Below are 70698 nucleotides of genomic sequence, written 5' to 3' on the forward strand. Positions count from 1 at the left end.
AGCTTGTTTAATTAAAAGCTTGTTATATACTTATATGAATATTGCATTGTTTGGAAAGGGATTTTTCATCAAAAAATTTCTATATTTTCAGTGAATATATTTTCAAATCACCTTTTTTATCTCACATATATCAAATCGTTGTATTATATTTTTTATAAAAATTTTACAAAATTACTATCCAAACACAACCGTAGTCGCATACAAAAATATGCTCCTCGGACATCGAGGATTCGAGACATCTCCAAACTTCATAAAATGTGGATCGGTTCCCATCCAAGTCAACTGCAATTCCATGTCACATTACATTGCCACTTTAAGCCAATCAACATCGAAATAAATAGATTATCAAATATGGAAAAGCTCATAAAAATATCATGAAACTTTGCCTAAATTAATTTGTTGAGATTATGTGAAATGCAAATTCCGTCACTTTAACGCTTTAGTCTAAAACATAAGGGATCACGTGTAGCTTTTGAAACCATACAAAGGTTAAATCATAGGAAGTAAAAAGTGTAGTTTACCCTTGCTTTTTATCCAAAAAAAAAAAAGAAAATTAGTAGTTTTACTTGAAATAATTTGTTGACTTTTTGCACTTTTTTTCTTTTTTCTTTTCTTGGTTCTAATCCAACTGATGGTTTTTAGTTTGTTATACATAGGTGGTCAAAAGCCTTAAAAGTAGAAAGGTTTTTAAGGATGTGTGGGGTTTTTTCTTTTGATAGTTGGGGTAAATTTGTAAAAACATCAAGTGGCACTTTCTTTTATCACAAAATGAAGGGTGGAGACTTTATATACAGTAAAGATGAGAGATAAGAAAGAAGAGGAAATATATAATTTTGGTTGGGAGTTAAAAAAAAGGTTTTAATTCTCTTTTGTTTAACCACTGAATTTTGGTTTAGTAACCACTAAAAAAGGACTTAAGTCCCTTTTTGAATTGTAGGTTGGGGGTTTAAACCCCACCTGCAGTGAAAAAAATTTAAGTAGTGTTAGAGCTAGGGCTGTCAACAGGCCGGGTCTGGGCCGGAACTCATTATTCAGGACCCGGACCCGGCATACCATATCGGACCCGGACCCGAACCCGTTTACCCGACGGGTCTTCTACTCTATGTTCCGGATCCGGATCCGATGGGTCTCGAATTCGGGTCAGGTCTACCCACAAAAATTTACCGAAACTTACAATATCTAATAAAAATGAGAAAAAAATATATTTGTAAACTAATTTATAACTAATACCAAGAAAAAATCAAATAAGAAAAGAAATCAAATTGATTTTACTCAAATACATCACCCTAATCAAATTATATTGATAAATATATATTTTTTAAATTATTAATTCATTTATATCCGGATCCGGGTCTAATACGGGCTGGAATATTATATTCCGTATCCGACCCGGTTTTTTTGTTTGACAAAACGGATCCAGATTTGGGTCCGAATAACGGAATTAAATCCTTACTCATACCCGCAATAATTTCACGGATCCGGGTCCGTTGACAAGCCTAGTTAGAGCATCCATTTGATCTAGTTAGGTTTATATACCTGCTAGTCTCGGGAAAAAAAAATATCTCTTTTGTTTGGAAGTTGAAGAAAGTTGAGAAGAAAATATTGTATACTAATTCAATTTACATGCATGCCTTTTAAATTTGTTGGGCATAACTTCGAAAAATAAATAAGCATATTTAGTTTTTTTTTTCAAATCCATCAACATTTGTCATGGTTTCATATCTTGATCAAAAAATGGGATGGTTCACAATTGAAATATCACCAAGGTATAATAAAGCAATCACATTGGTGTAATACCAATGACTAGGTTTAGGAATAACTTCCTAAATTAGAATTACATGTTGAAGTATTCAGTTGGAATTCGGATCATAATATAAATGGCAAATGATACATCCATAGCACCCCTTTTTTTCCATAGCAAATATCTATTAAAATAACAATTATGCCCTTCAATAATAAAAATTGATACACTTTGAAAAGTATAAAATTGCCATTTCAAAAGAAACTAGCTGTGGCATTAGAAAGCCAGCCGTGGAATGGAAAGTAATTGCTATAATTACTGAGCAGTGAGAATCTATTGTAGAATGATACGAGGAAGGGGTGCAAGTGAAAGGTATCGGTTTTGAAATGAAGTGAGAGGCCTCGAACAAAAAAAATGGTACTTGATATGACATATGATTTTCAAGATGGTACTTGATATGATTTTCAAGATAGTGCTTTTATCCCAAATAATATTTACTTGCATTGTAAACACATTTCTTAACACATCTTTTTATATTTTTAATCACTTTTTTATCTCACATACATCATATCATAAAAAGTGCTACAGTAATTATTTCAAATAATACACTATCCAAACAAAATGTTAACTTTCCCTCTTTTTAAGTGTTGGATAACATTTGGGATCCATATTTGAGAAGGAGAATATTGCCTTCTCATTTTTATTAATCGCACCCTCACCACTGTCATTTTTTTATTATATGTAGTGATTTTTATTTATTAAATTATATAATAAAACAAACATGATTTTTGTTAAATGATTTTTATTTATTAGATCATATGATAAAATAAATGGTGAAAGTAATTTTTATCTATTAGATTATATGATAATATAAATGGTGGAAGTGCGATTAACAAAATGTGCAGTGCAAATATTACAGTATTGTTTTAAATAAAATTTTTTAAAAATAGTCGAGCTCTCTGCCAATTTCTTAATAATTTAGGGATAAATTTCCTTTTCTTTACTTCCAATGAACTAAAGCAGAATTCATGTTTCGTACGACAGAAGCATCCTCCAACTCAAGACCAACGCCACCTCCCTCATAGACCAATTCCAGCGTGCATTGCCCGATGGACAGAATCACTCGAATTCCTAAATCCACGTGAACAGGTGACCCTGTCTTACCTTCAATCAGCAATAAAAAGTAGGTACCAAATGGAAGTGACCGTCCACCATTTGGGACCAACCGGGCAGTAGGCATGATGAACTGGCTGAAATTTTTTTTTTTTTTTTTTTCTAAATCCGAAACCTTTTCATCTATTGTCATACATTATAAGGTGGCGTTTGGTTCGCACATCGGAATCGGATTCGGATTCGGAATCGGATATCTTGGGTTTGGAATGAGGTCATTCATTCCAATATATTTGTTTGGTTCAAGTACCTGGAATGTGTATCATTACTATAGTTGATGTTTGGTTCGTCAACTCTTTCGGAATGGAATATAATAAATATATTATAAACCACATCGTAAATGATAATTATTGGCTCTTTGTAAATGAGATATAAGAAATTTTCACTAATTAAATATATTAGTATAAATGTATTAGTAAATATATTAGTATAAATGTATTAGTAAATTTAGATAATAATATTATCATTATAAGTTTGTAACTAATTAAATTAAATATTATATATATAATTAAATATAAATATATAAATATATAATTATATAATTATATAATATATACAAATATTAATTATACTAATATTTTATATAAATATAATATATATTACATATTAAATATAGTTATTATTATATATTATTATATTTAAAATACTAATTATTATAATTATATAACTTATTAATATTACATACATGTATATATTATAATTATATGCACATATAACATACATTTATAAATATACATATATATTATAAATATTATATTATATAATATTAATAAATTTATAATATATATTATATAAGTATTATTATATTTAACTAAATAATTATAATGTATAATTATATAATACAATAACATCATTATTATAAGTTTGTAACTAATTAAATTAAATATTATATATATAATTAATTATAATTATACAAACGTTATAAAATAAATACATAATTATAATTATATAATATATAAATATTAATTGTACTCATATTTTATATAAGTATAATGCATATTAATATTAGATATAGTAATTATTATATATTATTGTATTTAAAATAATAAATATAAATATAAATATAAATATATAATTTATTAATATTATATACATGTGTATATTATAATCATATGCACATATAATATGCATTTATAAATATACATATATATTATAAATATATTATTACATAATATTAATAAATTTATATTATATATTATATAAATATAATTATATTTAACTAAATAATTATAATATATATTTATATAATGTACTAATATTATAATTATAATATATAATATATATGTATATATTATAATATATAATAAATATAATAAATATAAATATTAATTATATCATTGTATAATTATAATATGTAATTGGATTTGTTTCTTGGAATCAAACTTGGGAATCGGACAAAACCCACCAAAATACTTGGGAATGGAGAAACACCAAATTTTTAGAAATCATTCCAAGATTTCAATTCCCATTCCAGTAAACCAAACACCATTTATGGGGTTCATTCCATTCCCCGAATCCGATACCCTCTTACCAAACGCCCCCTAATTTTGCTGAGCATAGCACAGTTAAATCCATTCTAAAGGGGCTGGAATTGTCAAGGCATCGTGCGATTTGTATTTGTAGTCTATTACCCGCAAGGTTCATTACGATGAAAATGCAGGAGTTGGCAATTATGTCGACTTGTACATTAATCTTTTAGCACAAGGGGCATTTCTCTTTCGTGGTATACAAATTTAGTTTAATATCTTAACCAAGAAAGTGACAGGTCCAGCACCAAAAACTGATACACCCCTGCCTATCAGGATAATGCACGTAGAAATCTACCTGCAATTTTTTGTCATTCCCTGGGAGTTGCAGCAGAGGCAGAATCAAATTAAGCCACTGAGTTACAACCGAAACAGTGAAAGTTGGCTCTTGCAGCAAAAAAGAAGAAGAGAAGTAAAGCGTATTATAAGCATATTAGTAGAGTATGAGCCAAGTTTGTAGATCACCTGACAGACTGACACAGCATCATTACCTACATAACTGTTGTAGTATTATTTTCTCTAAAAAAAAATAAAAAAATTTCACTGGCATCGTAAACATATTTTTTAATTTATCTTTTTATCTCGCATGCATCATAGCACAAAAATATTATAGTAATTATTCAAACAAAGTGAATGTTTTTTTCCCGGAATCAATAATGGTCTGTTCGCAAATTTTCTTACATAAGCTATATACTTGAAAGTTTTCTTACATGAGCTACAAGTAGAGAATGCATGCATCTGCAAACAAAACGTAAAAGATGTACGCACTCAAGTAGTCGGCATGTGGAAGTAGATGGGCTGGGTGATTTCTACCCAGAAGAGAAAATGAAAGGGAAAAAGGAAAAAAGAAGGAAAAAGATGGCTTGGTTGATCAAACTGGGGAAGAAAGTAATGAGCTAACTTTTTCAATAATCTGTCAGATATACACCTGTCTTGCATGTGGATACTCACTTTCCTCTCTTTCGGATCAAAGGTTCTACAATTGCTAGATGGTGTAGACGCAAATTCGATAAATGTAGATGTTAAAATGACAAAATACAATAACATTTTTTCACTTACTAAAATTTATGCCTAAAATTTAATCCCCACCGAGTCCAAGTTCAAATATAACTATCTCTCACCCTGAACTGTCCTACATAGTTGAATGATGTTGATATCCGAATTAGCGTGCTCTAATGCCCCATTCAATCAGCAGGCCATTAATTTTTTTTACTAGATTAGTTGGGTTGTTGTGTTCACTTAAGGGTAAGGGTGCGTTTAATAAAATTTGAAATTTGAAATATGAATTCATTAAATTATTGAAATGTTAAATTAAATATATTTGAGTGTGTATCATATTCAGTGATAAGTGGATAACTCATCACTTATTTTTTAGAGCAAATTTTGTGTAAGAAATTCAGTGTCACTTAATTAATTTAGATATTTAATTTGTGACTATAAAACACGTCTTAACATATTAAGATATGAATCTATTAAATTTAAGTGTTAAAATGACTTATCAGACATCCCCTTACATGTTATCCTTCATAAGACATGCGAGTACATGTACACGCACATGCAATACTAGAGAGCTATGCTCCCGGTGGTTTGACGAAATCCATTCTACGTTGTCAGATTAATTAGCCTGGTGGTGACTTAAGAACAGTTACAATTACAAAATAGATTTTCCTTGTGCTATAATGCTAATGCCTTGACAATACAATGCATATTTTTGTGTGATACCTATACACATTCTCTTGATTATCTTCTCTTCTTTTTTTTTTTTTTTTCATTTTTCATGGCAGAAATGTGTTTTTACGAGCACTTGGAGGGCAAAGAGGGACAGAGAACTAGATGCCTCCAGTTTTTTTTCCTTTTCCTACGAGCTCTTTTTTTAAAGCCTCCAGCTGTTGAAACTTGAAAATTTTGTAGGTAATGAATGAATAATAATTCGATTTCAAGTTTGAAGATATATATATATGTGTGTGTGTGTGTGAGAGAGAGAGGGGGAAAAAGAACTTAAAAATTCAAACGTGATGAATTATGGATTATAGTACATGCTACTGCACAATCTATTTCATTAAAAATCTTGAATTGTTTAAATCATCTCGGAGAGGGCCTTTTTGTGTTATTAAAAAAACGAAAAATTATCCAATCTCAGCAAAACCAAACTGACGCCTCCAAAATTTCTTTTATGCCTTGTTTTTTCACCCCATGGAAACAGTAGTACAGTATAAGAGGATGATCAATAAGATAGTGATTAGAAAGCCAATAAGATTTTAAGGGTGATTAGTTATGCTAATGAAAAAGTTGAAATATGAAATTAGAGGGAGTCGGGCAGCTGAGGAGGCATGTGCACCTTAAAGCCAGTCTTTGTCACGTGGGGTACATTTGACACCACACAGAAGCCCAGCATGTCTACCTTTGTATATTTATCATTTATGACGGGGATCTTTTTCTAATTCTTTTCGTTACTTGTTCAATTTATCTTTTCGTCTTCAATCATCGGGAATAACAATTTCCGTAGCTCATTATTTAAATAGGAAAATATTTATTTTCACTCTATTTTTTTTTTTGTTATTTGAACTCCATCATTTATTTTAACATATAGTCTAATAAATAAAAATTACATGATTAAAATGATAGTGAAAGTATGATTACTAAAAATGAGAGTGTAAATAATAATATTTTTCTTTAAATATTTGATTACATCATAAATATGTTCTTTTAATTACTTTTTATTTTTTAAATTATTCGTTTATCTGACATAAATCACTTCACTAAAAAGTTATAATATGTTATTCTAAAAACAAATTCAAATAATCTTTAATCCAAACACAGTCCTTAATTTCTTCAAATCAATGGACATTATGTTCAAATGGGATGGTACACAATTGAAATATCATCAAGGTATAATAAAGCAAATACATTGCTGTAATACTCTAATGACCAGATATGAGAATAATTTCCATGGCAAATTTCTATAAAATAATAATTATACCCTTCAATAATAAAAAGGTTGAATCCATTTTCAAAGGGTAAACCTGTCATTTCATAACTGGCTGAGGCATTAGAAAGCCCGCCGTGGAATGGAAAGTAATTCTCCTTAAATTGCTTTCGGGTCGCTCTTTCAGTAAACTTCTGTGTTTGTTCTAATTAAGTGTGTGTTCTTTCCGTTGCTGGAAAAAAGGAATGGAAAGTAATTGCCATAATTAATTAATGAGCAGTGAGAATGTAATTATACTAACTTATGCAATTACTTGGTAGTTGGTACTTGATGTGACATGATTTTCAAGATGATGAATATTTAATGCAAATAGCATGCTTTTAAAGTCCAACTAGTTACTCGCTTTTCTCTGCTCATCAACAAAATTTGGAATTTAATATCATCACATAGATTAAAACCTCGACATTTTCTTAGTTATTTACCATTATAGACAAACCTTAAAGGTTGACACGAATGTAGAACTTCTTGTGCTTTTAAAAAAGGGACCTTTTTAACTTATAAAAACTATATATGATTAAGGGATTGTAGGCCATTGTTCCTCACTCATTTGGAACGATTTGTTTGATGTCCGTTACATTCTAACACTGAAGTCCATAAGTTTATAAAGCTACACACATCCCCATTTTGTAATGCTAGACGGATGATTATAATCAAGAAAATATTTTTAAAGAAAAAATTCATGACTGATCGAAGTCATGCAATAAGAGTACAAAGAGAAAAAAGGAATCTGTTATTAAAAATTTAAAATTACCATCTACTCTAAAGAGCTAATTTTTTAACTCTCTGCAGAAAATTACCCCGTTTGGATTGCACTTTTCTGAAATTTTTTTGTAGAAAAATTACTGTAGCGATTTGATATATGTGAAGGAAAAAAAAAGGTGATAGAAAAATGTGTTCACGGAAAACGTAGCAATTTTTTCTGAGGGAATTCGCAATCAAAACGAGGCATTAACATTTTGCCCAAAAACAATAACACTAGTCCAATTTTATTTATGCATTGTAAGATTGTAGGCCATTGTTCATCACTTATTGGAACGACTTTTCTAATGTCCATTACATTCTAACACTACAGTCCATAAAGTTTATAAAAGCTATAGATATCAGACATTTTATAACGCTAAACGGATGACTATAATCAAGAAAAATAAAAAATTCATGACTGATTGAAGTCATGCGATAAGAGTACAAAGAGAAAAAGGAATCCACTATTAAAATTTTAAAATTACCATCCACTCTAAAAGCCTAAATTTTTAACTCTCTCCAGAAGAAATTTAACATTTTGTAGAAAAATATAACACTAGTCCAATTTTATTGTGTAGCTTTACTGTACCAAATAAAAGAACTCCTAAACTAAAAATGGGATTGAGGTCCATTTTTGGGAGGACGAGGGCGAGGGTGTGGTGCGTAACTCTCTAAAAATTTCATTGTAGAAAATTTTGGTTTGTCAAACGAAGAAGATGATTAATTAGCCATGGAAGAAAAGGGAAGAAAATTGTCACGTTCATGGTAGATTGAGTGATCTTCGTTCGCGGACGCATGGATGGCAAGTGTCGTAATAAATAAGAAACCCGTGACCTGCTGTTTACCCGCAAAGTCCTCTACCCTCCTCATTTTCCGTTTTTATTTTAAATTTGTTTCTTTCATTTTATAACGGTCAAAAATTTATATCCAAACTGGCCACTAACGCCGTCATTGTCATCCTTCAAATCTTCTTCGACCTCCGCGGCTCCGACTTGAAACCATAAAAAAATTACTCAACCAAAAAACCCAAATTAATAGAAAGTGGGTAAGAAATTTCGAACGCTCCGTAACGGCCATATTTTGAGCTTCGTTCCAAATTCGGTCTCTCTCTCTCTCTTCCTGTACCTCTCGCTGTCTCCCACACACACTCAGACACTCAGCTCTCAGCTCGCTCTCTCACCATATATTTTTTTATTTATTTAACCTTAAGAATCAGCAAATCCATAAAAACTTCACTCCCACTCTATCTATCTATCATCGCTCTCAGCATAATATTGACTGTCCTTCTACTTTCTCTCTCTAAAACTCGCACACAATTGCCATCGTGCTGCTCCCGTATACGAGATATAGAGATACGTAGATACATATACTAGATTATAGTGGTAACATTTATCCGGCAATTGAAGCTGTCAGCGGCCGGCATTTGGCTTCGTGGTAAGTTTTAGACGATGCAGCATTATCCTCGTACATACAAATATATATATATACACACACACACACACACACACACACATCCGCGAGAATCGCATAAATATTCTCGTGTATAATTAGCTTGATTCCTCTGTTTTTATCGCCTGTTTTATTTTTTTTGACTGTTTTTTGGCCATCCATTGGATATCTGATCTTTGAATTTGCGGTTGTCATTTCTTATGGTCATTTCTTCTTCTATTTTTTTTTCCTCTTTGAGCAATACTTCGTCGTTTTTTATTGTTGTATTTTTTGAGAAATGCGAGATTTTGTGCGCTGGATTTGAATTTGAGTTGACCGGGCTGGTTGATTTGAAGCTTACTGGTGGTTTTGATGAGTTGTTAATACAGAGATTGTCAATACACAAAAGGAAAGAAGATCTCGTTGGTGATTTGAAGAGCGAAGTTCAGTAACAATGGAATCACAACAACATAGAAGAGGAGGAGCCGGCGGAGGCAATGGCTTCGCATCGGTTTCACCATCCCAAACGCCGAAGTCGAGTGATAAGGCGGCGAGAGATCTACGATCGGGGGAGGGGAGTATGAGTGGGAAGCATGATAAGGATAAAGGCGTCAATGTACAGGTCATTGTCCGGTGCAGGTGAGTTTTGCTGAATTGATCACAGGCATTCTCTTGGGGGTGTTTAATCTAAGTCAATTGTTATACAAAGATTTGATTGTGAATTTTTTGCAGGCCGCTGAGTGATGAAGAGACGAGATTGCACACGCCGGTCGTGATATCTTGCAATGAGAACAGAAGAGAAGTGTGTGCTGTCCAGAACATAGCTAATAAGCAAATTGATAGAACGTTTGCTTTTGATAAGGTTTGGCTTTTCTCAGACCTGATGATTGATACTTATTCTGTTAGCACAGAAATGAAGAATTATCAGCAGCTGAAAACAAATGAAAAATGAAAAAAAAAGTAAAGAAAAGATAGAGACGTGATCAATTGTATCTTAGAATAGAGAATAGAGAGTGAGCTTACACCGAAATTAAATCAATATAGAGCTGGAAGAACTATTCATTTCCTTGGAATTTCCGGTATTATTGCATTTTTTATATGAGGCAAAAAATATGATTTGGTATAATGTTGTTCAGGTCTTTGGCCCGACATCCCAGCAAAAGGACTTGTATGATCAGGCTGTCTGGCCTATTGTCTTCGAAGTTTTAGAGGGCTATAACTGCACGATTTTTGCCTATGGGCAGACTGGAACAGGGAAAACTTATACGATGGAGGGAGGAGGAAGGAAAAAGGTATGTCTTTCTTTCTTTTTTGGCCTACGGAACTTGTATGTATGCTTTAGTATGTTAATGCAGCTTCCCTTTCTTATTCTTGTAATAAATGGTTGATTTTTCACCCCTTTAGAATGGGGAATTTCCTAGTGATGCAGGTGTAATTCCAAGAGCTGTCAAGCAAATATTTGACATTTTAGAAACTCAGCATGCTGAGTACAATATGAAGGTGACTTTTTTAGAGCTCTACAATGAAGAGATAACAGATCTCTTGGCTCCTGAGGAAGCCCCAAAATTCTTGGATGATAAATCAAAGAAACCAATAGCACTTATGGAGGACGGTAAAGGTGGAGTTTTCGTGAGAGGCTTGGAGGAGGAAATTGTTTGTACTGCAAATGAGATTTATAAGATATTAGAGAAAGGTTCTGCTAAAAGGCGTACAGCTGAAACCCTTCTCAACAAACAGAGCAGCCGTTCTCACTCGATATTTTCTATAACTATTCACATAAAGGAATGCACACCTGAAGGGGAGGAAATGATTAAATGCGGGAAACTGAATCTTGTTGACTTGGCTGGTTCTGAGAATATCTCCCGTTCTGGTGCTAGAGAGGTGAGAGACATGTCGCAAATTGTATCAATGCTTAATTTTTCTGCATACGTCTGTGTTCATACATTTACATGTGAAGGATAATATGTTTGGCTGGAACTTGATCTAAATGTCACCAGATAGTGCTTTCACAATTTTCGTATGGGGAGAAAACTTGAAGGCGACATTACATGTTCTGAATTGGCTTGATAACCCTTAATTCTGCAGGGAAGAGCAAGGGAAGCGGGTGAAATCAACAAAAGTTTGCTTACTCTTGGTCGGGTGATAAATGCTTTGGTGGAACACTCTGGTCATATACCATACAGGTACTGTTCCCATTTTGTTAACCAGTCAAAGAGATTTGCATGGGTATGGGGAGTTAATGGTCAACCAACTATATCACTATGGGTGTCAGGGATAGCAAACTAACAAGATTACTGAGAGATTCTTTGGGAGGAAAAACAAAGACATGTGTGATTGCCACTGTATCACCCTCCATTCACTGCCTGGAAGAGACGCTCAACACTTTAGATTACGCTCATAGAGCCAAAAACATAAAGAACAAACCAGAGGTCAGTCTTCTGTTAACCATTCTTTCGTCATTACATGTAGTGATTTCCTTCTATGTTTCTCCTATTGTGTTCCTTCATAGGATTTGCGACTGTCTTCATTTATATCCTGCTAAAAAATGTTGGTTTGCTTGCGGTTTCAGATTAATCAGAAGATGATGAAATCTGCAATGATTAAAGATCTATACTCTGAAATTGACAGACTGAAGCAAGGTTTGTTGATTGCTCTATGTCTGTTCATGCAAGTGCGTTGTGTACACTTCCATAAATACAGATATCTTTTGGTTTACAGACTGGTTAAGCACATTAGATAATTTTGCACATGATGTGACAATATTACATTGAATCTATTTAACAATCTTATGTTCATCAGAGGTGTATGCTGCTAGAGAAAAGAACGGGATTTATATACCAAAAGATCGTTATCTGCAGGATGAAGCCGAGAAAAAGGTCCCAACCTGGTCATTTGGTCTGATGATGACATGTATTACCTGAAAATTTCCCCTGAAAATTAGTAATTTTGTATCTAATTTCAGGCAATGGCTGAGAAGATAGAACGCATGGAGCTTGATGTGGAATCCAGGGACAAGGTATGCTTGAGAAATGAATCTTTAAGCTTGTCTTTTCTTGTTGCCACTTGCAACACTTGACTGATTACACTTTATGCTTTTTGAGCAGCAATTTGTGGAGCTTCAGGAACTTTACAAATCTCAACAGCTATTGACAGCAGAGTTAAGCGACAAACTTGACAAAACTGAGGTAAAATTAATTTATTTTGTTGCACTCATAATAGTTCGTCGTGCTTTCCCCTCTCTTTTGCTCATGATGTCACAACTATATTTTTGTTGTGCTCCAGAAAATGCTGCAGGAAACTGAGCATGCTTTGGCTGATCTGGAGGAACAGTTTAGACAAGCTAATGCCACAATAAAAGAAAAGGAGTATCTGATAGCCAATCTTCTGAAGTCTGGTGAGGCCAATGTTCCACCACAGTTTAAAGTTGTTCACATATAGTCCTAAATGCTAATGTTGCTGCATAAATAATGCATCTATAATTATTTTCCTGTTACTTAGGCTACCAAGTCATTCTAATAACTTTTTTCAATTTATGATTTTTTGTTGCATCTAATCTGCTAGCCTGCAATGCTTTCCTGTCTCCTAAGCAATTTTCCTTCTTATTTGACTCTAATATTCAGTAATATCTAGGTCAGATCTGTGATGTTATATACATGGGCCATTTCATAATTTTTGCTTGTGTAACTTGCCTTGGTAAATGGGAAACAGAAAGGAGTGATAAAGGCCCACAACGAGCTGAATATTTTTTTTGATAGACATAATTAAGTTTTTCCAGTTTGACTGGTGATATGAGGTCCCTTTACTTTCAATATTTTAGTCTGTTTACTTGTGCAACTTGACTTTGGTTAAATGGGAAATGCAAAAGAGAGACAGAGGCCCACAATGAGCTGAATTTTTTTTGCTAGACACAATTAAGTTTTTGAATTTCTCTGCTTGCTTTTTCTCACCTTATGTCCTAATAACAACTATCCATCATGTAAAAAAAATCTTTCTATAATCCATCAAGACATTATTAGAACACTTTTCTGACATCATGTGGTCTTCTTCTACCAGAGAAAGCACTTATGGAGCGGGCGTTTGATCTTCGAACAGAACTGGAGAATGCTGCATCAGATGTCTCCAATTTGTTTGCTAAGATTGGTTTGTATGCTAAGCTTAGTGATCTAAACAGAATAGGGATGTATTATGCCTAAAACCATGCAGTTTAATGTTGTTATTCATGCATAATTGCTTATCCAGAGCACAAGGACAAAATAGAAGATGGAAACAGAATTCTTGTCCAGAAGTTCCAATCACAGCTAACGCAACAGCTTGACATCTTGCATAAAACTGTGGCAGCTTCAGCCACACAACAAGAGCAACAATTAAAGGATATGGAAGAAGATATGCAGTCCTTTGTATCCACAAAGACAGAGGTATTGTATACATGAAATAGCATAAGCTTGTATCTGCACAGATTGTTTGTCAATACATTCACGTCTCTCTTGTGTGCTAGGCTACTGAAGAGCTTCGAAGCCGCCTCGAGAAGTTGAAAACCATGTATGGTTCTGGTATAGAATCTCTTGACAGTTTAGCTGGGGAACTTGATGGGAATTCACAGTCAACTTTTGGACATCTAAATTCTCAGGTCTCTGAGCATTCATCCTCTCTGACAAAGGTGAGTATCTCTTGACATTGAATGGCTACAATCATGATGTGCCTCAGTATCTTTTGCTTGATCACTGTTCAAAAAATGCAGCTTTTCAATAGCATTGCTTCAGAGGCTGATAAACTGCTGAATGATCTTCAAAATAGTCTTCACGGTCAGGAGAGCAAACTAATTGCATTTGCACAGCAGCAACGTGAGGTTGGCATTTGCTTAAGAAACTAAAGAAACATGCTTGGCTTGATAACTTTCCATTCTCTGATCTAATTTGAGAGAACCAGCTAATGTTACTCACATTGACATCTTCTGCAGGCTCATCAAAGAGCTGTCACGACAACAAGGTCAATTGCTCAAATAACTGTCAACTTTTTCAAAACTTTGGATGCGCATGTTTCACAATTAGGCCAAATTGTAGAAGAATCACAGACAGTCAATGATAAACAATTATCTGATCTAGAAAGGAAGTTTGAGGTGATTTGACCTTTTTCCCACTTGAACCTAGTTTCTGCTCTAAGTTGTGGCCTTGCTTTAAGTTTGATTCTGTTTTGGTTTCTTCCTTCAATGTAGGAGTGTGCTGCCAATGAAGAAAGGCAGCTCTTAGAAAAAGTGGCAGAGCTGCTTGCTAGTTCAAATGTCAGGAAGAAACAACTGGTATGAGCTCATAGACTAACACATCAGAAGGCAATCTGTTCTTGTTCTGCTTCACTAAATTATGATTATGCAGATACATAAACAATCTTTACCTGCCTATGGAAGTAGAAGAATAAAAGTTTTTTCTTTTGGACTTTTTTCTGAAACTTTGAATCCTCTATTGACTTTCACAAACTGTTACAACTGAATCATCAATACGGGAAAAGTAGTCAAATTAGATGAACCAATACTAGTGATGTTGAACAACATCAAAATTCTAGTGCAGTTTGGTAGGTTTAAGAACAAGTGATGTCATTGCTCTTCTGGTAGCACATTCATTTTCATTTGTTACTTCTATTCTCTGGCCAAATATTTGGACTTTTCCCTATATGCTTATGGCTCTTGCCAAATTTTTGAGTTGCTCATCCAAAAGAGTATGATAATTCCATTCTCCATCAAACCTCTAGCTAGGGCATGTCGAATTGACCACTTCTATTCTCTGGATCACAGGTGGTGATGTAAAGTGTAAATTGCGGGTGGTGGCTCTGAAATAGTGTTTTTCATTTCGTTGATTCTGTGGTACAACTTTCAAATCCTTATAGAGTTTCATTTCCTATGTACTAGGTGCAAACATCAGTTAATGGCCTCCGCCAGAGTGCAGCCACTAGAACTAATCGATTACAACAGGAGATGTCGACAATGCAAGTTGCAACTGCATCTGTTGAAGCAGAATGGACAAATTACATGGAGCAGGCTGAATCCCAGTATATTGAGGATAATGGTGCTGTGGAAAGTGGGAAAAAGGAAATGGAAGTGGTTCTTCAGAACTGGTATCGGTTGCTGCCTATGTTTCTTTTATGCATTATCAACTTGCTATGGCTGTTGAAGTCTGAATTCTCCCCTAAGTGTCTCTCGTGAAATTAATTTACTTTTGCAGCTTGCAAAAGGCAAAATTGGGTGCACAACAGTGGAGTGATGCCCAAGAATCCTTGTTCAATTTAGAGAAGAGGAACGTGGATTCTGCCGATAGCATAGTGAGGTTAATACCCAACAAGGTGCTTCTCTAGTTTTTGAAAATGATTATGAATACTCACTTCAAGTAACCTTTTGTATTTCCCATAGGCGAGGAATGGATGCCAATCAATCCTTACGTGCACGCTTTTCTTCAGCCGTGTCATCCGCCCTTGAAGATGCTGATGTCGCAAGCAGGAATCTCCTTTCTTCTATTGACCGTAAGTCATCCCATGAATTACATATGACAATCGAAACTATTTAAGCATTGGTATATAATCTTGTTTTCCAAAAGGGCTCATAATTTTACTGAACAAATCCTTGCAGATTCACTGCAACTTGACAACGACGCATGTGGTAATCTTGATTCACTGATTGTTCCTTGCTGCGGTGAGCTGAGGGAACTGAAGTGTGGACATCACCACAAAATTGCGGAAATCACAGAAAATGCAGGAAAATGTCTTCTAGAAGAATACTTGGTAAGAAAATTGAAATTTGTCAGATATAAGCTATAGAAATATTGCAGAAACAGTCTTATGAAAATATACCTCATCTTCACAGCACTCAAGTGTTTCACAATGGTTGGTTTATTTTTAATTATCATAGGTCGATCAACCATCCAGCGCTGCTACGCCAAGAAGGAGGGCGTACAATCTTCCAAGTATTGCTTCCATTGAGGAACTCAAAACCCCTGCTTTTGAAGAATTATTGAATTCCTTTTGGGATGCAAAAACATCAAAGCAAGCAAATGGAGATGTAAAGCAGCATATAGTTGAAGTTGCTTCTCCCTTGAAAGATTCTAGAGTTCCCCTCACTGCTATTAATTAATAGAAGAGGGACTTAGATTCTTATATAGGTAGCGTAGTAGACAATATAGCAGCAGTAAGAAACTGTACAGGACATAGCTTCAGTATGTAGAGTTAGTTACCAACTTATTTGTTGATTGTTTTATCAATTCGTTTCTATGGCGGCGGTTTATAGTCCGCTAGCAGCAGATTACCTCATATCTTTGTTGGTATTCTTCAATTTATATTTTACTTTAGGGTCAGGGATTGGCGATGGAGTTTCAGTCCTTGAAATTCCTTGAGGGAGGATAATAGAGATGAGTGATTTTGCATGTTTTGGATAATTGAATGAGGCTCTTCTAGCCCCTCCTCTCTGTAAGATGCATTATACTATCACAGTGAGCTCTCTTGATGATTGATCATAAATTATCGTCATAGCATATGCTTCATGCTATATTAAATAATATATTATCGTCATATCATTTTCAATTGAACATTTTCATATAGTATCTGTATCAACGTTGAACATTTTCAATTTACTTTTTTTCGTTATGATTATTATTTTTGAGTTTACAGGTACACTTTTCCTTGAAAGAAATGTCCTTAATTTTCTTGAGGAATAATATTTTGAGTTGGAAGGAAATTGTCTGAAAAAGGGTTGTACAAAATTCCGGTGCAATGCTTAGGAAACTCTTCTTCTTCTTTTTTTTTTTTTTACTCAAACAATCTTAAACTAATGAAAGTAAAGAATAGAAAAAGGAAATTTCTTATTTATCATGAATGGAAGGAAATTTCGTACCCTACAAATTAGAAAAGAAATTTTGTTCATAAGCAAAAGGTGTACTTTATTCAAGCTAAAAATTGTTCTGTGGATAATGCCTATTTATGGTGAAGGAAATTTACACCACTTTTGGTACTATTTACTACTGCCTTGCAATTTGTCTTTCCCTTTTTACTCATCACTTGTGTTTCTTTTTGTTTTTCCCTTTTTGTGTTTCTTTTTTTTTTTAATTGATAATGAGGTGAAAAAAAAAATTCTACCTTTTTAATGAAAAGATTAACACCACTTTTGCTACTGCCTTGCAATTTGTCTTTCCCATTTTCCCTCATCAACTGTATTTTGTTTCCGTTTCTTTTTTTTTTTATTTTTAAATTGATGATAAGGAGGGGAAATAAAGGTAAAACGAAGTTATTTTCTACCGTAACCTCATGAATTTTTTTTTTTTTTTTTTTGTACAGCCTTGAATTTGTTTCCGTTTTTCCTCTTCACTTTGTTTTACTTCTTTTTCGCATTTTTGTTGTATCTCGCACCGCCATTTAACTGTGGTTGCTTATGGTCTTTCGTATTTTTTTTATCTTTGGAAGTTTTAATTACAGTTCCCATCTAAATTTTTTGAAAGAAAATAAGGGTGCTGTCGTGCTGATCATGAAAGGGCTGCTGCGCTGCTTTGTTTGACTGCTGGGCAAAAATCTCTCGAAAACCCCATGCAGCCAACTCTAAAGAGTTGCCAGGCATGCAACAACAGTTGTTTGGAGTTAGACAAACTTTTTAAGGAGATGACGACATTATCAAAGTACTAAACTTTTTAACTTTGTAAATCTCAAAACTGAAAAACCAAACGAAGGGGAAAAAGAAAAAAAATTCGGTGTGCTGTGCTCCCTCGAGGCCTTGCTAGACTAAACATCAGATTCTACAGGTGATAATGGAGAAATGCACTCTACATCTGTAAGCAAAAAAAAAAAATCATGTGATTAAGATCACAAGGCATAACAAAATAAGGTACCCATAACAATACGGGCACTTGGAAGATACAGGATCTCTCAGCTAATTCTATCTATGTACAAGAAGCCATAATCCACAGACGCAGAGCTTCATCTGATAGTGATCGGAGAAATGAAAGGCTAACTAAGTCTGACCTGATAGTATGGAAAAGAAAAGGGAAGAAAAAGGAAAGAACTAGGACAGAGCACAAGGCGAATTACCTATGGTAATTGTTCTTCGGCTTCATCAAGATTACTATTCTACGTTTTGTAACCTAAAATGAATTTACATTTGAATTATCTCACTTCAGCATACGGCTTGAAGGGCTTCAACTCAATCCCGTGACAACACCTGTGTAGGCGAGCTTTAGCCTGCATGTTTATAGTAATTCACATTATCAAAGGATCCAAGTGAATGGTTAAAGAACTAGCACCTACTTCTAAGAATCAGGATGTGAATTTAAAAGTAAAGTAGAAAGATGTGATTTCTAATGGAAATTAGTAATTTAAGAGAGAACAATCTTTATAAACAACTTATGGCATAATAAACCAAGAAATTGCCTCTTTTGAGCAGTTACTCATCAAAGCACCTTATCCTATCAGCCCAAACCTTTACTGGTTATCACAATTTTAAAATGAATTGCACGAATGAACTTTCCAAGTTACCTTATTGTAACTCAGAATAAGACTGAGCTCAACAGTCAAGCTGGTGGCTCTCGGCCGAATATTTCTTCGTCAAAATCTTCATTAGTAGAATTCTCCTGACATAGCAAATTGTTCTCTTGCAGAGGATTCAGGCCAAGAGAGTCCCAAACCAGTGGAGTAGAACCGCTGTGGTCAGCACCTTGTTCAGTTCCGTGACAAGTCTCAACATTCTCCTCCACATTATCCCTGGCATCATAGTATGTAATCTCTGGCTTTTTATCATCATCCGTGCACGACGGTTCAATATTTAGATCAGAGCTTAAATCAAAACCACTTTGTTCTCCCGGCCCATGAAAAGCAACAGTCACAGACCCTTGCTCTGATGGCTCATTTGCTTCTTTTCTTTGCCTCTTCCATTTCTTAGTCGATGATGTCCCGTCATCCTCAAAATCCTCTTCTTCTCTTTCTCTGTGCAAATACACCCACAGTTTCCTCTCTCCATCAAACTGCACACAAGGATCACGCTCGTAATGTAGCCGGTCCAGTGCTCCACTAACCACTTGATTAACTTGAGCATCAGAAACATCTTCCACAATATACTGTGAATCTCTGATCAGCGTGCAAACATCTGCCCTTGTCCCAATGCTTCCTGGCAATCTAGCAGCTGCATCTCTTACAAGACAGAGAATAGTAACATGGGGAGGACGATCACGTTTTAGCATAAAATGATCCCTGGCCTTCGATGTTGGCTTGCCACCACATCTTCTCAAGGGGGCAACGATTGATTTTTTACCATCAATAGCTGTATAAGCAAAGGCTCTGTCTGGAATTGAATACCTAAGTACCTCCTCTTTACGGAAATAAGATCTTACTTCTTCACAACTTGGGCTGATAGTGGTGAGACTCTTCTGAGCTCTCAGGTCCTTGAACCGTTCTTTCTCATCTAAATTGAACTGCATCAGTGTCAATGGTGGGGCCGGTAAACTTCCTATTTGTTGGAGTGTCTCCTGACCATTTTTCAGCCAATTAGCAAAAGAATCGACTAACTTGACAAGCATCTTGTGAGGAAGACCCCAGGCATCTGGAGATGTCACCTCCTCGACAGCCTCATTATCAGATGGACTGTGATTCACAGGACCAATCCAGGACCAACTTTTGTTTGTCTTTTCATAGACAACAAGTGATTTCCAACCTTTAGCTCCCAAAGGTGCTGTTTTGGATGAAAATATTTTCAGAACACCTCGGACCAAATCCTGAAGTGGTTCTTGAGTTTCAAGAATACAGGGATCTCCAGGATTGGATCTAACACGGTTAACAATTTCCTGAACAGTGAGAGAAGGAACGTTCAGTTGTGAAGAAGCTGCAAGCTTACTGACATCCAAGTCTGCCTGTGGATGATTTCCGTTGGAGCTATCCTGCCTTGTATCTTGGTCCTCGTTGACAATTGCTGCACCCTCAGTCTGATCAAGATGCTTTCCAACCTCTAAAGAGTCCTCTGGAATCTGAGTAATCATTGCCATGCGAACTGCTGAAAGAAGATGAATGACTGAGAATGAGAAGCCGGTATGAACCGTGGGTGTAATTGGAGTGAAATGCTTTTTCTGCGGTTTAATATCTGGCTCGACATCTTCTACTTCCATCTCTGTATTAGGTACTTCATTGATTCCCTTTTCCAACATAACAGTGTCATCCCCCAATTTCTTTTTCCCCCGCTTCTTTGAGGAATCAGCATCATCCATTTGCAATTGACTATCATAGGGGAAATAACTTGTATTTTCTCTCTCATCCAGGTAAGTCACATCATCCTTCACTTTCCGTTTCTTAGCATTAGAGTTGCATCCTATCAATTGAATATCAGATTTTTCATGATGATTACCAGCATATGTTTCGTTCACTTGAGCTTTTTTCCCCAACCTGGCAGAGACCTTGGCATGCCCTGCCAATGACTTAATCAGAAGGGAATCATCATCCTCCTCAAGATCATTATCTTGCAGAAAATTTGACTGGGGAACGCCATAGTCCCTGTACAATTCTCCTTTCCTCCTCCTCTCCAAATGTGGTGACTTAAAGATGGGAATGTGCAATCTTTCGCTCTGATCTTCTTGGATATGGTCATTCCTTCCCAACTTGTACATTTGCTGCCAATCATCCTCACCAGTTAGTCGACCAGATCCAGAGAAATAATTCCTGCCCAAATCTCTAGTATAAGCATTAACTTGACCAATATCATGCATCTTGCCTTTCTGCTCAGCTCTCCAGTTGTGGTTCCCATTTTTAATCATCCGTAGATGTTCACCAGAATCAGACATCTGTCTTGTGGAGTGGGACGATCCATCAAGAGTCCAGATCCCATCTTTTGCATCCTTCTTAAAAAGTTTTGACTTCTTCGAATTTCGGCCCACTTTTAGATCAGAAATGCCACTAGGGTAAGCCCACTTGCTCCTCATCAGGGGATTATCATCCTCATCTTCATCAATCTGCTCAGATGAATCAGATTCAGTTTCATCCTTTTTAGCAAAATCCCTGACACCTTTAAACTTTGCCATACCTCGCCCACCATTTTGCATAGAACTTGATCTGACTCTTTCCTGCAATGGTTTTGGCTGATACTCGGAATCAATAAATCGATTATCAACTCCAAGCTCAGGAGAGTCCCTACCCATTTTCCACTTCTTGCTTTTTCCATTCCAATCTCCATACTTGTATGATTGCTCAGCAGAGAAAGGTCCTCCCTGTCCTGTACCAAGCCAAAAGGGTTCCTTCCCATCTAACATTTCTGTGTGACTTCCTTTCAGTAACAAATTTGGTATTCGACCCTTTCCATATATCATCTGATCTTCAGAACCATGATGCAGAAAATTTCCAACATTCTTGACCTTTTTCCCAAGATCATAGGGAATCCTAGCATTAAGTGGCTTTGAAGTTAAAACCTTGATGTCTGATAATTGATTGACAGTGTTGTTCCTGCCATACAAATGCAAATCATTCTTAGGTAATCCCATAAAATTGTCAGTATACTCTTCAACTCTCAAAGGTTCATCATGTCTTTTCCCCATTTTGAAAGTCCCTCCTTTGCTTGATACCCCAGCCCGAGAGAAATTCTGATCTCTGTGCACAGACACTTCATACATTGATTCATTTTCATAATCATCAGCTTCCATTTGATCCCTACTGTGGAATGCTGCCCCAGGATCAAACCCTGCCACTCGATAATGGTGAGAAAGAGGCAGAGCTGGACCATAAGGCCCAGATTTTAGATCCATCCCGTGGTGGGCCAAAGAAAAGCCACCTGGTAGTTCTTTTGCCATTGCAGATTTAGATCCCCCTAACTTGAGATTTCCTTTTTTATTCTGCTTCCCGGCCTTTGGTGGTTCTAAAGCCAGTTGCCTGCCATGAGATGGGAAATCCGAAGCCAAAGCAATGCCATATCCAGACTGTCGGGCAAGTTTCTGCCCAAGCTTTCGATCCTTGGCCAGTTTGCCCCATGTACCATCTCCTGACTCCTCCATCTCAGACGAGTCACTTTTTAATTCCTCCATCTTGTCATACATCAAGCTATTTTGGCTCTTCATTATGTTCAGAACTTGAAGCTTTTCCTCAATGCTATACCCTTTGCAATTCAACCAAGCGTCTTTCATTTGACAAAGATTGCTCACCATTGTATTCTGATGCTTCCGCAAGAGATGGTAATGCTGCCTTCTCTGAAAGAAATTCAAACCCTGCCGATACAAAGCCACCCTCGGCTCACACAACCCTCCCTTCAACATGTCAAACAACTTATCAATAGGACTTCCAAAATGCAAATTACACCCAGTAAGGAGCTCCATTAAAGTCCGCATAAAAGTCTCTTGGTCCATGTCAGGTAAATACTGAGTAAGACTGTATCTTTCTTCCTCACTCAAGACCTCATTCCACACATCCATATTCAACACATCATGCAGCCCGGAAAGATCATACAACTCAACTGGAATGCTGCAGGTTTGATCACCAACCTGGCAAAACTCCTCCCCAGCTTCACCAAATTCAAGTAAATCAATGTCATCCGAGCCAGCCCCAGAATCACAGTCATCAAAATCATCATCTTCATCATCATCATCAGAATCAACAGCACTCAAGTTTCGCCTCTGAAACTCCTCGTCCTCACTTGACAACATAGTGTTAGTATCTCTACTATGTGGCGAAAACTCTGAATCAAATCTCGAAACCTTGAAGTTATTCTTCTCAATCGCCATTCAATACCACCAGCATACACATAAGCCCCTACCAAATTTAAAAAAATACAAAACTCAAAAAATTAGAACTTTCTCAACTAAACCATCACCCAGCTACAAAAAATGCATAGAAACATTAATTTCCCCCAAAAAAAAATTTTAAAACCGAAAAAATAAAAGCAACCCACATTCTAATTCACAAAACCCGTGTCAAGAAACCCAAAAACAATCCAAATACAAAAACATATTCCAAACCAATAAAAGAAAATTCCAATCTTTCTTCAACCAACGAGCAGGAATGAACATAAAAACAACGATAGATAAATGAAGAAGAAGGTGAGATTGGATCAAACTCATACCTGAGAGATGTCGTTGATGGACTCGAGGCCAGACCAACAGGAAAAAAAAAATGAGAATTATGATAAGAAGAAAGCAGGAGAAGCGAGGCGAGAGAGATATTTTTTTGGAGAGAACAAAATATAATAAGAGTGGGAACCCTAGAGAAGAAGAAAGAGAAAGGGACGGAGAGGGTGGGGAAGGGAAGGGGAGTGGGTATGTTATGGTGTGAGCGGGTGTAGAGTGCGACGACAGGGAAGAGCAAGAAGAAGACGAGTGTGTGGACTGGGCCGAGCCGTCCGATTGGGGAGCAAAGTGAAAAGACTGAAAAGGGCATGAAAGAGAGTGGGGAAGGAGGGAAGGGGAAGTGGGAGACGTGTTTCTTTTACACTTTGCAGAAGGTCTTGGGGGTAAAGAGAAAGAGAAGGAAAAAAGAGGTGTTTTCGTGAGGAGGTAGTGTGTGTAGTGTGTGTAGAGAAGGTGGGAGAGAACTGAGAAGAGAAGGGAGTGGGAAAGAGAGAGCGCGGTTTAGTTTCTGCAGGGAAGAAATTCTAATTGGGACCGTTGCTTTGGTGGGGCCTAAGAAATTGTAAGACTAAATGAATTAGCATTTTTTTAATAAAAATTTTGACATCGTTTTCTTGGAAAAATGTACTAAAGTATGGAAGTTTTTGTTTTGATTAAGGTTGTAAAAATATTTATCTTCATGATGGTGGAAGAACAAAAAAAACACATGAGAAATAACAAAGAGTGCAAACTTTTATGAAAAGAAGAAATTGGTCTACCTCTTTTTATTGTTTACCCTTTTCCTATATTCTATCTCGAAAAAATTTTCATGTTTCTTATTTAAACTAGGTTTTTATTTTTACGACAAAGATTTCTTCATTCATATTTTCCTTCTAATATCAATTTCATTTTGAGTTTTAAACTTTAAATACTATATTTCAACAAGTCTAGTTTTTGTTTTCTTTTTTTTTTCCTTTTTTTGAAACGAATTACAAATCTACCTATTGCCCCAAGCTTTTGTAAAATGATGAGTTTCTTAAAGTTAGCTTTTCGAGTCTGTTTGGATTGTAAATTATTTGTCAAAATTTATTTGCTTACATCATCATTACAATTTTCTACACACATTTTTATTTTCCCAATTACCTTTTTATCTCACATACATCACATCACAAAAAGTGTTATAGTAAAAATATCTCTAATAATTTACAATCCAAACAGATAATATTATATCTTTTATTTTGTAGTGATGACTAAATCTTAGGCTTTTCAACAATCCAATTTTAAAAATGAAAGTCTCTACAAATTACCAATAAATGACTTCAATATCAATGGTTCGATATAGTTAAATTCAATATATTTTTTTTCTATTTTGTAATGAATATGGTTATGTTAACTTACATCCGAAATGGAATCTCAGATTGTGTATTATTATTTTTTTTCCGAAACATTTAAGAAGATGTTATCAGGGACATGACTTGTCTATATTGTGAATTGAAATCCAAAGAAATTGAAAGTGGAAGCACTGTACACAATTATTTAACGAAAATGTACATCAAAGGCCTGTAAATTAAAATTTCATATTTTTACCTGAAAAAAAAAGACATATTCAAGAAATCCCTGTTGTAGCTAGTATCCTCGTAACCTCCCCATCTATTACTGCAACATATAATCAAATTTTGCGAGTAATTTTACATTTTGGCAACCATTGTTTGGAAATGAAAAAGAGGCCAAGGAATTCTAACCCCTAAACTTCTTGTAGAATGATTAGAAAGTTTGCCTAAAATGTCCAAAACAGACATTGTTATTTTTCTGGCAAGAACTTATTGCATCTAATGTTTTTCAACAATTTCTGATTGCATTTTCATGCCTGTAAAATAATTGGTGCAGGGGCTTGGAAAATATTCTTTTTTTTTTGTAACTAATGACATATGTCGATCCATCTCATCGTACCAAGTCAATTATATGTCGTGGGTGCAAGATGTTAATCACTAGTTCTAGACAAATCAATGGTGGAGATGAGAGAAATTGTTTGGCCAAATGCTTCTACACATTTCCCATAACATTTTCTGAGCTGGTGTTCTCAAGGGAAAGCTGAATGCCTGACAGCCAAGTTTTCAACTGAAATAACTAATTTTAGCTTTGCCACCTTTGCAACCGGATGCCTCTCCATCTGATTCCTTCTTGATTTCCTCCATTGTTACATGTCTCCTGCAACCATATATTCAGATTCTACAGCTCCCTATGAAGTTGAAAAAAAAAAAGATATGGGACGAATCGACCGCACAGAATTGGCTAAAGGGGGATCGGCAAAATGGATTCTTGAGAGCATTGAAATTGATAGTATTGCTGATGTGCCCGATGATGATGGTGATCAGCCAGGCTCCATACCGAAAAACACAAATCAAACATCTTTTGAGAGGCAAATAAGCAATTTGAGGAAGAGAAATGGAGTTCCTGGCAACAACTTCCCCATTTTGACAAGGACACAATCAGGTGCTGCTAGAGGGCTTAATGGCTTACGATTCCTCGACAGGATTAACACAGGGAAGGAAATGGATGCATGGAAAGCAATCGAGAGACGTTTCTATCAGAATGGGGTTAATGGGAGGATTTTTAGAGACAAATTTGGGGTGTGCATTGGTATTTAATTTTTCTTAAACATCTCTTCTTGTTAAGCTGATTTTGTGCTAGTTCGAGGATGAAAGCCAAGATTACATATTTTGCATTTTCCTTGTTAAAGGGATGGCAGCAGAGAGTAAGGAATTTGCGGGTGAATTGTTTGATACGTTGGCCAGGCGGAGGATGATCAACCCCGAAAATGGTATAGTCAAGGAGGAACTAAGAAAATTTTGGGAAGATATCACAAATCCAGACCTTGATGCACGGCTACATATATTTTTTGAAATGTAAGACAGTTTTGAGGTTCTCGAAGCAGGAAACATAAGGGATGTTAAGAAAAATAACAATAACACTTGCCAATGATTAGATGTGGCCTTTTTATTGCAGGTGTGACAAGAATGGCGATGGCAGGCTATCAGAAGATGAGGTCAAAGAGGTAACAAGTTAACATGTACCAAAATGTTTTTATCTTTATGCAAATTCATCCTTTCTCATGGATCAAACTGCTTCATATCTTGTGGAAAAGATTCTAGTAATGAGTGCCTCAGCAAATAAGTTGTCCAACTTTAAGACTCATGCTGCAACATATGCTGCTCTAATCATGGAAGAGCTCGATCCTGACCACACGGGATACATAGAGGTTAGGACGTAAAAAAAAAAACCAAAACCTCTTCTTCATCTTCTTCTCCTTGTTTCTCTTGTCCACTTCATTGCCTGTGTCTCACGGCGAATATAAACAGATGTGGCAACTAGAAACTTTACTAAAAGGGATGGTGAGCTCAGAAGATGGTAAAGATATTTCGAAGAGGACGCTAATGCTGGCGAAGACCATGATTCCCAAAAGATATAGAACTCGAGTCAGCAAATTTGTCCTAAAAATCTCGGGGAAAATACATGAGAACTGGCAGAGAATATGGATGGTCACGTTGTGGTTGAGTGTGAATTTGGCACTCTTTGCTTATAAATTTCATGAATATAGAAAAAAACCGACATTCCAAGTGTTGGGATATTGTGTCTGCATGGCTAAGGGTGCTGCTGAGACTCTGAAGTTTAACATGGCTCTGATACTCCTTCCAGTATGCAGGAGAACTCTTACAACGCTACGGGAAACATTCCTTGGTACTGTGATCCCCTTCGATGACAATATCAATTTCCACAAATTGATTGCTGTAGCAATTGCAGTAGGAACCTTTGTTCATGTAGTGTTTCATTTGAGTTGCAATTTGGTGAGATTATCAAGTTGTCCAAGTGATACATTCAACGATATATATGGAAGTGTCTTTAACTACCACCAACCTACTTATTTTGAGCTTACGCTTAGTACCCCTGGCGCAACCGGAATTATGATGGTGTTTATGATGACTTTCTCCTTCACGCTAGCGTTGCATTCATTCAGGCGCAATGTTGTAAAACTGCCACATCCATTCGACAAATTGGCAGGGTTCAATTCCTTCTGGTATGCGCATCATCTACTGGCCATTGTCTACATCCTCTTGATCTTACACGGCTACTTCTTGATCTTCTCTAACGAATGGTATCGAAAGACGGTATGCTGATTTTCCCTTATTTACTAATTCCTGAACACTTTTTCTGACGGAGGTAGACGAATGAGAGTCAGAAGAACATATATAGCTTCCAGTAGTGGTACGGTACATTCGCATGGTTTCTGTAATTCAATGTTTAATGATTAAAGAATGGTTTTCAGAGATATAAGTTTTGATAATGCGAGAGATAAAAAAGTTTCCAATTCATTCTCAACTCAGCAAGGTCGTAGTTACATTTTGATGAATTTCACTTGTAAGGATGACCGTTCCACTTTGCACCGAAAACAGATTTAGTTCGCCCATCAAATATCTCATTTTAACCGTATTGATCTGCTGAAAATGCAATCTCCAGTAGTAAATTTCTGCATGAGGCTAAATACAAACCAATATTCTCATCAAACAATGTTCTAGTTAAAACCTCTCATAGGTGTGGAATTATGTATGATGTCCTTATGGTGCAGACATGGATGTATCTGGCTGTCCCAATGTTCATATATGCCAGCGAAAGAATTCTCACAATGTATGATCACAAGTACCAGGTGGACATAGAGAAGGTTGGTCTTCCTTGTTCCATTAGTTTCCTTCAAATTCACAAGAATAAGTTTAATTCACTAATGCATCTCGTATGCAGGCTGTTATATATACAGGAAATGTTCTAGCACTATACATGAGCAAACCTGTAGGATTCAAGTACAAAAGTGGGATGTACCTTTTTGTCAAATGTCCTGATATATCACCTTTTGAGTGGTAAAGCAAGCAGGAATTTTTCAATGATCTTCCATCCAGCCCAAGCAATAGATAACATGATTTATCATTTATCTCTTTCAGGCATCCATTCTCCATCACATCTGCACCTGATGATCCCTATCTCAGTGTCCACATACGTGCACTGGGAGACTGGACTACGGAGCTCAAAAACACATTTGAGAAGGTAATACTTATTCCTTTTTCCTCACCGTTTATTTATTCTGAATCGAGTTCAGGTGATCTGATCCCATCAAACCATCTACGAGATCTCCTGTTTAGAAAAATTGGTTAAGTTTTGTGCAACTCAGAGTACAGTCGGCAAATTTTTACCGGCAACACAAACATTGAACCTCTTTTTCAGCCACAGGGTCACAGGATCAGTTGATCGGTCCTTGTGCTCTTCTTTCTCATTTAAAGAATGGCAGAAGCATACATAGACCCTTCTTGCTCAATCGTCTGTTTTTACATCTCATTTTCCTTCTCTCTTTATTCTGAGGCACTCGTGCGCAGGCCTGTGAACCTCAAGATGCACAAGCTAAAACGGGAAGCCTTGTAAGATTGGAAACACGGGCGCGTTCTGGTACTCCTCAGCAATCACAAGCAGGGTGAGCATGTAAATCCCATTCAGTAATCTTAAGATTGCTCAAATATGTCACCTCTAATATTATGTTTACATTAAGTATAGGTTCCCAACGATCTTGATCAAAGGACCTTATGGAGCACCTGCACAAAATTACAAGAAATATGACACCCTTCTTCTCATTGGACTGGGGATTGGAGCGACACCATTCATCAGCATTATAAAAGACATTCTAAATAATAGAGTTGAATTAGTAAGTATCAAGCTCCTGAATCTTTGATTAAATTTTCTCAAGAATGAGAGGACAATCATACCGGATGAACATATGTATGAAACAAAAATAAACTATTGCAGGACCTTGCAGATGACTTACTAGCAAGAAAGAAAGGTCCTAAAAGAGCCTACTTTTACTGGTTAACACGCGAGCAAGGATCTTTTGAATGGTTCAAGGGAGTCATGGATGACTTAGCAGAGTATGATGATCATGTAAGTCACATAGAAACTAAAAAAGATCATAATTATTCAGTTCCCTTTTCTTAAGATTGCTCGAACTGAACTCTCTTTTCAGCATGTCATAGAAATGCATAACTACTTGACTAGTGTATATGAAGAAGGAGATGCTCGATCAGCATTAATCTCAATGGTTCAGTCACTGCTGCATGCCAAGAATGGAGTTGATGTTGTATCAGAAAGTCGGGTATTCACGTCCAAACACATAATTTCCACAAAGCTTTTCCCGCAATAAACTTAATGTTGGTTTCTGACACAATATATTGACAGATTAAGACGCATTTTGCAAGACCAAACTGGAGGAAAGTGTTCACTGATTTGGCAACTCAAAATCCATCCGCACGGATTGGTAAGTTGATGTCATCCATTTCCTTCCAACTGATGATTCCAGCTTTGTCAGGGCTTAAAGATTGTTCTCATTGCCAAATGATGGATTGTTGCAGGAGTCTTCTACTGTGGAAGTTCAGCACTTACAAAGACACTCAAACAACTATGCCATAAACTAAGCTTAGAAACGACAACACGCTTCCATTTTCACAAGGAAAACTTCTAGAGAAATTTTGTAGTCTTATTATATATATATATTTTTTCTGAATAGGCATGTCCAATGGCATACCATACTGTATCATATTGTACGCATCTTTTTTTTTTTTTTCACGATACAGAAGACGTATATAGATGCAGAACTTAGTTAGGCAGTCAAATTGATTTTGGTTGAGTTTTTTTTTTTTTAGTTTTTATTAAGCCTTTGCTATGTTGCAGATTTGATGGTAGTAGCTCTCGTACGGGCATCCGCCCTCAGGCAATGGATTGCAAAGGCTTTCAAGTTTTAAATTTTAATCATAATCACTCCATTGAACTTTCGGTCTCTGTTTCCGCTCCAAGTAGAATTAGGCATACCCAACTACCCCAATGAAACCATGAAAACCATCCGTAATCCTCAAGAAAATGTTCAAAAATACTATTTTCCATATAATACTAACTACTTCCTCAAGAAAATAATCGTCATATAATATTTCTTGGTCAATTCTCAAATCATACAACATATAACAAGCTCCTTGTAGCAATTGATACAATCGTTTTGGTCAATCCTCACTTTATACATCGTACTGTATCTCAGAATTTTATAGCATAAAACCTATTTTCAAGGGGAGGGGGCCGGGAAGATACCATCGTGCATAGTTATTCCTTCGTCTTTTTCTGACTGGAAACAGGCCTCGTCTCGCCTGGGTGATGCTTTCCATGTTTTGAAATATTGGCCACAGGTTTGTACAATCTAATCAGCATTCGTATATAGTTTTCTTGATTGCTATTGGATAAAGGGCTGATAAATGGTCCACAATTGGTCAATAAAATCAAAGTTCAAATTGTGCGGATCAAAAAATTCCACTTTTATCTTTGACATAACAAATATGTACAAGTCTATATTAGCAGTAGCTAATATACAATACAAGATCTATGGTCACAATAACGAATAAAACATCTGATTATAGAAGTGCACAAGTCATATATAATAATTTATTATATCGTTCAGAAATAGTTATACTATCATTCATATTTCTTGAAATTACTATGATTCTACGTTAAAAATAATACACGTATTAGCACAAACGGACCTTTAATTCATCCACGAGAGGAGTCAGATGTGCTCCTACATGATAGAATAGAACCCTTTCGTTTTTCTTATTTCTTAACCCATTCGTTCCTTTTTGCCTCGGCTGCAGAATTTTTGCCACTGGTCCGTTTGGTTCGAATGAAAACTTTAAAGCAGCTAAATCAGATTTATATGGAAAAGCAGCTAAACTTGGCCACGTACCGATCGGAGTCAAGAATCCAGTCAACCAAGACTGCCCACTTGAGCCCCTTTTCAAGCTTTTTCACTTTCCGATTAGTTTCGTCATGCTAATTAGTAAATGTCTACTGGTAACTTCTACTCTTTTTATGATTATTTTATTTTTACACAACCTCTGTCAAGAAACTTTGGAAACGATATGATAGTGCGGGAAAATGTGGAAATTGACCTTTCAAAGCTGGAGACACACGACAATGTCTCAGATGGATACTGATCATCAGAAGAAAGAGTCAGATCATTTTGCTTTTTGCTACTACAAAACATGAAAATAACAGTGTGAAAATTAAATGCAACACAATAATAATTTGGAAGGAATATCCTATTGCCATCTGCTATCTCTTATGTTTTTCTCTTGTTAGATATTCTTCACCCAGCAGTAGTAGGGATTCTCAAAAATGATCCCCGCTGGGACATGCCCCAAGAGAAAACTATAGTGCAACGTATTGTTCCCACCAAGCCTCGAAGTGTCACACGAAATCCAGGCTGATCCATTTCCACCCTTCATATCATCGTTTCAGGAGATGTACTTCACGCCAAACAGTCACCACACACAAGCATCTATCTTTTCACCATTAATGGGAAGAATTCCTTCTTCTATTGAATTTCCATCTTCTACTCCTAGATCCCTTTTCAAATCTCACCAATTTGCTAGACTCAGACCCTAAGTTTTGATTCCAAAGTAGGGAGCCTCTATATGGTTATCGACATTCTAAATGCAGAGTGGTGTGACAGTGTGACCATTTTTCCGTGAAAATTTTTTCGTTGCGTCATATATATATGTTTTTCTACTATTTTTTTTGTCTCACATAAAACCTGTTATAATATTAATTTTAAAATTTTTTTCCATGTAAGCTTCATTCCAATTGCAGCTTAAAAATGAATTAATTTTACTTTACACTTTTCAACTATACTCGAATTATTATTTTGGTTCATAAATTTTAAAATGGGACACTTTAAATCCTAAAGTATAAAATCTATCACACTTTAGTTCCTAAAGTATGCAATTTTTTCTACTTTAGTTCTCAAAATATAATCTGTCTCAATTTAGTCCCTAACATATAAAATCTATCCTATTTAAGTATAAAATTTATCTCACTTCTATCAACCATTTTACTTAAGTAGGACTAATTCTTAGATTAATATTAAGGGGCTAAAGTATCCCGTTTTGAAGTTTAGAAACTAAGGTAGAAATTTCAATATAATTGAAGGGTGCAAAGTGGAATTAACCCGTAAAAAACATATTTCAATTGCAACTAAAAAAAAACTTTCTTTTTTTTTAGGGATAATTTCAAAAAAATAACTTTTTTTTTGTAATGATCGCAATCACCTTCTTTGAGATTTGAAAAATTGTAGAAACTTCCCCTAGAAAGTATGTTTTGTTAACAAATGGTAATGTAAGCACAAAAAGTCTAATGAATATCCTATATTGCCTCTATTTAATTTAAAAATAAATTAAATGAAAAAGAAATCAAATATTTGCGTTACTTGCAAAGTAAAAAAAACTTTAAGGTAGTTCTTTGCAAAAAAATTTAGCCCATGTTTCAAGGCATCAATTTTTCCCCCTTTGCTAAGTAAATCGTGAAGAAACTATTTTTAACAAATACATCCTTGCTAGTCGGCTGTTTATAAATTAAGTAAGAAGTTCATTTAAATAACTTAAGAATTGAATTAAATATAATAGATTGAGGTTGGAGCTTTTGATTAAAGAAACATTTGCAAGATGCGATTTTTTATTCTTTACACCCACTTTTTACTTAGAATTTGTAGATTTGTCAAGGCTATCGTAATCTTTTCATAACATCAAGGGAGGTAAGTGTAATTTTTCAAACCTGAAGAGAGATGGTTGAAATTATCAGAAACCTTAGGGGAGGTTTATGAAATTATCCCTTTCTTTTATCATGCCCCTATCTGCAATCTGTGGATTATGCATGTGCATGCATTGACTTGTCCAGCAGTCTATTTTCCCATGGATATATTAGTTAACAAAGCCTGATATATATGGTCACATCTTCTACACTTCTATGGCAGGACAGAAATTGAGCCATAGCAGCTATACATAAGAATACTAGTATAAGACAAGCTGGATCCAGTTTGTGCAGAATCTAGTTTAGTACGAGTAAACAAGTCCCGCGCATACAATCAAATAGTGGTAGTTGCAGGGCAGGGTGAACATTTTCAAAGGTCAGTAAGCACTGCATGAATACCATTTACCGCAAATTAGACAATTCAGACAATTCCAAGTCCACAGGAAAACGTAACAGAAACCACGCAACACGATAAACAAAGTAATAGTACTCACTGGAAGATGAAAAATTCAAGCCTATAGCCTATACTATTCTCATCTCTATCTCCATTCTTATCCAACATAGGAATAAAATAAAAGAGATAAGATATTATCGTACATAAGTCATAAGTCATGAAAATGGTATCCCATAAATGTCATCCATCACACGCCGTACCTAAAGCTAACTCTCAATGAAATACACAGAATTAAGCAACCTGCCCGTTTTATTATTCTGTTACATGTGATCCATTGAAGTTAGGCAAGACGTGCCATGATTACATATATGGGATACCTTTTCCAACTTTCACGAGTATGAGTTACGGCTAGGGTTGGAAGTGGTGGCCTGATGATCTTTGACATTTTGGGTTGTGATGGGAAAGAGTTCTAGGGTTTTCAGGGGTCTATTACTGCTGCAGCAAGAGGGATAATGAGTAGGACCCGCGTCTCTCATCTTCAACATCATCATCGTCCAATCATCACCATAGCTTCTCATCATGCTAGTATTTTGCAATTCGTACATGTTTGGAGGATCCCTCTTCCATGTGCAGCTGGTCATATGTGCTGCTGCACTGCCAACTCCACCCTGTTAGTGTTAAAGATAACCAATTAGTTACTTCCTTTATCTGTTGATGGCTGGATAGCAAATCCAATTCATTCGACACAGATCCAGAAGGCCTAAGAACATTTTTAGCGTGCATGCATGATCCAGGCACACATAGTTGCAGGCTGAAAATTTGCCTAACTTTACAATCTTCAGAACCTCGTTTGTTCTTTTTGGTACTTCCATGAATTTGTATTAGGACTTGGACCGAGGATCCAAGTTTTCCCAAACGGAATAGCCAGAAAAAACAAAAAAAAAAACTAAAAGACTTGCGTTACAGGTCACCTTGCTTTAATGGAGTCAAGAAATATGTCTTCTAGTCCTACTCTAAGTAAACGAGAATGTCGGAAATACCATAAGATATGACTATTACACCACTTAAAAAAATAAGAAAGGAAAAAAATTATTTGGAATTTGTGCTGCTGTTAATGTACTTAAAACCTGCCCACTAGCTTAGCTCTTACATGCATTTTAATTTTCAGCCGTCTAAATAAAAATAAAATGATGAAATTAGTTTAGATTTAAGATTACCGGATGAAGATAATCAGCTGACTTGTCGAGGGATAGCTGATGCAGAGCAGGAGGAGGAGATTCATTTGAGCTAAGAAACTTGTTTTCTTGATTATGGCATCGATGGAGGCACAGCTGCTCCTGTAATAGTTGTTGTTGGTATAGTTGCTTGCTCAGTTTCCTTCTTAGCTTCTGTCTCTCCCTGGCTTTGTGGTTCTGAAACCAGTAAAATACATTCTTCCCCTCGATTTTGCCATAGAAAGAAAGGTGGGCCGTGATCCTTTGTATTTGAGAAGCATTTGGTGTTCTTATGCCTCCTCTATACATTTCCTCCAAAATCATGAGCTGCTCTGGGGTTGGACACCATCTGGTTGAATTTGATGGAGACATTTTTTTTTTCACGTTTTTGGTACAATTGCAATGCCGCACTGATTTGTGTAAAACTTGGGGGCTCCAACTTAGGATATAAATAGATGGAGAGAAAAGTACAGATGATATAAGCGATAGAGCGTCAGATCATGGCGAGGAAGTAACAGTGTGCAAATCCAAAGTTGTCATGCTGATGTCTAATGTCTGAGAGAATAGGGCCGCAGGGCTCAGGACGGTTGCTATAGCAATAGTCCCGAACAACTTGTAGCTATGATTTGGCTACAATACTAAGTACTCATAGTAATCTCTGGCAATGGTTAGGCTTTAGGGGAAATCCCAGAGCACACAACTACAGCTATTATTAGGTTTATTTTAATGTCTCTACCTATACTCAATTTGAGAAGCGTTCCAATATTTTCTTCATTACAATTATTTTACAATGATGTATGGTGGTATTTTTCGATTGTCATTAAATTAAGGTGGATGTAACTTAATAGCGACAAAAATAACATATTTAACACTTTACAAGAAATCATAATATGTAAGGGACTTTGAATGGAAATGTATCAAGTTCCTTTCTATCCATTTCACAAAGATAACACGGTGTGCTATATTATGGTATCTACACTCTACAGTTAGTTTCTCTTGCTCTCCCTCATAAAGGAAAAGGTCTTCAGTAAGAGAATGCACACCCGCCCACACGGGAGGGAAAGTGACACGATCGGGCTGGTTGAATGAGAAAAGACATTACGGGGTTGGTTGGGGAGCTCGCATGAATGGTTTCGTCATCATCACCGCATTATTTACTTCTTTAACAGAATTTGGAGTAGACATCTGCAGGTTGGATGCAACAGATCGGGCAGACAAATTCAATACACCAGCTAACTTTTTCTTCTCTTTAACTTAATGCAAAAGGGTTTGAAGTTTGAAGAACTTCAGTACTGCTACTGCCTTTTTGTTTTTCTTCGAAATGCTACAGTTATATTCGAAGACAGCAATTAACTAGAGAAGAAAGTGCGATCCACACTTTTTCGTACATGTCCTTGTCTTCCTTTTGCTAAGAACAGAAAACAAGTGATAATTCTCTTTGTTTTCCCTATGCAATATGCTTCCTCTTTGATTTTTCAACGATAATCATTAGCATAATCGATTGCATCGAGCTAACGTACTTATGATGTGCACTTGACATTTTTAACTCACTTTCATGTTAATGTCTATATCTCTAAACCTAAGCAACCTATTTAAAGCTGATTGCTTGCTAGAGCTGCCAGGTCGAGAGTTGTAAAACAAGATCTCATGATCAACCAACTGAAATTTTTCATGGAGTGAATCGCTGTTAATTATGATGTCATTTATATGGGGTCTAACACCGTTGAATTCTTATTATGACTACAATCAAATGGAGCTTTAACATGATCAAAGCCATAGTAGACATGATCGGAGAAGAGAACGTCAAGGAATCCAGAGTTGCAATCTTACTAGAGGACATTCAAAAAATGAAAGGGTTGTTTGATAAATGTATATATATATTTTTTATTAATAGACTAGGCAATAGTTGTGCACACAATCTAGCAAAATTTGCTGTTAAGCTTGTTAGAGATGTAGATTGGGAAGGAAATTTTTTCATATGGCTCAAAGAGAGCGCACAAAATGATCTGTTGGGTAGTAACCCTTTTGTAGCTGATCTTGTAATATCAAGTTAGCAATGAAGTATAAACTACTTTTGACAAAAAAATGGAGTTTTAACAAAAGGGAAGGACTAAATTCAAAGCCTTCCATACTCAATTTTCATCTTATAAAACTTTACACACTCATAATGTATAATACGGATTTAGTTCCTTGCTTAACAGATTTGTAAGATCTTCAGTAATTAGAGAAGAATATAAGCGGGTCTAATGATAAATTTACATTAAATCATCATTCTTATTTCATTGGTGCTATTATACCTAATTATGGATGTCACTGAACAACTAAAAGGGCTCATAGGAGTAACTCATAACAGGTAAAAAGAGACATATGAGATGCCCAAACAAAATGCATTTTAAGAATGACAACGGAAGTAGGTGTCCGGGAAAGGAGAAATGAGGTATGGGAGATGCGAGTCGGGAGGAGGAGGTGGGATTGGGAGTTTTCCTCCCTGCCTTTAATAGGACGGGGGAAGGCACCCTCCATTCCCCACCTACAATCAATACATGTAAATGTATACATATAATATATATCTAGCTATATATACATTTACATTATAAAATGAGTAATATAAGAATTCATTCGGGTAAAATACATAATATGTTATTTCTTGTTCATCCTCTTTCTTGTTTATTTATCATTTTAAAAGGATGTATTTTTTTTTGTTAAGTTAGACTGCTTAATTTTCTTTTCCATGTATTGCCTGTTGTTCATGAAAAAGCAACATCTATTGATTTAGACACTAAATAGTATCCATCATAGAAGAAATTAAAATGTTAAAATGATATTTAACCTTAATTTCATACTAAAATTTTTACAAAAAATTCAAAAGAATATTTAGAAAAATGGTTTTTAGTTTTATAAATGTAAAGAATATAAAGTTAACCAAAAAAAATACTAGTGGCCGCTGGCAAGGTGCAGGGGTGGAGATAAACGAAGCAGGAGATGCTGCCGAAGCAAGTAAACAAGCTTTTGTAGCATAGGGCGGGGAACGGGGGATAAGGGAGCTCCCCTGTCCCAAACCCGTCCAGTTGTCTATCTCTGGTGCATTTTACTCGGAACATCATTCTATACATTGTCCAAGCTTTTCACTGCACAAACTACAAGGACTACTACAAGTTTTGGAAGCAAAATTAAGTGCTGTTAGAAGATGGACCATGTGATGAAGTGTAGAGCTTTTATAAGTTCCAACTGTCAGTTTAATTTCTGATGACTTTGGTTTCAACTGGGTTTTTGTCTGCTAAGGCTGCTCATGAGGGTCATGCAAGAAGCTAGTGTCGGGAAATGGCAATACTTTTGGTCCAAAATCCAAGTGTCAGTGTATGCGTGTTCAGCTTGTGATTCATGGCGAAAAGAGGAGCAATAGGACTAGTGCTGCAGTTGGGTTTGGACTACGGATCGACGAACAGTCTAAAAACACTATTATTAATTCCATTCAGCTTCAGTAATCTCAGAATCCCATCATTTTGTCTATGGTGGTTCGCTTCACATCCTCTGCTAAACTGACTGTATAATAATAACTTAGCACATCCATATTGATCATTGAGCCGTCCAATTATAATTTCTACTTCATTTTGTGGTAGTTGCTTTTATTGTCCAAGCTGACAGGCCATATCCATTCCTCAAGGGACAACTAAGTGAACCTTTTCCTCCTACCAAAAAAAAAAAAAAAAAGTGAACCTTTTCCACCTTTCTTTTTTTTTTTCTGTTTTTCTTTCAAGGGAATAAAATGAACTTTGAGAATACAATAATAGCTAGAAGTTTTTGATAGTAATAATCAATAGAAGGTCGAAAGCTCTGATGTTCAAAACTCTGGGGAGCAGGGGATTATTTCCTTGCGAATACAACTTTCTCACAGCATCCAAATGGTGAGACTAAATCTACCTCTTTACATAATAAATCATTATCAATCCATTCTGATTTTGATAAATGTTTCCTTTAATCGTCCTTTCTTGCATGTTAAAACATATCTTAAATTGAAATTCATATTGTTTTAGTGTCTAGTTTCAAATGATCATCTCGAGTTATGTTTCACGCGTACAAACCAAAAAAGTTGAGGAATGATTCACTAGTTTTAATGCTTAAACTGTGTGTCACTTCTCCATGCTCGCAAAGATGCCACTTCTCGGCCACATTGCTTTATGGTAATTGCAACGTACATCTTCCTGTTCTCATGTGAAGGAGTACATCTCTCTCTCCTTTTTTGATGAATATGTCAAATGCTAAACTACTTACTAGCATTCCCTAAAGAGTGATAATGAGTTACCAAAAAACTGTATGCATTGATCCTATCTTGTAAACAAAGAAATGCATTTTTTTAAGATAAAAATTTGGATGATTTCCACTCCGATCACTGTCAATGTCCAAACATGCTTTCGAGATCATAAATTAATTGCAGAAGTTCTTACACAAAATGCACTTGCTACTTATGACCGCTAGCTCTGAATTAGAGCACTTGAGATGGAACCCGGCTCCGAGGGTTAAGCAATCATGACTTAACATCTATAAAACATTCTGCAATATTTTCCTGTCGATCATCAGTTTCTTTCAAAACATAACACGATAAAGTAGCTGAAAATTACTGGTATCAAACTCAAACTGTCTGTTTGACTGCACTGTTAGATGAACAGGAAACGCTGCTCTACCAATTAATTATGTGAACAAAACGGTCTCCTCTTTTGAATGCATGTAATCTAATTCCGTGAATGATTAGGGCCAACATTGACATCATCAGCTTACCAGTTTTGCCTGCTTGTTCATCCCAGATCAAGAAATTTGTAAACATCAGTCACTCCTTAGGAAACACTTCCCTGTACTATGCTACTGTATTAAGGCTAAGGGCCTCTTGGAGTTGGGGTCCACCTGAATGGTTCAAGATAGCCAGTTGTCAACTTCAAGTATTCAAGAATATAACAAATCAGACAAAAGTTGGGGGATAACCAGCTTTATATTATCTCTCAAAAATGATTGGAAATTTCCATCGTCTCGATTTCCTTCCCATTGTGCATGATTTGTTGATGTTTACACTTACCGTGATAGGGCTATAACTAGAAATTGAAAAAATATCTCTTTTAATCTTCTGTGCCGTATTATTTTTTCCCTATACGACTCGATGTCTATTAAACTACAACTCTCGCATTTGTAATTAATGAAGAGCAACTTTTGCTTTTCAGGTATCTACCATGCTTATTGTTTATTAGTAGACCAAGTTTATGTGACTAACATAAATGCATATAGAGCTCTTTTTTTCAGCCATTGATAGTAGTCAATTTGCTATTTTGATAACAAGATGTGTGCATGTAATATTTTTACGAGGAAGCGATATTTGCACTCTTAAATTAGTCTCTCGCATTCCTGGAAAGTATAGTATTTACTAAGTAAATTAGAGCATAATAGATTAAAATGAGAGCGTGATTATCGATTCCTTTTTCATGAAATTCTGCGCGAAATGGTAAAGATGCTCCTTTACAAATGTTGGGTAATCAATTTCCTAATCAAACCAGTAAAAGGTTGCCTCGGCTATTAGGCAAACCAGTACATTCACTAATCAATTTCCTTTCAAATTTCAAAAGGTTGGATAGCCAATCTCATGCTCCAGAATCCCATAAAGACTTGTGCTAGTAATTTTCATACTGAGGATGGTCATTTCGGCTCAGATAATCCGAGGCCTTGTACTCTGATACATCCTGAGGCGCCGCCTCGGCACGTTACTTATCGAGGATATCGTAACCTGTGTACCACCTCGGCTAAAATCTTCAGGTCGTTAGCCGAGGTAACGCCTGACTGATAGACGCCAACAAAAGATAGGAAATGACGCCTGACGCACCTGACATCTGATGGACAGCTGCTCTGACACACGCCGTCTGAACCTGGCGAGTGTCCAATCGAACCTTTTTATAAAGGGCAATCAAATCCACCAGATACACTGACCATCTCCGATCTTTAGGGACCCACAATGCCAGTCCCTCTTCCCAACAAATCCCCTATAAATACCCAACGTATCCACTAAGAGAGGGGATGACCAATTCTCTGGTAAAGCATACTAATCTTCTTTACCACTATATTATTCCTTCACTGCTGAGCTGACTTAAGTTTCGGAGTTATACCGGGGGATTCAGCCCCTCTTGTGATCTAAGCAGGTGACCTCGTTCCAGTAAACTGCCCAGAGCAAGGATTCTTCCCCAAACCTGAAGGCTCACCCCGGCGGGACAAGATTCACCTCTTCAATTGGCGCCGTCTGTGGGAACGTGAAAACATCAGAATATGAAGCCTACGCGTTCTAAGAGCAGGAAAGCTCTCACTATTGGTGCTGAGCAAAGCAATGCAGCTCAACAGGAAGATATTTCAGAAGGGCAGGAATCCCCAGGGACTCAGCCCGCAAACGAAGAAGCCATAACACGTATGGCCGAGTTTGTAACTGAGAACCCCAACATCTTTGAGGAATTGGGGAGGTACCTAAAAAGGCAGGGCAAGCAGAAAGCTGAGTCCTCCAAATGGAAGTCATATGGATCCCCTGAAGGTTCATCTGACGAGGAATCTGATGGGAGGCGCCTAAGTCGGAGTGCTTCGAAGCGGGCATTCTCTAAGGCCACTTCTAAGGTAGCCTCCCTGACCAAGGCTTTCTCCCGAGGACTTTTAGGGCGACGACCTGAGGAAGAACCTCGATTGTTGGGAACGCCCAGGGTGAATTACATGAGAGCCCCACCTTTTACCGACGATATCAACGAGGAAAGGCTTCCTCCGAATTTCAAACTCCCCTCTATACCATCTTATGACAGCTGAGGTGATCCCGAGGATCACATCCATGCCTTCATCTCGACTTTCCATTTATACTGCATCCCTGACCCTGTCATATGCCGAGCTTTTCCAGTATTCCTCCAGGGGACTGCTCGAAAATGGTTCTGAGGATTAGAACCTAGGAGCATCTCAACCCTGGGGGAATTGGTGGAAAGATTTCTCCATCGGTTCATCTCCTCCCGACCTACGACCAGGACCTCGGCTTACCTGCTGAACATGCAGCAGAACCCGAGAGAGTCACTTCGGTCGTACGTTCAGAGGTTCCATGAAGAAAGCGTTCAAATACCTGACCCCAATAAGCAAGTCACCATTGCTGCTTTCACCCATGGACTTGTAGCCGGAGTATTCAACACGGGGATCCACAAGAAGTATCCCCGCACACTCCACGAACTATGGTTGAAGGTCGAGAAGGGCATACAGGCCGAGAACCTCAACCGCATGAAGAAAGAAATCCAAGCTGCCCGCCCGAGGGCTGACCCCCGAAGAGGGAATGAGCTTGGCCGAAGTGAAACGGGGACAGGAAGCAGATTCCAGAGTCCCGGCCGAGATTGCCGCAGTGTATTTGACAGGATCTCCAAGGGGAAGTCACCCATCCCTGAGTCCGAACTGACTCCCCTGAACACCACCCGATCTCGGGTGTTGTCCATAATAGAACAAAACAACCTCGGGAAAGCACCCCCCAAGATGTACGACAGCAGAGATAAGAGAAACTCTAACCTTTACTGCTTATATCACCGGGATATAGGGCACGAAACCGAGGACTGTAACGATCTCAAAAGGGAGATCGAGAACCTCATTAGGCAGGGGCACTTAAAGCAGTTCATCCGCCGAGGTGGGCGTGATGAGAACCGACGTGACAAACGAGGTGACCAACGCCAAGACGAAAGGCGAACGTCGAGAAGCAGTTGTAGACCCCCTGAGGATCCTAGGAAGACAAAAAGGCCTCCCCGAGACGGATCTTCAGGTCAGGGGTTAGGATATGGGCCAAACATTGCCGGAGTGATTAATACAATTGCAGGAGGTCCGACGGGAGGGGATAGTCAGAACTCCCGGAAGAGGACCTATAGACAGGCCAACCCGGAACAAGTCGAGTCAAGTTCTCGTCTATCCGAGGTGATCACTTACGGGCCCAGTGACCCCGTCCCAGCTGCCTCGAGTAGCCACGAAACTTTGGTGATCGAAGTGCCCACTAACAACTATATCGTCAAGAAGGTTTACATCGACCCAGGGAGCTCAGTGGATGTTATGTACCTTCGTACATTCGAGAGCCTTAAGTTGGCCAGGGACCACATGACCCCGGTGAGAACCCCTCTTGTAGGATTTGGGGGACACATTGTGCATCCAGAGGGAATGGTGACCCTGACGGTGACCGTGGGACGTCACCCCCGTTACCGAACTATCCCTGTGAATTTCGTAGTGGTTAAGGCCGACTCCCCATACAACCTGCTCCTAGGTCGGCCCACGCTTAATGCTCTACGGGCGGTATATTCCACCTACCACCTGAGATTTAAGTTTTCTACTCCTGCGGGGGTTGCCGAGGTCAGCAGCGATGTTTGTGCGGCCCGAGAGTGCTACCTCGCCACTTTACAAGCAGCCTCCCCATCTACCTCCAATGCGAGGTCCGAGAAGAGGTCAAATATCCTCTCAATAGATTGCATTGATTCTCAGCAAGCTGGGGAGATCCCGAGGCTGGAGACTGGGGATGAGGTGGAAGAAATTCCCCTGGACCCCACGAAGCCTGATCGGACGGTCCGCGTCGGCACCGGACTGCCTGGTCCGATTTAAAAAGAGATGGTGGACCTCCTCGAAGAATACCGGAACGTCTTTGCTTGGACCGCCGATGAGGTCCAAGGAGTCCCACATCATCTCATGATACATGAGCTGAACGTTGATCCTCAGGTCCGCCCGGTTAAACAGAAAAGAAGACATCTCGGCCCTAAACGGAGCCGAGCTGTTGGTGATGAAGTGGACAAGCTCATGCCTGCAAAAATAATCCGAAAAGTCCAATATCCGACCTGGTTATCCAACCCGGTCATGGTCAAGAAGGACACCGGTGCTTGGAGGATGTGCGTCGACTTTACCGACCTCAACAAAGCTTGTCCCAAGGATTGTTACCCATTGCCCAAGGTCGACACCTTGGTGGACTCGGCAATGGGTTATGAGGTCCTCTGTTTTCTTGATGCCTTTAAGGGGTATCACCAGATAGGAATGAATCAGGAAGATCAGGAGAAGACTGCCTTCTACACTGACCAAGGCACCTATTTCTACACCACCATGCCCTTTAGACTAAAGAATGCCGGGGCCACGTATCAACGCTTGGTCAACCAAGCCTTCAAATCCCAGATCGGGCGAAATGTCGAAGCCTACGTGGACGACATTCTCCTTAAGAGCTAGATGACCTCTTCCTTCCTCTCTGACCTGAGAGAAGTCTTTGAGGTCCTTCGGAAGACGCGGATAATGCTGAATCCCAAGAAATGTGTCATCGGGGTCACTTCGGAAAAATTTCTGGGCTACCTCGTCTCGAGGCGGGGTATCGAAGCAAACCCAGATAAGGTGAAAGCAATTCAAGGAATGTCTCCACCTCGGTGCATCCGCGACGTCCAGAGGCTGACAGGGCGGTTGGCCGCCCTGAATCGGTTCTTATCACAGTCAGCTTCCAAGGCGTTGCCATTTTCAAGGTCCTTAAAAAGGCGGACAGCTTCTCCTGGACCGAGGAATGTCAACAGGCCTTCGAACAATTGAAAGAATACATTCACCACCTCCCAATACTCACCTCACCTCGTCCAGGGGACAAGTTATTCTTGTACTTATCCGCTGCAGCCGAAGCTGTAAGTGCCGTGTTGATAAAGGAGGAAGGTGTACAAATGCCTGTTTATTATGTCAGTCGAGTTCTCCGAGATCCGGAGACCAGATATACTCAGGCGGAGAAGCTCGTGCTGGCCTTAATCCATGCAGCCCATAGGCTTAAGCCCTACTTTTTAGCCCACCACATCTGCCTGAGAACTGACCAACCACTTCGGCAAGTCTTATCACGGCCGGAGGCTTCTGGACGCCTCACTAAGTGGGCCATCGAACTGGGAGAGTACGACCTGTCTTACGAACCTCGTACAGCAATCAAGGCTCAGGCTCTCGCGGACTTTCTAGCCGAGCTCACTTTTGATGAGGCGAATAAAGCCTCTCCGACTACCACCCCAGCTGCCGCCGAGTTTCAACGCTGGATCTTGCATGTGGACGGTTCGTCCAATTGTGAGGGTAGTGGGGCAGGTTTGCTCCTCGAAGACCCGCAAGGAGAAATATGTTCATATGCTCTGAGATTTGATTTCGCCGCTTCTAACAATGAAGCTGAATACGAAGCTGTCATTGCCAGCCTGCAGCTAGCTCGTAAGCTCGGGGTCGCGCACATCTTGGTCTATAGTGACTCCCAACTCGTCGTGTGCCAAATACTAGGCAAATACGAGGCCAGGGAAGAGGTGATGCATCGCTACCTCTCCAAAGTCCTCCAGCTGGTGGCACACTTCGAGTCTTTTGAAATCCAAAGGATACCGCGGTCACGGAACAAAAGGGCAGATGCCCTCTCCCGGCTCGCTTCTACCTCCTTCTCTGACCTGAACAAGACGGTTCTTGTGGAGGTCTTAGCCGAGCCGGGATATATTGGGGAAGTCGTATATCCCATTTATCCAGGGGACACCTGGATGGGACCGCTAGTTCGATTTCTCAGCCGAGGTGAACTTTCCGAAGACCGAGCTGAGTCCAGAAAACTGCAACGTAAAGCAGCTCGGTACGTTCTCCGGGACAATCTCCTGTACAAGAGGTCATACCTTGGCCAGTGGCTGCGATGTATTACGCCGGAAGAAGGAGAGAGGATCCCGTAAGACATTCATGAAGGACTCTGTGATGCTTATGTCGGCTATAGGATGCTTATTAAAAAAGCTTTGCTGCTCGGATATTTTTAGCCCACCATGAGGGTAGATGCTCAGGTCATGGTCCTTAGCTGTCCTTCTTGCCAGCATCACGCCCCAGAGCATCATCAGCCAACCAATCTTATGATCCCCATCATTTCGCCGTGGCCATTCGAGCAGTGGGGAACTGACATAATCGGTCCATTTCCCAGAGCTCCGGGCAATTGCGCCTACGTGGTGGTGGCAGTAGACTACTTCACCAAATGGGTTGAGGCCGAGCCTCTGAGAAGTATTACGGGGGCTGCTGTTCAAAACTTCTTTTGGAAGAGCGTGGTCTGTCGCTTTGGCCTACCTCGGGTAGTCATATCGGATAACGGCAGGCAGTTCACCGACAACCCTTTCAAGGCATGGTGCGAAAACCTAGGGATCAAGCAGCATTTTACTTCGATTGGACACCCTCAGGCCAATGGACAGGCAGAAAACTTCAACCGTACCCTCCTTCATGGCCTTAAGACCAGGCTCCACCGAGTTGGATCGTCATGGATAGAAGAGCTTCCCAGCGTGTTGTGGTCCTACCGAACCACCCCGAGGTCAGCAACTCAAGAAACTCCATTTTCTCTGACTTACAGGTCTGAAACTGTCGTCCCATCCGAATTCATCACTCCGAACCCACGAATGGCAGCATATGCCGCCGAAGCCAACGAAGAAAAACGACGAGTTGACCTCGACCTCGCCGAGGAGAAACGTGATATGGCCGCGGCTAAAGTTGTCATTTATAAAAATATCCTAACTGGCTATTACAATGCTTGGGTCAAGCACTTGCGGTTCAATCCGGGAGACCTGGTACTCCGAAAGAACTCAGTCAGCCGAGTTGAACCTCAGGGAAAACTAAATCCCAAGTGGGAGGGACCATACCGAGTTGTGGAGTCCGGCCAAAATGGATATTGTAAATTGGCGTACCGAGATGGTTCTCGGGTGCCCCGAACTTGGCACGCTGAAAATCTTAAGCTGTATTACCCTTGAGGGGTACGTGCTTCTAATTTTAAGTCTTGAGTTATTTCTCACTTCTTCTTATTTCATTACAAGTGAAAAATAAGGGGACAAAGCAGCAGTAAAGAAAATAAAACCGAACTCAATTAAAAAGACTGCAAAAATATGAAGCCGATTGAATTGAAGCACAAGGACAAAAAGTAGAAGAAGCACAAGGCCTATAAGTACAAAAAGGGATGCTTCTAAGCATTCCCTGCCCCGGAGCCTTGCTCCCCCATAGTCTCTCCACCCGCTTCGGCATCCAGTTGTCCTTCAGCCCTTCCGCCGGACTGATTCCCTTCAAGACCATCACCGTCTATATCAAACTCCTGAAGTCACTCATTGAACTCAGCACGAACCTCGGCCAGGTCGTTTCCAGCCTGGATGCCCTCGGCCATGCGGTCACATAATTCTTTGGCATCTTCATTGTAGTGAGGAGCGTCTTGAAGGGACTCCAGTTGCTCAGAAGAGAGAAAGGGCATAGCATCGTTAACAACCGACGTGTAGCTGAACATGAAGCTCGGCCGGGTGAGCTCGCCGAGGTCATGGGTAAAAGCTTCCGACTTCCGGAAGGCCTCCACGGCAGTGACCCCGGCTTTGTCTATGGCCTCCTTGGTCGACTGTTCTTCTTGGGCCCTCCTTCCTCTCTCCTCGTCGAGGGCGGTAATCAGGGAATTGTTCGCTACTTCGGCTTTCTTCTTCGCCGCCTCGGCTCTGTCTCGCTCCAACTCGGTCGCCCTCAGCTTCTCTTCGAGACCGGCAATCCTTTTTTGGAGTTCGGCAGGCGGTTCGTAGGTTTCCATGAAATGCCCGTAACGTTGGAGCATCTCACCAAAGAAGGTTGTGGTGGAGGCCCAGGAAACCGAGGCGCTTTGCATCAGCTCGGCAGGACTGAGCTTCCTCGCATAAGTGCTGTCCCGCGGCAACACCGAGTGCACTAGAAGCTCGTGAGCGACTAAGGGGTTCTTGCAGCGGTCATTGACATTGACCTCCCACTCCGGACACCAATGTGCTCCGGAGTGTCTCTTGTCCTCCCCGGCCACATGGGAAGGCACGCGGTGGAGGTTGAACAGTGAGGACCCCGTGACGGGGTTATCCGGGATCACGGTCACCCCTTGGCCCCGAGGTGGGGAGGCTATCGTGACCCCACGGAAAGGAACTCCTTCCGGGATGGAAGAGGTTCTGGACTTTCTAGGCGTGGCCGATGTGCGTGAGCCTTCGCCCACAATCACCACGGCAGGATCGCGGCCGCCCGTCACCGCAGTGGTCTTCTTGGCCGGCCTGGTAGAAGGCTCAGCAGCATCCTTGCGCTTCTTGGGTGCTCTCTTCACTACCTCGACGTCTCCCGAGGTTATCAGATCAGAAATTTTCGTCACTGTAGAGAGTGAAAGAGAGTTAGTTAGAACTCAAGATGGATAAATAAAGAAGGGAAATGGAAAGTACAAGGTCTTTTCAGCCTAGTAGAAATGAGGATGGGGTGATCCGAGCTGATCAAGGCTCGGCTGAGGCCGCCTTCCACGAGCACCACTTCGGGAAAATCCCAGCAGTTAATTCTGAGGCCCGACCCCGTTAACTTCTGGAGGTTGCGCTCCTCTAACTTGCCCGGGGACGTCTCTTTAACCGAGGTGGGAGGCCTCCACCAGAACCCCCCGGGAAAGTGCTCGGCCGGGACGAAAAAGAAATTTCGCTTCCACTCCTTTATCGAGCTCGGAGCGTCCACCACTAATTTAGGAACTTTGTTCCCGAAGTAAAACCAACCCTTCTCACTTTCGCTGTTCTTGAGCGAGTAACAACGGCGGAAGAGGTTGACAGTGGGCTCTATCTCCTGATGTCGGCAAAGCAGTTGGAAGCCAACGAGGACGCGAATGGCATTCGGGGTGAGCTGAGTGATTCTCACCCACCAATATCTCAGGCAGTCCCGGAGAAATCTTGCTGTGGGCACCCTGAGCCCGGCCTCCAGTTGTTCCACGTAGATTGCCACCCTACCCTTCGCAGGCAGTGCGGCAGATTGGTGTGGCTGGGGTACATAAATACTGTAGTCCTTCCTCCAGGGATACTTGCGGACCACATCGGCTATGGAGGCTCGCCCCATGTTACTACTAAAGGCAGGCATCTGGCCGTAGTTAAGCGTCGACACGTTCGGAGGAGAGGATGATTCTTGCACGCCCGCGTCCCTAGGGACCTCATTCCCGAGGTCATCGTTATATAGGACCTCGGGTTCGATCTCGATCTCCTCGTTCTGCTCCGCCTCGGCATCTTGCTGACTTTCAGCTGCCCCGGCTCGGTGAGACGCTTCAGCACCTCCTTCCCCGACGTCGGAAGCAGTTCTCTCCTCGGAGGGGTCAGGCCTCTCTGCCTCAATAAAGTCAGGCCTCACCGTTTCCTTGTGTATACGGGCCGTTCTAGCCATTATTACGAAAGAGAAAGAAGTGAACTTACTTTGAATATGCTGTTTGGGAAATTGCCGAAGTGAAAAAGCGCAGGAACAGAGCTCTGAGGTGATTCACGATTTTTGGTGAAGAATGAAACGGTAAAAAGGGCCCCTATTTATAGGCAACTGGGGGAGATCGAGGAGGCGGCACCTTTGGGATTCCCTAGAGCGCCCACTCTCTCTCCTCATTAATGAAGATACTGTTCATCTGACAGTTGATTTCACAGATCCGACGTCAAAACTGACAGCCATCGTTTCACCCCTCTCTCAGTCCCATCCATACAGTCCTGACGTGTCCTTACTGTGTTGCGTGTTCTATACGCTCATTAGCCTCGGGAAGGAAGGACCTCGGGAAACCACGACCTCGCCCTTCTCGAAGCTTGGGGGGTTTGGTGAGGATGGTCATTTCGGCTCAGATAATCCGAGGCCTTGTACTTTGATACATCCTGAGGCGCCGTCTCGGCACGTTACTTATCGAGGACATCGTAACCTGTGTACCACCTCGGCTAAAATCTTCAGATCGTTAGCCGAGGTGACGCCTGACTGATAGACGCCAACAAAAGATAGGAAATGACGCCTGACACACCTGACATCTGATGGACAGCTGCTCTGACACACGCCGTCTGAACCTGGCGAGTGTCCAATCGAACCTTTTCATAAAGGGCAATCAAATCCACCAGATACACTGACCATCTCCGATCTTTAGGGACCCACAATGCCAGTCCCTCTTCCCAACAAATCCCCTATAAATACCCAACGTATCCACTAAGAGAGGGGATGACCAATTCTCTGGTAAAGCATACTAATCTTCTTTACCACTATATTATTCCTTCACTGCTGAGCTGACTTAAGTTTCGAAGTTATACCGGGGGATTCAGCCCCTCTTGTGATCTAAGCAGGTGACCTCGTTCTAGTAAACTGCCCAGAGCAAGGATTCTTCCCCAAACCTGAAGGCTCACCCCGGCGGGACAAGATTCACCTCTTCACGTACTAACATAAACTAGTAATATATCAACTTCAGACATTAAAACAAATGATAATAAACTTATAAGCTACTTTCTGGTTTCCTTTACTAAAGTATAGTACCAATTACAAAAGAAAAAGTTAAGCAAGACAAGGAACCAGTCAAATTCACAAACATGAGAACTCACGCCAAGAAACTTCATTGATGTTACAGATCAAGGTTACACGATTAATTTGCCGGTCATTGGATAAGCTTTTGTCTATCAGATAACAAAAAAAAAAAAAAAGTATCTATTTGTGTACGTAAATACATCGAGGCTCTGTTGAGTTGCATTCGAAAATTTTGACACTTGGTTCATACATCACATTTATTAAAAGTTTTCATGTCTTTGAAAGTTGCATACATTTCTGGAAAGGGACATCAATGCCAGTAGTCATTAAGTCTTTTTCCGTAAGCAAAGATAGAAGAAATTCTGACCATTAATTTGAGACTCAGCTGTCTAATACTTTTATAATACTGGTACAAGGAAGGACAGTTTTTAGATTCCGCATATTTTCTTCGATTCAATGCGTGCTTTTGCAATTTGCTTGCAGGCTCATTTAATTGTTGATATGACAGGCACCAAATTTTCCAAGAACTCTAATGATGGAAGTGTTACTTTTGTGCCTTCCGACTTACAAAGATTACAAGGAACTTCATTCAAGAGTTGGCTCTCCTCTCGAGTTGATAAATCATTTTTTTTTGATATTTGCCAAGTTACTCTGTGATTTTTTGCCCTTTTCAACAAATAATTAATTTACAAGGTAAGTCGTGAAGCATTTTATTTCTTGAAAAAAAAAATCAATTCACAGGGAAAGAAATGTGATGATTTGGGTCCCTCCTATGTTATTTGAGCAGACTTTTCTTTATTTGCAAAGACCTTTCTCCTGTACTTGATCCCAAAAGGAGTGACCTCGGTGTCACACACGTCCAAGCCGTACCAAGCATCGCGCGGCAGATACCGACGAAAATAGAAATAATCGGAGCTCAGATGAGATGATGCTTCTAAAACCTGCACTTGGGCAAAACCAGGCCTCCAATCATCCTTGCCAGCCAATTTCAGATAAAGATAGCAAATGGGTGATTCTACGCATGGCCCTCTAACTTGAAATTCATCCACCATGCAAGCTTGGAATGGCTTTCTGGGCACATCATCAAGCACTTGGGGCTCCAATGGATCGACCCATCTTACGTGTTTGGAATTCAAGTGACGCACTAAAATGTCATTGGATTTGACATCTCCAAATCGTAGGCTGACATGATCTGAAGTTTCTGCTCCCTTGGTACAACATGTTTCTATGGTCACTGCATACGTACAATTACTCTGCAAATTTTTCAAGACAAATTAATGTTGATCTCAAGATTTCTAGGCTCGATCAATATTCGTTTGAATGGCTATTTTTATAAGTTTTTTTTTATAAAAAAATGTAATATATGCATATGAGATAAAAAAATAATTAAAAATATATTTACAAAAAATAACATGAATAAAATTCAAGACGGGTATAGTCAAATTTGAGTGACTAAAATTAGGTGCAACGAACATGGAATTCATGGTTAATTGTTTTGCAGATTTCAGTATCACCCTTATAGTGCATGCTTATATATATATATATATATATATATATATATATATATATATATATTTGCTATTGCCAGCTTGCTTTTATATAATTAAATGCAGTGGATGAGAATTTCATAAGAGGAGATTAACGGAATGTTAAGAATCAACGGATTCATTTGATTATGGCAGAACTCATGCATAGATTATCTTTAATTGCCAGAATTAGAAGACCTAATAAGTTTATAAAACTGTTGTACATCCCATCATCTCCCGGAAATTTTACTCCCGGGTATGATACAGCTATAATCTCTGATACATGGTACATGCCACTATGCAAATCACTGAGTTCATCATAAATTCATGGTGCAGGTCTGGGACAAAAGTTTCTAAGTAATACTAGTATGGTAATTAATCAAAAGGAGTACCTTCTCTTTAGAGGTCTCGGCGGCAATTTCGCCGGTTAATATCATCAAAGTCTGTAGAACAAAAGCAAGCCATTGACATGCAAAGAACGATCCTCTCCAGACTCGATTCATTTTCAATCGCTTGAGCTGATTCTAGAGACAACTAGCCTCTTTACTCGGAAGCATTTTGTCGCAGTACTTGTGTATTAGAGGTATATATCTTTTGTCCCGAGAGTCGAGACTACTTCTCATTCTTTTCTTGCTAAATGGAAAAAAAAGGATCCCTCGAGCCTTTTCATATTCAATTAGTTTGCGATTTCTGTTTTTTCTTTCCAAACACCATCATGTTCTTTCTTGTACTTCACTCAAACCGACCTGCTTTATTAGGATTCATCCTGTCTTAGCCTAGGTAAAGCATCTTTGTACTTGAAGTTGAAGTATAATCTTTTGTCATTGTATTTTTTTAAGCTGCATAGCTGAACAATTCGTAAATAAATTTGGGGGCTGGAAGCACTGCATCCTTCTGTTTCTCTGTTGGACTTGGAACCTTCGTATTTCTCGAACAGAAAAATGTTACTTCAGCCCATTATAAGCCCATATCAGTCCAAAGACTCTTATGTATGACGCGAAAGTAATCATACTGTAAAACAACCAAGGGCCCATCGGAAGTCTGTGTATCAGTCCAAAGACTCTCCATGCATGACGCGTAAGAAATCATACTGTAACATAACCAGGCTTATTCTCGGTTATTGTTTTCGATTGCTTTTGTATTCTCGTCATAAATTTTTTAATGATAAAAAAAGTTAGAATTTATAATCATTTGACGAGTAGTTTTTGCTGGTTTTGATTAATCTTTCTCAATAATCAGTTTTCAAAATCAGATTCCGTAAAATTTAAAGCAACCGAGAACAAGGCGTAAGTGCATATTGGCCTGCAGAGGCATCTCGAATGATTCCTTGATACAATTCCGACAAGAAGGCCTAAGTGCATGTTGGCCTGCACAGGCATCTCGAATGACTCCTCCTCCCTGATACGATTCGGAGCAATGCAACAATTGTAACCAATCTGCAGTCCTTTTACTATTCAAAGCTTGTAGTTTTACACACTACTTTAATCAGGTCCGGCCCATAACACATCTCACGGTGATCTCAGGGATCACCACTTGTGATCCTGAACCATGTCCCAGAAAGAATTGATTAAGCTAATCGACAACATGGCGTTTTCACCTGCAGGGGAACGAGTCATGCCTTGTACAACATTCCAATTTCCAATCAACAGATATCCTCGAAACGATACAGATGCATAATACCAGTTGTTCGGCAGCAAGGAAATGTCCCAGGATATATGCTCCAAAAATGAAACATAGGCCTGCATAAGACAGACAAATTGCGCGTTCACAAGAAAAAATCCACTCAAGATTGCTTTCTTCATAAGTAGCAGGAAAAGCTGATCTTGTTGCAAGCATGGATTTTTCAAAGCTCCTCGTCTCCTTTCTCCTTCTACAATTTCTCTTCGCCAATTACTCAACAGTCCATACAGCTCCAAATTGTCCCTCGAAACTCTTCAGGGAATATATAGGAGCTGAGGGCCAGGACTTGACGTTTTCTGATGTACCCATTAATGCCAATGTCGAATTCCATTTCATTTTATCATTTGCCATTGACTACACAAATTCATCAATTCCACTTCCCACCAATGGTGACTTCAATGTCTATTGGGACAAGGAGAACCTCAGTCCTTATCAAGTATCTTGCATCAAGGCCGAACATCCTAATGTCAAGGTGGCAATGAGTCTTGCTGGAGATACTGTTGGCGGTGGTTTCAACGTCTCCTTCGATCCTGCATCCGTCGAGTCCTGGGTGAGAAATGCTATATATTCAGTCACTAATATAGTCAAAGAGTACAACCTAGATGGCATAGACATTGATTACGAGCACTTCAAAGCAGATCCTGATACGTTTGCGGAGTGCATTGGAAGACTTTTATACTACCTTAAGCGAAACAGGATCGTAACGTTTACATCAATAGCACCGTTTGAAGACGAGGATGTCCAACCACATTACTTGGCACTCTGGAGAAAGTATGGACATCTCATAGACTATGTTAACTTCCAATTTTATGCCTATCAGAAAGGGACAAATGTATCTCAGTTTTTGCAGTATTTTGAAACTCAGAGAGGTAACTACGAAGGGGGCAAAATACTAGTAAGTTTTGGCACCGATGAGAGTGGGGGCCTGAAACCTCAAAATGGGTTCTTCAATGCCACCAGCATCCTCAAAAGCCAGGGCAAACTTGAAGGTATCTTTATCTGGTCTGCAGATGATTCAAAGAAGGATAACTTTTACTATGAGAAACAGGCACAGGATCTTTTGGCCCTCTAAAAAGTCATCTCGCTGATATGTTTTCATTGAAAAAATTATGTATCCTTTATTCAAAAATTGTTATTGTCCACTGTGACTGGAGAATAAACTCATGACGTCTATCTTTAGCATGCATTTTCTTTTTTGGGGTTCAAAAACTAGATAGTATCATGGAAAAGTAGAATATTTTCTACCCAAATGCTATAAAAGCAAGTATAATGGAGGTATCCTGTCGCAGTTAGGGATGTAACCGAAAGGAGCCGAGTTCAGAGCTCAAACTATTGATTGAGTCAAAATCACTGATTGGAACTCGAAATTGAGTTCGGTTGAGTTTGATTCCTGAAACTCAAACTCAATTAAATACAAATGAGTGTTTGAGCTGGACTTCCCTGATATAGGAATGGTGGAGTCTCGCTAGCTCTGCATTCAAGCACTATTGGATAAATTTGTTTAACACTAATTGGGGAAAAATCTCAACTATTCCACAAACACAACACTCAAACATCAAAATCAAGCACAATCACCAAATACTACGCTATATCTATCTAAATTTTCTTCCAACAAGACTTTCCAATATATGTATTTTATTATTGTCGTTGTTGTTGTTATAAATTTTCTTCCGTTAAATCTTTCAATTTGGTAAATGTAATGAAAGAACCATTAGAACAAAAAAGGACTTCATAAGAGTTTAGTGGACTCTAGCTTTCTCAAAATGGGAGTCCATGTTTAACCATTCAAACACAGTATGATCCTTGGTATATGATTTGAACGACCTCATAATTGTCTAATAGTTCCAAATAATATAGACAATCTGCAGAAACAAACAATGTTGTCTTGATTCTTCCAAGATCTCAATCACAATATAAGCGAAAAATATGGAAAGAAACGGGTAAAATACATCTAAGATCTACGTAGAAGTTGAAGCAACTCTCTCAAGTTGAGAACTTCAACAAGATATGTAACTCCACCAATAGCAATGCCAGACTCTGTTATGCTATTGCTTTTGTGTTATTGTCTGATTATTATTTATTACGTTATCCAGCACCAGACAAAAGCACAAAATGAGATCTTATTGAATAAATTTTCAGTTGAATTTTCAGTTGGACAATCAACAAAATATAGCCAGGACTTAAGTCCTTTGTGTTGTTACTCAAAAGATCATCAAATAACCTGAAATGCAAATTACTCTTCTATTGCAATTAGCTTAAAATTTTCTACTATTACATGAATAATAGGTATTACAATCAAAGTCAGGCTGCAAAATCTCGACCCGTGAATTGTAGCACAGGCAAAATTTCCCTCAGTCACCTATGAATCACAAGAAGAAGAAAATGAAAGTAAAACCAATACCATCGCTCATAATTCATCAAACCCTTCAGTTTTCCTCTTTTTCCTCTTCTTCTTTCCACTCTGCTCTGCAGAATCACTTCTCTCTCCTCCATCAACCTCCCTGCTCTTCCTCTTCTTCCTTTTTTCGCTACCAACATTTTCTCCATCATCTCCACCCTCATTCTTTTTTCTCTTCTTCTTCTTATCCTTACTCTTCACACCTTCAACTCCATCCATGTCTCTTTCAATTTCCACAATCTCTTGCTTAGTATTATTCTTAACCTTAACTATTTCCTCTCTATCTTCACCTCTCCCAATCTTCTCCTATTTCTTCTTTTTCCTTTCCTCCCCAACCCCATTGTCAGGGTTTCGCTCAATCTGTTCTCCCTGCTCACTCCTCACTTCTGATTGGCTATTTTTCTTTCCTTTTTTGCCAACATTTTCTCCTTCCTCCTCACCCTCATCCTTCTTTTTCTTCTTCTTATCCTTCCTCTTCACACTTTCACCTTCAACTCCACCAATAATGTTCCTTTCAACTTCCACAATCTCTTGCTTAGCCTTATTCCTACCCTCATCTCTTTCCTCTGTATCTTCACCTCTCACAATCTTTTCATGTTTCTTCTTTTTCCTTTCCTCCCCAACCCCATCAGGGCTTTGCTCAATCTGTTCTCCCTCCTCATTCCTTAACTCCGATTGGCCAGTTCTCTTATCTTTTCTGTTCTTGTCCGAACTTCTCTGTACCTTAACTTTGTCAAGCCTATCTGCTTCTTGGCCAATCTTCAACAAGCCTTCAGTGCTCGGCTCAAATTCGCGATTTTTCTTATGTTTTTCCCTTCTTTTCCGACCTTTTCACGGCGTTAACTTCATCAATCCCTCCTTTATCCTTCTCAATCTTTAACGTTCTTCATCATTTACCTCTAATTCGCGATTTTTCTTCCGCTTGCCCTTACTTTCCACATTCTTGATCTTTTCTTCATCTGGGTTTTCTTTGTATCAACAACAAGAGGTTGAGATGCCTTACGTTTGCGATTCGAATGGGGCGCTTTTAGCTCCTTGTGGAATTGAACCAAGCTGTTGAAGGCATCAGAAGCGCGTTTCAGATACACGCGGACGGCATCAGAAGCTCCATTCTCCTCTTCCAAGGAGGCGAAGGCGGAGAGGTTTTTGGCTGCTGAAGATAGAAAGACGGGCTTTGTTGATACCACTTGGCCTGTGACAGTCTTCATTGGAATTTAACTATTTTGATACTTTTTGGGGTTAATTCAGCTGCGATTTAGGGTTTAAGGGGTTTTCGTCGGGGTGGCGATCGGTCCAAATCGGATTAATGGGTCGGGTTGAGACCCGAATATAACAAAAAATTCCGCTGACCTGAACCTGACCCGAACTCGAAAATTTTGGGTTAGCAAGTCTACCTAAAATGATTCGAAATTTAAATTTAATTTATTAATTTATCACTGTAATTTTTTTATAAAATCAATTTCGCACAAGACTAATTACATAATCAAGTAATAAAATTTTAAATAAATAATTTCAAGTGAAATATAAAATAAATTAAAATAATATAAAAATAAAAAATATATAATACAGTATTTATCCAAATATAATAATTTCAATTTCACACAGGTTAAATAAATTCATTTAAGATTAAGTGATTAATGCCTTTGGAAAAAAATACTAACTTAGTTTAGTTAGATAAAATAATTTTTATGTTTATCAAATTATTTTTAATTCGTAAACGGATTATCGGGTCACCTACGGGTTAATCCGAATTCGACCCATTTTCTTTTCGATGTTTATCGGATTTGATCCGATTCTGATCCGAACCCGCAAGACCTCAATCAAAATCCATTAATTTCGTGTTAGATTCGTATCATGTCAAAAATTGTCACCGTTAGATTTTTGGAGGTGAGGTCAAACCGAGTCGAACACAATGACATTTGGTTTCTCGGACCCTCAGCCAATCCCAGGATCTCAAACGAATTAGACCCAATAAAACAAGAACTGCTAAAGTAGGGCAAAAAATTTTCTGAATGAAAATATAACACGTTAAAATAAATTTTCCACTGCAAAAATATGAAATAGGACACTTAGGAGTCAATAGCATGTACAAGTTTGATAAGACCATTGAAATGTACACGAGATTTTCGGTCTTCCTCAAAAAAAAAAAATATATATATGAGGCCATACGTACAAACATGAATGTGATACATGTTTACATATAACAATTGATTTAGGATTCTCTTGATGGAATACACTTGAGTAATAACAAGTAATACTGATATCTTGCTTAATTTCATGTTAGCATCACATATTATAAGATACAGAATAAAATATAAATTTGTGTTGAATTTATCTTCTAAACTTCACCCTTACAAAATGGAGAAAAATTAAAACACAAACCAAAGGGGGAGAAAGGGAAAATTTTCAATTATATCATGTCAATTGGTCATTCTTGTCAATAATAAATATAAAACTGTTTTCAACTTTCTTACAAAATAATAGATAACATTTATCTTAAAAAATGTTATTACTTTTCTCCTATTATTAGTGTAACAACGTTAATTTTGTAGTTATAAATGGACTGAATATACAACGTATGAAGGGAATGTTTGGTTGAATGATAAGATGGAGAGATTATGAATGAGAAGTTTTGAAAATAAAGTTGTATATCTTACTTACACAAAGTTTTAAAAAAAATACAAAGGTGTATGCTTGTGTTTATTTACTTTAAAATACACATTTATCTTGTTTCATGTTTTCCATTTACTCAAAATCTTACATTGATACCTTCCTCGTCTCTTTTCATCTTGAAATTCTAATTATTTTATCTAAAGAAAGCTACTATTAGAAAACTTCCTCCTCAATTTTCATCTTGAATTCTTATTTTTTCTCCTCTTAATATTCCTGTTATTTTCTCTAAAGAAAGCCAGCATTAGATTTACTCTTTGGAGGGTTAGAAGGTTGATGGTTTTTTGGGGCATAAACTAAGAAACAACACCTTAGTGTTGCAAAAAAAACTTATAAGAGACTTGTATTGAAGGCAGAAAATGAGCTTGTGTTCTACATTCATCAACTCACTATTTATAGTGATTGCATGAAACAAACTATCAAAATATCCAACTAACAATTATCCTAAAAATCTCAACAAAATATAATCTTCTACTACTAGTAAATCTTAGCTAATATATTTGTTAACAAACCAACATGATCTTTGGTTAACAAATATCCTTATTTTCTAATAACTAAATTATTTTGATATCAAACATAATCTAGCAAAACATGTAGAAAAAGTTGTATATCCCAACACTCCTCCTTGTCACTTTTGCTGCAGATTTTGAATTGTCTTCTCAAATTTTTGAATCTTGTTTTGGAGAGACTTTTGTAAGAAATTCTGCAATTGATGATTAGCCTTGCAATGAACTTCTTCATTTGGATTTTTATGCAAGCTAAATATTAGTCTTGCAACAAACCACTTCTTTTGTTTTCTCATGCCAAACTCCACATAAAAGATGATTTATTTTTTAATGTTTCCAAATAACCTTCTCATAGGTTTAAAGTGGAACATTCTTTGATAATATTTGAACCTATACAGAAAATATGAAATTCTGCATGGTTCTTCATTTTGTCATCACCATCAAAATCTGTAGACTCAAAAACAGAAATGTTATAATCTTGATAAATATCAAGAATCAATTTGATATTTCCTGACTTATCAATGATCTCCTCCTGAATTTTTTCAGGATCTGAATTCTTGATTTCATCATCATGTTCCACTTTAGAATTGTCAAAATCTGACCAATTCGTAGTGAAACTTCTCCTTTTTGAGAATAATTTATTCTCAATCAAATCATTAGCCATCATCTTTGTGAAAACGGCATCAAAAATTGATATGTGAATGCTGGCCTTGGATCTCTGTCTAACTGCAACTCTGTGGTCTCTAATTTGTATATCCATCAGCTCTTCAAATGCTGATGAAACAAAATTCGTCTCCACCATATTCCGTAGATTATTGACTACCAAATAAATCCAAAATTTTATGGCCCAAATTTGGTAAGTTTCACCACTAAAAGTTGAAACATTTGACAAAAAGTTATTTTCTATCATGGTTTTGAACTTATAAAGGATCCTCACCAATGCATCACTCTCAAAAAAAAAAAAAACTCAGACCCTTAAGATATAGGTTCTTGATACCACTTTGTTGATTTTTTGGGGTATAAACTAAGAAACAACACCTTAGTGTTGCAAAAAAAGCTTATAAGAGACTTGTATTGAAGGCAAAAAATGAGCTTGTGTTCTACATTCATCAACTCACTATTTATAGTGATTCCATGAAACAAACTATCAAAATATCCAGTTAACAATTATCCTAAAAATCTCACCAAAATATAATCTTCTACTACTAGCAAATTTTAGCTAATATATTTGTTAACAAACCAACATGATCTTTGGTTAACAAATATCCTTATTTTCTAATAACTAAATTATTTTGATATCAAATATAATCTAGCAAAATATGTAGAAAAAGTTGCATATCCCAACAAAGGCATCTAAACTCCTTACATATTAAACTTCCATAAAATTTCAATATCAAAGATTAAAATGAACACAAAAATTTAGAAAATCCATTAGCTATTTTTGGTACAAACTCCTTTTATCTTTCTATTTGCTTAAAAGGGGGATGAGGAAAATAAGAAAAACATATTTAAGGCAATTCCGTTTGTGAGACTCGATCCCGCAATCGCCTTCAACGGAGGAAAAATGAGCCAATCGAACCCTGCAAGGCCGCAACGTTCTCACTCCACCAGCACACCGTCTTGAAAACTAGGGGTCTGTTTGGATTCCTTGTTTTTGCCTCTGTTTTTGAAAAACTGTTTTTCACATTCCAAATGCTACAGTAAATGTGTATTTCCAAAACAACTCCAAAAACACCATATCCAAACATTATATCAAAAACAACTCCATATGTATATTTCAATTATATATATTATATAAATATAAATTAAAATATACAAATTGAAAATTATATATTTATATATTATATATTATAAAAATATTTATATACATTAATATTATACATAATATAATATAATATACATAATATGTAATATTGTATACATATATGTATAAATATTTATACATAATATATTATGTACATTATATTATAATATATACATTATTAATGTATAATATTATTATGTACATTATTGTGTATAATAATGTATAATAATGTTATGTATAATACTCCCTCCGTCCCAAATTTAAAATCGTTTCTTGGGACTGCAACTTTTTATGTACAGTGGACTATTATTGGCAACCGATGCTTTACTTCCAAATTTACCCTGCTGAAATTACATTAGTCAACTAAAGTTTGTGTTTTTCAAAGAATCATAATTCTGTGGGTCCCACCTCAATCAAATGCATCTCTTCATACGTTAAGGACACGCATCAATAGTGGCCTTATAAACTGGGAGTTGTCCTACACACTCTTCGAACTTCTCTAAATGGGAATAAATGGTGGGTCCTATTAAATTTCTTCGGATTTTTTTACATGTGCACAACAAGGGTAAGAATGGAACTCTGGAAGGGAAAAATTTTAGCATGACTCTAATTTTGGGACAATGAAAAAGGTGAAACATGACATTAACAATGAGACGGAGGGAGTGTATAATATACATAATATGTAATAATGTATAAATGTATATTATGTATAATATATTATATTATTTATATTATATTATATATATACAATATTATGTATATTATACAAATTGAAAATTATATATTATATATTTATAAATTATCTATTATATAAATATTTATATAATGAAATATACAATAAATATTACAAATTGAAATATTATATAAACACCATATTTATAATATTATAATATTTATAATTAATATTAATGTATATTATATATATTAAATATTTATATATTTATTTATACATATTACAAATATTTTATTTGATTTAAAAATATTTTTATATATTTATAATATATTTATATAAATATTAAATATTAAATATTCTATAAATTATATATTATATATATTAAACATTTATATAAATATACATTTATACATAATATATATTAATGTATATTTATAGTATACATTTATAATATATTTATACATTTATATTAATATACATAATATTAATTTTACATTTATACATAATATTAATATATATTTATAATATATTCATTTATTCATTTATATAATATTCATTTATAATTTATACATTTATAATAATATACACTTATACATTTACAAATATATTTATATTATGTATTATATATAATATAATACATTTATAATGCATTTATATATTTATATATAAATATATTTATTTATAAATATTTATAAATGTATAAATGCATATTTATATAAAAATATAAAATTTATAATTTATAATTTATACATTTATATAATATTCATTTATAATTTATACATTTATAATAATATACATTTATAAATATATTTATATTATGTATTATATATATAATACATTTATAATACATTTATATATTTTTACATAAATATATAAATATGTTTATTTATAAATATTTATAAATGTATTATAAATGCATAAATGTATATAAATATAAAAATATAAAAATACTCAAAAATATGTTTTAAAAATATATCTAAAAATAATCGAAAAAACATCTACAGCAAAAGTTTTTCATATAATTTTTGAAAAATAACTAATCTAAACGGATTTGTATTTCAAAAACGAAATGCTACAGTGTTATTTTTTAAAAACAACCCAAAAACGGCTAATCCAAACGGAGTCTAGTCAACCGTTCGCACAAATTTTTAGTTCAGCTATTGACTTTATATGCTGCCTCTGCCAGCTTTATTTATCAGTTCTGCAACCGCTGAGAAACTCTAAAACCCTCCCGCCTAATTCTTAAACCTCAGTTTTTCTGCGTAAATTAGCAAACATTAGGAAAAATGACGAGGATAGCGCAAGCTCCGATTCAATTCACAAAACAGCCCTACATTGAAGATGTCGGCCCCCGCAAAATGTAACTGATCTCTACTGCTATTGCTCTGTTTTTTTTTTTTTTGGTTAATCTTAAATAAGTGAAATTCCAATGTGTTTGATAATTTCTTTACTTTTTTTTTGTGGAAATTTGTGAACAGAGAAAGTATTCAGTTTTCTACATTCGGAGAATCCGAGATTCTGAAAGCAGCTGAAGTACAAGTATACCGCGGTGTATATTATGATTCTGCGAAAAAGCCTTGGGAGAATGGCTTATTAGACCCTCATATGGTATCTTATTTAACGTTCATTGTTTCTTTTAACAGTGGTGAACTATTTTTGCGTACGATGAACTGATAGCCGTGATTCATTTTCCATATTTTCTACCTGATGGAGAAGAAAATGTATCTGCTGTTGTTATTTCACATTTAAAAGAAGAAGAGAAGGGGAGTTCGAATAAATAGCATTTTCTGGGGAACTGATGACGCATCAGTTATCTTTTAGGTCTCTTTTGTGCGGCTAGAGTTTGTTTAATCTGTCAAATTATGCGATAGGAATTGCTTTGTTCAGTAAATTACTTGTAATAGTCTATTGATAAGGGGATCACTTCCAGTGACTTTCTAATTTTCTAACAAGCTAAATCAATGTTGTTTTTGAATGTAGGTACTGCTGTTGTTTCCAATTTATTTATAGTTCAGAAGTGTATTAATTTATTGGTTACATTTTTGAGTTACTGGAATTGATATTAGAAATCTTCTGAAAGGTGCTGTTTGGTCCAGGGCCCCGCAAACAAGAATGGAATTTGTGAAACATGCCATGGGAACTTTAGGGAATGTCCAGGGCACTATGGATATTTGACTCTTGCTCTTCCAGTTTACAATGTTGGATACTTGATTACTGTCCTCGACATCTTGAAGTGCATTTGCAAGGTAGATGCTTATAGTTCTACTTATATGTTTGTGCATAGTGTTTACTTTGACCTGCAAATCTCTCTCTCTCTCTCTTCTGGATTCAAGTTGATGCAAAGTATACTTCTTATTTGCTGTTGGTTCATCATTTTGTACGTAGGACTGACTTGAATAATTATGGGAGTGCTAGGATGACATTCTTTTGTCTGAAAAAAAAATTCTTTTACCAATCTGCCTTCTATTTGCCACTTGTGTCCTCATGTGCCCAAAAAAAAAAAAATCCCCTTCTCCTTGCACTCAGAACATGCAAAGAGGTGCTGTTTCTAGAAGCGACTACTTCTGCACGTGGGAAATGCTAAATTTGCTAATGGGAGTCATCTGTAGAAGCAGCTCTGAATAGTTTAAGACTATCATCTTGGAATGTTAAGAGGTTAAAATGGCCTTCTCTCATTTTTCTGTTGGGATTGTAGCTAGTGATATGGTATTTGGTAAGTTCTTCTAATGAAAATTTCATCTGAATTTTTGAGATAAAGTTTCTTTCGGAAGTTTCCTTCCATTACTGGGAGTCAAAGCACATGAGATGAATAATTTTTCCCACGTTGTCATTTCTTAGTTGCCTCCTCTCTCTCTCACACACACATATTTTGGTGAATGGTGCTGGGCGTGTTGAATGCTTTATCAGAGTTAAATTTTGAGCTTATTCATTTATTTTTCTCCTACTATGCTTTCTAGTTTTGGATGATTTTCTCTTCTTCAAACAGCAATGTTCACATGTGCTTCTCGGGGAGAAAGAACGCCTTAACTTTCTAAAGAAGATGAGAAATCCCAAAATGGAGCCCTTGAGGAAGAGCGAGCTACAAAAAATGGTAGTGAAGAGGTGTAATGCCCTAGCAAGTAGCAGAAAAGCAGCTACTTGTTCTAGATGCGGCTATGTAAATGGTTTGTGCTTGTACTTTCTTTCAATATTATAGTCAATTAAGTCCAATATGGTGTTTGGTTAACGATTCAATCAAGTTTAGATATGGTGTTTGTTTAGCAATGTATAGTCCTAAAACTACCACTAATTTCCCTTTAGTACTCCAAAAGCAAGGTGGGAATAGGGAAAGGGAAGAAAATGATACAAAGTAAGTGTATAGAAAAGAGAGAAAATAGGAAAAAAAAAGATAAAGTAGTGGGCATGCAAAGTTAAAATAAATAAATGCTTTTTTGCTGTGTACTTTCACATCAAATTTTGTATTACTTTGGGTTGTGAAGATAATGTAAGGTTACTCTTAAAAATAAAAAATCTGTTTGCTCATTCACCTTAATACATTTTCTGGATAAGGGTTTGTAAAACTTCAGGATGTACTTACTGCATGAATGAGAGGTTTAGGCATGTTATTGGGGGCTATTTGTTTAAGAAGCAGTATGAGTCCCTTTCCTGCAGTGTATGTTTTCATATGTATGTGTATATATATGAGGAAATTTCATGTGTATGTGCATATATAAGTGGAGATACATGTTTGCAGTGTATATTTCTCTGTTTTAGTGATATGAATGTGAGCCAAGTGTTTTGCTTTTATCTTCTTAAAGTCATCCCTTTTGGTTAAAGTTTTGAAAATGTAAGACATAAATAATAAGTCAAGCATGAGAATATAGTGTGTGGATATTTGTATTCACAAGGTCAATGAGACAAGAAGTAATATCCACAATCCCTGAACATGATTCTGCTTTAAGCTTCGATTCTTAGGAACTTCATTTGGGTGTGGATGCAGAATGAGACCTCTGAAGAGAGATGATTGGGGATGCTAAACGTCCTGGTGAGAGCTTATTTTTGGTGGGTGAGTTGCTGTTACGGTCACTGATAAGAATGAAAAACCAAAAAGGCAAAAGTTGTAGTTCATATTCTTTTTGGTACTCTGGTTGAATTTCCTCAAGTCACAGAGCAACTTATTTTTGCAAAAGTAGGGCTGAAATTTGTTTTGATAGTGGAGCAGTTGTAAAGCTTTGGTAGGTTATTTTTGCGGGCGTAGTGTGATAATGAGACAAAGAGGGGACATCTTTGTACACAACTATACATTATAAAATTGTTTTCAGTTTGTCCCTGCTGGTCCCCTCCTCCTGCCACACTCGTCATAGGACCTCCACAAAGTGTTTCGAAGTTAGCCAACATCCCTGCAGTTTAATTTAGTTGGTCATTACACTTGTAAAGACAATCAAGAGGGGAAGTTTATCATGTCACAATCGAATGGGTAATTTATACAAATTACTTGAGGGCAAGGTCCGTTCAACTTATCAAAAACTAGGGAGGGGGAGGTCTGTACCGTGAATTTTGTTCAACTTTTCCATGTTGCTGTTACATTAAGAAGCTTATTCCTGAGCTTTTCTTGATCATGTTTCAGTGTTTGGAGAGAGATTTCATTTTTATTTGATTGAGATAAACTTACTAATTACAGGCATATTTTTTCCCTGAATAACCAAATTAAGTTTATTATCTTTAAATTAAGAATATTCTTTGTTTCCATTTATGAAGAGCATTTGCATCCTGAGCTGAAACCTTTGTCCTTCAATAATATATATATTATTCTTTTTATTAAGTGCAGCTATGTTTCTAATTTCGTACTTCCAACATGCTGGAAAAGTGTGTCCCTTGGAAAAGGCTTAGAGAAATTAGGTTACAAGTTTGTGGGCAGTTGGAGTTTTACCTGTTTCAGTGCTGTAAATTTACTGACATCTTCTCAACGTGGTTTCATTGCAGGTATGGTGAAAAAGAATACTAAGATGTTAGGCATCATGCATGAAAGGACAAAAGTCAATGACAGTTTCTTAAATGAATATGGTTCTGCAATTTCACACACGAAAGAGTCTAACACATCCAATTTTAGTGTTCCCGATGAAATTGACCCTAAAGTGGTTTATTCCCTTCTCAAGAGAATGCTGGATGAGGTATTATCTCTTCTGTGATACAAAATTTATCTGCTCTGTAGCTTAGATCATCTACAGATTACTTATCTGAGTTTGGCTCACATTTATGCAATTGTGTTTCCTTTGATTTCCATCTTGACTCTTCTCTACAGGACTGCGAGTTGCTGTATCTAAATGATAGACCTGAGAAACTCATGATTTCAACCATTCCTGTGCCTCCAATAGCTATTCGTCCATCAGTTTTTGTGGATGGTGGTATGCAGAGGTAATGTCAGAAACACATGTGCTATTTTTTGTCATTGCACCTGTTGTCCAATCAATTGGGAGGGAATGAATAGATTTCTTTTCAGGAGCAAAACGTACTGGTTTCAGTTTTGCTTTTTTTTTTTGGTGGCATTTCTTCCTTGAATAGATAGGAAGAATGTTAACTGGTACTTGAGTGATAGGTTTATGTGGTCAACTGAACTGTTGATATGCTTGTTTATGTACTAAATATTAGTGAAACCCTCTTGAGTGGATCATATTGCAAGATGTTTAACGGAAACCAAATTGAATCATACTCAATAGGTTTCGAATTATTGTTAATCCTCTTGAAATTTTAGTTTCACAGCTGAATTAGGGTAACTTGTGATTTTATAGTTTTATAACTTAAATTTGGAATGAAAAGGTATTAGAACAATCCTCATCGACTCAAATCCTTTATGGATCTGTGTCTAAGACAGGAGTGGAGGGCAAGGCATGCAAGGAGAAGCAATGCAATGGAAAGAAATTGTTATACTGGAATTTCTCTATTGCCTTGTACTGATGTATGTTTTTTTTTTAAGACCTGAGGCCTGCTCACTCGGGGATTTTAAGTTCACTTAAGTCACTGATTAACATAGGCGTCGTCAATCATAATTATTAAATTAACTAAGTGTATATAATGTAGCTTTATATTCTGGGCTTATGTTCTAGGTTTATTATATCAGCTTAGTTGCATTATGAAAAAATTGGTACTATATGGATGCTAACATGGAGTATCGATCTTGGAAAGCTTCAAGGAATCTTGGCTTGGTATACAAACCAAATGTTGAAAAATTGAACTTTGATAGTTGAGCTGGCATAAAAACCTAGCTAGAGTGATGCATTGAATTTTTCTTTTTCCTGCTCGAGCCACATAGTTTGGAGTGTTGTGGAAGAATTTATGCAATTAAATTTTATGGCTGGCATGTTTGAGGAAAATTCTATATAATATTCTGGGAGATGTATTTATGGTTCTTCGGAAAAAGAGGATTAAAAATCTTTTGGATCCTGCTAAATGCCTGCACATTGACATTGTACAACACTAATATGTGCAGTAACGAGAATGACACTACAGAGAGACTAAAACGCATTATCCAAGCTAATGCTAGTCTTCGTCAAGAAATATCAGACACAAGCCTTCCATCCAAAAGCTTGGTATGATTTTTGTTTCCCAAGTTCTATATTCTCTGACTTTGGTTTGTTATTTACTTCCATATCCATTTTGTAATTATTTGTCTGCTAGATTTGTGTCACACATCTTTGATAACTATTCTCTATGCTTACTTTTCTTTTTGAGTTTTTATTGTGTCTTTCTTAATTCTGAATCTGCATGCTAATGATTGTTAGAAATGTAAACACAAATAACTTTTTTTTCCTTACATAAAATAGGATGAAAAGAAAGAGGACTGGCTGCAGTATCATCTTTGACTCTGATTGATTCTCTTATTGTTGTGTAATTTGAAAAGAAAAGTGCTTCAAATTAAGAAAAATTGCACAATGAGATGACAGGCACTGCTCCAACCCTATCAACGAAAGGAAACATAAGAAAACAAAGACTATACATGCTTTTCTTTGCTCCCAACTGGAAAATCTGATTGCTCATTTGTCCTCGTGTTTGGCAAAGCATGTTTCGTGGGGATGTTATCATGTTTCAGTGATTACATTGACCCAATCCATCATATGCTAATTTATATTCTTGTATTGTGGATACTATTGTTCGGGATGTCAACATTTTGCTGCATGCCCTTGACTGTAGTTGAATGCATTGGGTGTATCTCACTGAAATCTCCAATGCCTATTGGTTATGTGGGGGTGCTATGCTATCTGTGGATTTCATCATTTTGTATTACCATGCATTTGGAGAGATTTATGGGCCTTTTATCCTGTTTTGTGTGGTTTGCATTCATTCCCATGGTTATACCAACACCACAGCTTCTTGCTTTCCCTGTCCGATGGTGTAACAAGTTCCTTCCCAGCAAAGCCCATCATACCTTCTGAAAAAACTGAAAATGCCAAAAAGTTAAAATTTGCAGCTAGTATCATTGATTTAATTGGCATTGACATAATAGTAATATTTCATCTATTAAGAAGGTCACCCTGAATACCTGAAATAGAGAATTATAGCAAGATTTCACTCCTACATCTTCTAAAGCCCCTTTGATATCTCTTCATCTGCAACTAATTCTTGGTTTGTCGGGTAAATATTTAACTGCATGTTATGGAACTGTTTATATAGACTTGAATTTACAAAATTTCCTGGGAATCGTGTTCTACATTCCTGTGATAGTGGTATTTTTGGATAAATCTAAATGAAATTGTTTCTTGGTCTTCCATTGCTTCTCTTTTTCAATGTCCAGGAATACGTCACAAAATTAATTGTATTGTGCCATTGCAAATGTAACATCACTTCTGTCTTTGAGTATATCTTCTAATGCACTTCTAGTGATTTGTTCTTCACCTGGTTTAGAATGGTTGGATTGATCTGCAAGTGGAGGTTGCACAATATATAAATAGTGATGTACGTGGAGTTCCCTTATCTGCACCAGCTACCAAACCTTTAAGTGGTTTTGTCCAGCGTCTGAAAGGGAAGCAAGGAAGATTTCGTGGAAATCTATCAGGAAAACGTGTTGAGTATACAGGAAGAACTGTTATATCTCCTGACCCAAATTTGAAAATCACGGAGGTATGTTGTTTGAGTTAACTCGTTTCTGACTTAAGATGATGGTTTACACCATGAGAATATCCTGTCTAGGTGATTAAGGTAAAAGTAATTTAGCCCTTCTTACAGCGTGAGAGCCACACCAGTTTGTGTCCCTTTTGATTGATTTCATCTAACAGGCTTTCTTTTCCAGGTTGCGGTTCCTATATTGATGGCTCAGATTTTAACGTATCCTGAGCGAGTGTCCTATCATAATATAGAGAAGTTGAGGCAATGCGTGCGAAATGGGCCTAAAAAGTATCCTGGAGCAAAATACATCAGGCAGCCAGATGGTACCGAGATGTAAGGAGTGTGTATGTTGGGGCCTTTTTGTTTGTTGGCTAGGTCTTATGTTTCCTTATTTCACAAATGTTGTTGTCCATTATGCTGCAGATCATTGAAGTTTAGTTCTAGAAAGCGTCATGCTGATGAATTGAAATTTGGTTACATAGTTGATCGTCATCTAGAAGATGGAGATGTTATTCTCTTTAACAGACAACCGAGTCTGCATAGAATGTCCATCATGTGTCACAGGGTAATTACTGCAGTATAAATACTGAAGCATTAGAGTGTCCTTATTTAGTTTTTAATTTATTTGTCCTTTTTTATTGGCAGGCAAGAATAATGCCATGGCGAACATTGAGATTTAATGAGTCCATCTGTAACCCATATAATGCTGATTTTGATGGTGATGAGATGAATATGCATGTGCCTCAAACAGAGGAGGCTCGCACAGAGGCGCTAATGTTGATGGGAGTAAGTAGTTATTCATGCCTTATTTATAGATTTAATTTAGCACCAAGTTTTAGAACATCTTTTCTCGCGATTGCTAGTAGAATTTCATCGCTGCATTTGCAGCTTTTTGTTTTGTATGTGATTTTCTTTTCTCTTTGAAATGTTATTGACAATTCTGCAGGTGCAAAACAATTTATGCACTCCAAAAAATGGAGAGATTTTGGTTGCTTCCACACAGGACTTTTTGACATCTTCATTTCTCATTACAAGGAAGGACACATTTTATGATCGTGCTTCTTTTTCACTTATGTGTTCATACATGGGGGATGGGATGGATCAGATTGATTTGCCAACTCCTGCACTACTTAAGGTTAGTTAAACTGATGTAATTATATTCTCTAATTGCTACTTGATTGATAATGTCTTTTTTATTATTATTTTGA

General features: G+C 37.4%; 8 protein-coding genes across 10 annotated transcripts in view; 5 read left to right on the plus strand and 3 right to left on the minus strand.

Moving 5' to 3' along the window:
• The first annotated feature begins 9400 nt into the window (after positions 1 to 9400).
• LOC113765059 (kinesin-like protein KIN-5D) lies at positions 9401 to 17089 on the plus strand. Its single transcript, XM_027309113.1, has 23 exons — positions 9401 to 9598; positions 9982 to 10231; positions 10325 to 10454; positions 10729 to 10884; positions 10997 to 11473; positions 11678 to 11775; positions 11865 to 12021; positions 12162 to 12231; positions 12392 to 12468; positions 12555 to 12608; positions 12697 to 12777; positions 12875 to 12986; positions 13646 to 13732; positions 13832 to 14007; positions 14088 to 14249; positions 14331 to 14438; positions 14550 to 14708; positions 14805 to 14888; positions 15492 to 15697; positions 15805 to 15906; positions 15990 to 16099; positions 16206 to 16357; positions 16485 to 17089. Exons 2-23 carry the CDS (start codon positions 10047 to 10049, stop codon positions 16704 to 16706), a joined length of 3165 nt encoding a protein of 1054 aa, XP_027164914.1. The 5' UTR covers positions 9401 to 9598; positions 9982 to 10046; the 3' UTR covers positions 16707 to 17089.
• A 1210-nt stretch (positions 17090 to 18299) lies between these two features.
• On the minus strand, positions 18300 to 24016 carry LOC113777163. 2 transcript variants are annotated; one of them, XR_003469140.1, is made up of 3 exons: positions 19091 to 23397; positions 18647 to 18796; positions 18300 to 18387 (listed from the first exon to the last, which is right to left on the minus strand). XR_003469140.1 is itself a non-coding variant. In XM_027322205.1 (3 exons), the coding sequence occupies exon 2, from the start codon at positions 23299 to 23301 to the stop codon at positions 19126 to 19128; it is 4176 nt and encodes a 1391-aa protein (XP_027178006.1). In that variant the 5' UTR covers positions 23302 to 23329; positions 23640 to 24016; the 3' UTR covers positions 18389 to 18796; positions 19091 to 19125. The 2 variants fall into 2 exon arrangements, 1 of the variants encoding a protein (XP_027178006.1); XM_027322205.1 differs by lacking the exon at positions 18300 to 18387 and adding an exon at positions 23640 to 24016 and having other exon boundaries at positions 18389 to 18796; positions 19091 to 23329.
• A 1870-nt stretch (positions 24017 to 25886) lies between these two features.
• On the plus strand, positions 25887 to 30175 carry LOC113750470 (putative respiratory burst oxidase homolog protein H). Its single transcript, XM_027294440.1, has 14 exons — positions 25887 to 26262; positions 26363 to 26528; positions 26629 to 26677; positions 26768 to 26881; positions 26982 to 27788; positions 28247 to 28339; positions 28417 to 28532; positions 28614 to 28716; positions 29043 to 29137; positions 29218 to 29369; positions 29477 to 29598; positions 29681 to 29809; positions 29893 to 29971; positions 30066 to 30175. The coding sequence occupies exons 1-14, from the start codon at positions 25887 to 25889 to the stop codon at positions 30173 to 30175; spliced, it is 2511 nt and encodes an 836-aa protein (XP_027150241.1).
• Positions 30176 to 34062: 3887 nt separating this feature from the next.
• LOC113774781 (WUSCHEL-related homeobox 3) lies at positions 34063 to 35259 on the minus strand. Its single transcript, XM_027319402.1, has 2 exons — positions 34891 to 35259; positions 34063 to 34341 (listed from the first exon to the last, which is right to left on the minus strand). Exons 1-2 carry the CDS (start codon positions 35257 to 35259, stop codon positions 34063 to 34065), a joined length of 648 nt encoding a protein of 215 aa, XP_027175203.1.
• A 6678-nt stretch (positions 35260 to 41937) lies between these two features.
• Positions 41938 to 43506, plus strand: LOC113774790. Its single transcript, XM_027319414.1, has one exon. The coding sequence runs from the start codon at positions 41938 to 41940 to the stop codon at positions 43504 to 43506; it is 1569 nt and encodes a 522-aa protein (XP_027175215.1).
• Positions 43507 to 50736: 7230 nt separating this feature from the next.
• Positions 50737 to 52270, minus strand: LOC113783315 (embryo-specific protein ATS3A-like). Its single transcript, XM_027329413.1, has 2 exons — positions 52073 to 52270; positions 50737 to 51407 (listed from the first exon to the last, which is right to left on the minus strand). The coding sequence occupies exons 1-2, from the start codon at positions 52181 to 52183 to the stop codon at positions 50925 to 50927; spliced, it is 594 nt and encodes a 197-aa protein (XP_027185214.1). The 5' UTR covers positions 52184 to 52270; the 3' UTR covers positions 50737 to 50924.
• An 859-nt stretch (positions 52271 to 53129) lies between these two features.
• Positions 53130 to 54435, plus strand: LOC113750245 (chitinase 2-like). Its single transcript, XM_027294244.1, has one exon. It carries the CDS (start codon positions 53515 to 53517, stop codon positions 54430 to 54432), a length of 918 nt encoding a protein of 305 aa, XP_027150045.1. The 5' UTR covers positions 53130 to 53514; the 3' UTR covers positions 54433 to 54435.
• An 8192-nt stretch (positions 54436 to 62627) lies between these two features.
• Positions 62628 to 70698, plus strand: part of LOC113750568 (DNA-directed RNA polymerase III subunit 1-like) — a 25287-nt gene continuing 17216 nt past the window's right edge. For both annotated transcript variants that reach the window (XM_027294530.1, XM_027294533.1), the window contains exons 1-12: positions 62628 to 62771; positions 62890 to 63019; positions 63508 to 63657; positions 64398 to 64575; positions 66374 to 66561; positions 66693 to 66805; positions 67878 to 67977; positions 69290 to 69505; positions 69675 to 69823; positions 69914 to 70055; positions 70136 to 70276; positions 70437 to 70625. In XM_027294530.1, the coding sequence (XP_027150331.1) occupies positions 62698 to 62771; positions 62890 to 63019; positions 63508 to 63657; positions 64398 to 64575; positions 66374 to 66561; positions 66693 to 66805; positions 67878 to 67977; positions 69290 to 69505; positions 69675 to 69823; positions 69914 to 70055; positions 70136 to 70276; positions 70437 to 70625 (1770 nt within the window). In that variant the 5' untranslated portion in view covers positions 62628 to 62697. The remainder of the gene's footprint in view (positions 62772 to 62889; positions 63020 to 63507; positions 63658 to 64397; positions 64576 to 66373; positions 66562 to 66692; positions 66806 to 67877; positions 67978 to 69289; positions 69506 to 69674; positions 69824 to 69913; positions 70056 to 70135; positions 70277 to 70436; positions 70626 to 70698) is intronic.

Source organism: Coffea eugenioides, chromosome 1, assembly GCF_003713205.1.
Source record: "Coffea eugenioides isolate CCC68of chromosome 1, Ceug_1.0, whole genome shotgun sequence".
In the NCBI taxonomy this organism is placed as follows: domain Eukaryota; kingdom Viridiplantae; phylum Streptophyta; class Magnoliopsida; order Gentianales; family Rubiaceae; genus Coffea; species Coffea eugenioides.

Coding starts and splice junctions, on each gene's coding strand:
- LOC113765059 (XM_027309113.1), top strand. CDS start 10,047: ATGGAATCACAACAACATAGAAGAGGAGGAGCCGGCGGAGGCAATGGC. Junction 12,987..13,645: donor AGCCAATCTTCTGAAGTCTG/GTGAGGCCAATG, acceptor TTCTTCTACCAG/AGAAAGCACTTATGGAGCGG. Junction 15,698..15,804: donor GAAGTGGTTCTTCAGAACTG/GTATCGGTTGCT, acceptor TTACTTTTGCAG/CTTGCAAAAGGCAAAATTGG.
- LOC113774781 (XM_027319402.1), bottom strand. CDS start 35,259: ATGTCTCCATCAAATTCAACCAGATGGTGTCCAACCCCAGAGCAGCTC. Junction 34,342..34,890: donor CAGCTGATTATCTTCATCCG/GTAATCTTAAAT, acceptor TAACACTAACAG/GGTGGAGTTGGCAGTGCAGC.
- LOC113777163 (XM_027322205.1), bottom strand. CDS start 23,301: ATGGCGATTGAGAAGAATAACTTCAAGGTTTCGAGATTTGATTCAGAG.
- LOC113750470 (XM_027294440.1), top strand. CDS start 25,887: ATGGGACGAATCGACCGCACAGAATTGGCTAAAGGGGGATCGGCAAAA. Junction 26,882..26,981: donor ACCACACGGGATACATAGAG/GTTAGGACGTAA, acceptor GAATATAAACAG/ATGTGGCAACTAGAAACTTT. Junction 29,599..29,680: donor TAGCAGAGTATGATGATCAT/GTAAGTCACATA, acceptor CTCTCTTTTCAG/CATGTCATAGAAATGCATAA.
- LOC113774790 (XM_027319414.1), top strand. CDS start 41,938: ATGCAGCAGAACCCGAGAGAGTCACTTCGGTCGTACGTTCAGAGGTTC.
- LOC113750245 (XM_027294244.1), top strand. CDS start 53,515: ATGGATTTTTCAAAGCTCCTCGTCTCCTTTCTCCTTCTACAATTTCTC.
- LOC113783315 (XM_027329413.1), bottom strand. CDS start 52,183: ATGAATCGAGTCTGGAGAGGATCGTTCTTTGCATGTCAATGGCTTGCT. Junction 51,408..52,072: donor CCGAGACCTCTAAAGAGAAG/GTACTCCTTTTG, acceptor AAAAATTTGCAG/AGTAATTGTACGTATGCAGT.